This window comes from Thalia democratica, chromosome 8 (genome assembly GCF_965202585.1).
Source record: "Thalia democratica chromosome 8, ktThaDemo2.hap1.1, whole genome shotgun sequence".
NCBI lineage: Eukaryota > Metazoa > Chordata > Thaliacea > Salpida > Salpidae > Thalia > Thalia democratica.
In genome coordinates, this window is record NC_139172.1 from 40,253,976 (window position 1) to 40,326,064 (window position 72,089).

At 25.3% G+C, this 72,089-nt stretch overlaps 2 protein-coding genes and 1 long non-coding RNA gene across 4 annotated transcripts; all 3 read left to right on the plus strand.

The window, feature by feature from the left end:
- The first annotated feature begins 15,379 nt into the window (after positions 1-15,379).
- Positions 15,380-34,679, plus strand: LOC145843228 (uncharacterized). The gene is made up of 12 exons (XM_082950690.1): positions 15,380-15,541; positions 15,600-15,650; positions 15,715-15,877; positions 16,158-16,202; positions 16,554-16,803; positions 17,511-18,540; positions 24,532-24,697; positions 24,862-24,954; positions 32,945-33,189; positions 33,526-33,723; positions 33,837-33,925; positions 34,399-34,679. The coding sequence occupies exons 1-12, from the start codon at positions 15,380-15,382 to the stop codon at positions 34,463-34,465; spliced, it is 2,559 nt and encodes an 852-aa protein (XP_082806816.1). The 3' UTR covers positions 34,466-34,679.
- Positions 34,680-52,583: 17,904 nt separating this feature from the next.
- On the plus strand, positions 52,584-53,708 carry LOC145842809 (uncharacterized). 2 transcript variants are annotated; one of them, XR_014370218.1, is made up of 2 exons: positions 52,584-52,751; positions 53,400-53,708. It is a non-coding gene; the product is annotated as an uncharacterized LOC145842809 (long non-coding RNA). The 2 variants fall into 2 exon arrangements; XR_014370217.1 differs by having other exon boundaries at positions 53,425-53,708.
- A 415-nt stretch (positions 53,709-54,123) lies between these two features.
- LOC145843229 (uncharacterized) lies at positions 54,124-59,165 on the plus strand. Its single transcript, XM_082950691.1, has 7 exons — positions 54,124-54,444; positions 56,726-56,885; positions 57,049-57,144; positions 57,600-57,841; positions 58,173-58,367; positions 58,480-58,568; positions 59,037-59,165. Exons 1-7 carry the CDS (start codon positions 54,124-54,126, stop codon positions 59,104-59,106), a joined length of 1,173 nt encoding a protein of 390 aa, XP_082806817.1. The 3' UTR covers positions 59,107-59,165.
- The last annotated feature ends 12,924 nt before the right edge of the window (positions 59,166-72,089 follow it).

A 72,089-nucleotide genomic window follows, 5' to 3' on the forward strand; every position in this document is an offset into this window, starting at 1 on the left:
GTTTAATAAATATAATGTTTTAATCAAAAAAGTTCTTAATTAGAAGAGTTTAAGCTCTCGTGCAAAGGTGACGCTTTATGGAAAATCTTGTGACCGTTCCCTAGTATAAAATTGGGGTTAAACTAATTTTTCATTGTTTATCTATTTAGAATACTTCCAGTAACTTTTAGGTTAAGTGCACAATTTTTGGAATAACATCATTTTACTTGAATTAAATGTAAATAAAATTCGTTTCAATCTGTAAAAAGTGTTAAATTAGATGCACTTAGCTTAGTGAGTTAGATAATTTTATACTTTTAAGTAAAAGACTAATATTTTTTCAACTGCTTGAAAAAGTACACAACTAATAGTATTATCTTTTAGTAGTAGTAACTATAAGCGAGTTACTATAAACATAATCATAAAAATGTTCTAAAAAATAAATAGCCTTAATAAAACTAAACATTTTTTACCAGTTAATGTTTGTATTAAGAATGTTTGCAAAGAGAACTATTATAAGTTTTATAAAGTCTTTACAAACAGCTCATATATTAATAAAATAAAAAAAAATGTATAAACTATAACGGCAATGAAAATTAATGTAAAAATATACGTACTAGAATGTTAGGCGAAAGCACTGTTTAAAATATAAGTATTTTTTTATTTAAACTTAAATAAGAATAAATTAAACAAAGAATATAATTTACAGTCGACAATCTGAAAAGAAAATCAGTAGTGAGCAATAAAAAAACGTTTTTAAAAAGTTTAGTGTGTTGTAGACAAAATAATTCTTAAATATACGCATTAGGTTTTGTACGACTGATAAAAAAAATAAACCTTATACGAGATAGATTAGTAAAAACAGTTTTAAAACTTCTAAACTTTTTCCAGTATAAATTGTTCGGAAGTTACAAAAAGTTGCCGACCCTGAGTAAACATTAAAATGAGTTGTGACGTAATACAAGCATTACTTACTTATTTTTTAGATACTTTATTTTATTAAATAGATTAACTTACAAAAACTTGTTTTATGTCTCGGGTTTAGCAAGTTGTTTAATGTTCCGTGAGTAGTTTTTCTGATAAATGTCAAGCTTTTTAAATATTTTGAACAAGTATATGAAAAAGGTAATTAATTCAATTTAGTTGCTATGGTATTACTCTTGACACTTGTTAGCGGATAAAACAAAACAAAGGCGTTAGAATTAAGAATGCTTGATAAAATTTAGTTTAGGGACTACTTACGACTAGAGGGCCGGATAAGGAAGAGTTGAAGACCGGCCCGCGAGTGAAGTGACCGGCCTAACAAGGTCAGTATTACAAAATTTGTATGAAACTTTGTACCATACTTTTACAAACAAAACGTAATAGTAAGATTTAAAAAATATTTTTACAAATGTACTTTATTTTAGTTTATGTTTATTTATAAAAACATTGTTTTGTACTAATATATTATTTTGTTCTTGCTATGTTAGAACATTCTTTTGTCAAATTACCCAAAGCATAGTTTTTATTTAAATACAATATTTTACATATCTACATTTGGCAATCTACCATAACAATGATATTCATAAACAATAATCCAGTTAAAAATGACAATCTTCCCGAATAAATAGATGGTTGTTTGTATGAAAACTAAGATTTTTTTCCAGCAAGAAATTTACAACTATTTTTAGTCAAACTACTCGACTTTACATTTTAATACATTAAAGGTAAGTTTTAAACGCCTTTAGGACCTAAAACCTATTATATATATTACAATATTATTAACATCGATTTTATTAGTTACTTTATTGTTGATTTTCATACTAATGTTTCCATAAAATAACTTTGTAATTTTAACTCAATCAAAAATTACGGATCTAAATGTTCTTTTTTTAAATTATATGTTTTATAAACTAACGATTTTAAGTCTGATAAAGTTTAAAATAAAGAGCTGTATTTTTATATTTAAACTTTGCAAACGAACGAGATTTTAAAAGCTTATGTTTTGAAACTTACTTAAAGTATTTGAAAAGATCAATATAAGACAGACAACGTAAATATTTATCCTATACATACTTTCTCAAAATTCATTTAATCATTTTTATAACATAAACTTTCTTTATTTTCATTTATTTAAAAAATGTTTATGAGTTGAAGCCCTTTGTAAACCTTATAAGTGGTTTTACATGTCTGTATTAAATTTTAGATTCTTATATCTCCTTTAAACTAAATAAAGACACTGAAAAATTATATGATATCATGTTTTTAGTTAGTTATTAGTTTAGCGTAAAACGAACCACTGATAAACAGAAAATTTGCTTTGTACCTAAATAAAAACGTAACTTGATTTCAAATATGCGTTAAATGACGCATTTAAAGTTTTTGTACATTAAAAAATCTTTATACTTCAAACTGATTAATCGTTTGTTTTTTTCCTTTTTCATATCAACGCATCAAGTTTTATAGGAAAACATTTTTGTGATAAAGCACAACATTCAGTTAAAATTATGTAAAATTTCTGATTTAATTCCTGTTTGTTGGCACACAATAGTTATACAATGTTATGTTTAATATTTTTTCAAAATTGACAGTTAAATTTGTTTCAGATTCTAATGGTAGCTACTTTGAACTTAAAATAAAAGTTAGTCTTTTACTAGATCAACAATGTTTGAAAATAACTTTTAAAATGTTTGAATTAAAATATCTCAATAACTGTATTGTAGATCTAATTTTTATATAGTACAACGATAATTGCTATAAGTATTTTAGAAAAAGTAGTATTAAAAGCTTAGTGTACCCTCTTCGACATATTTTAAAAGATTATTCGGTGTTGTTAATTATTTTAAGCTATGAGAAATATATAAGTAAAAAAAAACTACCTTTTGTATAAATTAAGTAAACAAGTATTTATATAAAGTATTTTTGGCACAAACAATTCAATGAAATCTAAACCAATTTTGTTGCATGGCATATCAATGTTCAATATAGTTCAAAATAGTGTTTTATGACGTTTTTATATATGTAATCATATAAATAAGTATGCTTAATTACCTCTACACTAAAATTAGTCAAGCGTTTTTCATTGATTTTTTTGGTAGAAAAATATCAAGCTTTATACTACAACATCCGTATTTAAACAGCTGAAAGCTCTGTTTTAATTTAAAAGTTATCACGCGATAGGGAAGTGTTTATACTGAGAACAATTTTTTGAAAAAGTTACTTAATTTGTTGTACTTTAAAATATGAAGACGCTTAAAAAACTTTTTTTCTAACACCTTGTTAACTGATAAGTTAAAAGTTCAGACTCAATCTATTTTTCTAATAGTTAATCTTACGTTTAATTTTTTACAACTGAAAATGATAATATTATAAAACATTTTTGTACAATTGTGTCATTTAAGTTAAAGAGACATCTTAAATTAAAATTTTAGTCAAATTTTTGTAGGAATTATTCAATGAACTATATTAATATTGTTTTAGTTAAAAAAAGCAGTGATAACGAAACTTCTGTCTTTTCTAAAAACCATATACAAGCATTAAAACTTCCGTGCTTATACTTTCTACAATAAATTGCACGAAGTTAAAAAAGTTTACTGTGTAAAAGAAATTATATAGTTTTAACTGGTTTGAAACAAGTTAGTTATCGTTTTACAACATTGGTCGGGAAAATGCGGCCTGCAAATTGAAAATAATCACAGGCAAGTTAATACTTTAGATAAGCATACATTAAAATACTTACTAATTAAATGTATTTTATTAACGCAAAATATTCTAAAACAGCATTAGCCCTTAAAATCTGTTGTATTACAGTCAGCGGCGAGCAACTTTTTTCACGAAGTTTGCCCACGAGTCACGACTCATTAAAAGCTGCCGACCCTATTCTAAGATAATTTATTATATTACAAATTTTTTAATACCTATCTTAATACCTATTTTAATATCAATGTATTTACTTTAATACTATTTTTTTTTGGTGTTTATAATATTCGATTTCTGTTTGTGTCAGAGTTGAGCTAAATGTAAATGTTTATTGTGTTCCTATCGCAATTACGGATTATTATTACGTCATAATGACTTAACAACGTCATCAAATGTTTTAGTATTCAAATAAACCGCTTTATTATTTAACTATAATGTAATTGCAATGTAGTAATACAACGCATTATTGTTTAAAAAAAACAATATCAATTTAAAACTATACAATTAAATAAGTTAGTGATCATAGTATGTAGTAAGTCTAAAACTTTTTGCAATTTGAAAATATTTTGAATTGTTATCAAGTTTAAACAAGAACTATGATAAGGTAGTAAACGTTTTTTTGTTGTCTTATTATAATATTGATTACTTTTTCAAAATTTAAAGAGTTTATCATTAGTTTTATGAGGGTTATTAATTTCTTTTTAAGATCACTTTTTAAGCTTGTAACTTAAGTTTATTTACTCTTTTTAAGTAGGTATTAAATTATTTGAAAACATTTTGTTTTTTCTTTTCCCGAAAAAGACTAAAAATTATTGGGATAAAAGGTTACGTCTTAATGCAAAAATAATTTTAACATTATGCACTGATGAAACTAGAGTATTAAATTCTTTTTTTCTTTCGATGCTTGAACAAAATCTTAATCTTGAAGTGAGTCAAGCATTGACAAACTTTTTCGTGCATTTTTTTTATAAACTCAGTTTGAAGTTTCTCGATGTCTTTCAATCTAAATGGTACAAGTTTTGTTTTATCGAAAAATAGTGGCATTAAGTAGTTTTAAAAGCTGTTACAAAACTGCTTTAATAAAATTTAACTAACTAAGTTTATACATGTTTTTAGTTTGTAGTATGACATTAATACACCACAACAACAATTTTTAATCTTGTAGTTATTTAAAGTTATCAGATTGAAGAAAAGGTAGCCGATGTAAAAGTTCATAGAAAAAATAATATTTAAATACTGTTTATATTAGTTATATGTTTAAAAAAAAGTTTGTATAAAATGAATTAGCTTATCAAAACTACAAATAAATATTATTGCAGTAATATGTAAAACAAATGATCGAGATATTGCATCGTAAAGAAACAACTTGTAACTTTAAAATATCAATAACTTCATTCAACTTGCTTGTATCAATAAAGCTTGTAGGTAAATTGTTTTTATTTTATTAAAATAAAACTTTGTAATATTAAGTTTTATACAAGACTTTACAGTTATTTATTTTGATTTACTTAGTTTTATGTTGTGATAATTTTTTACTTAAATTGAAAACTGTTTTTCTTCTCCCAGTATAATATTTATTAGTTAACTTTAGAAGCACTGCTTTAAAAACTTTAAAATTACTTATAATGTTGTCATCAGTTTTATAAATAAGATATTTAGCTATTTAAAATATAGTTAATAAAATACACTTTAAGAAATAAAACTATTAATGCTGCGTTTTACACTAACAATAAAATTATTTTACTAATGTTGAAAAGTCAAAACAGGTTTTTTTTCAAGATTAATCAAAATAAAAAGTAAGTTAAGGAGCTGGAAAACTTATAATAGAAAATAAAAAATCTTTAAATAATATAAACTTTCAAGCGAGCTTGTTACAGTTTTTAATTTTTTAAACTTTATATTTGTTGTAGATTATAAAACACATCTTTAAGTTATTTGAAATAACTTTTGATGCTTAATGGGTAGAAAACAAAGTATATTTTACTTATATAAATGTCATAATTAGTTCGTTGGAATGTAAATTAAGTTTCTATTAAAATTATCCTACAACTTATTTAAAGTTTCTTAAAGTTTTTTATTCAACATAAATACAAAATATTTAAATTTATGTTTTTTTAATAATTTTAACTTATTTTTTAAACTCAATGCTTTTTTCACTCATAAAAGTGTTTTTTTTACATGCAAAAAAAAAAGCACTAATAAGCTACTTCACGGTTATTTAAAGAAATTATTTAATAGGAAAAACTTAGTTTATTGGTTTTAATAAATTAAAATCGATTTTTAAAGTCATTTTCAATGTTGACTTTCTTTGTAATGAGTACTGTATAGTCTACACACTACATATTTGTAAAGTCAATTTAATCAGTTTAAGTTTAAAACTAAAAAGAATCTGCAATGCTATGTACAACTCGTTGTAAATAAACTTTTTAAAAATTAAAAGTTTTTATTAGAATATTTTTTATCTTCAGGTGTTATTGTTGCACAAATATGAGTTTTCGAAAACTATTACTCCGTAAATATCGCCTAACCTAAACTGTTGAACATTTTGAGGATTTTTTTTTCCGATAAAATTTTTAAAATCTACTAGCTTTCTTTTTAGTGAACTAAAAATGTATAATTTTTAATTGCTAACCTTAATGGTATAATTAAACTTTTCATTTGTGGAAAACACATGACTTAATATCTGCTTAAAGTATACTTCATTACCTAGTTTGAATTTAAAACAACTGAAGATTTAAAAGAAAATTAAAGTTAATTAAAAAAACTAAACTGTATTTAAAAATTTCTCAATGAAACATAAGTCTACTGAAAGAAAAAACCACACTTTTGTTTAGATTAAACAAGAAAAACATACAATAGAAAAACTAATAATAAATCTAGTTTAATGGCTTTACGTTGTCATTACAATCAAAAACAGTTGATATAAAAACTTATTATTGTAGTACTTTTTACATTATATACCATATATTAAAAATATTACAAGTTATAGGGATTATATTAGTTACTTTTATCGTTCTAACTAATAGTAACGCATACATAAATTAACTTTGTAAGATAAACTCAATCAAAACATACTAATCTAAATGTTCTTTTTCAAGTTAAATGTTTTATAGTTAATGTTATGTTTATAAAGTTTAAAATAAAATACAGAACTGTTTTGTCATACTTAAAGTTTGCAAATGAATAAGAATTACAATAGCTTATGTTAGATTTAAAGCTTACTTAAAATCCTTAAAAACATCAATATATGACAGACAAAGTAATTATTTATCTTATCCTTGACTTCTTTAATCTTATTTAATCTTTTTATAAAACAAACTTTATTTCTTTTCATATATTTAAAAAATGTTCATAGGTTAACGCCCTTTTTTTAAACCTTTTGAGTGTTTTTACATGTCTTTATTAAGTTTTAAAAGTTTAGATATACTTTAACTTAAGTCTAATTAAAGAGATTTAAAAACTATATGATATCATGTTTTTAGTTAGTGTAGTTAACGGATAGGTTGAAAAAAAAGTTTCTTTTTATCGTAAAACGAAACACTGAGAAATAGGAAAATTGCTTGGTACCTTATTAAAGATGTATTTTGATTTTGAATATGCTTTGAATGACGTATTTAAGTCGTATAAATTTTATTGTCCCGAAAAAGACATGTTTATTAGTTTTCAAAATATTATTGGTATTAAAGTTTGCATCTTGTTGCAAAAATAGATTTAATATTATGCATTGGGAACACTAGAGTATTACAATTTTTTTCTCTTGATATGCTTGAATTAAACTTTAATCCTGAAGTAAGTCAAGCATTAACAAAACTTTTCGTAGTTTTAAAAGCTGTTAAAATCTGTTTTAGTAAAAGATAACTAGCTAAGTTTATACATTTTTTTTTGTAGTTTAAAGATAGTAGGCCACAATAACATATCTTAATTTTGTAGCTATTTATAGTTATCAGATTGAATTTAGCCAATGTTAAGGTTCATAGAAAGAATAATATTTAAACGTAATTTTAATGTTATTTTTATGTTTAAAAAATGTTTGTGTGTTAAAAATTATATAGATTATTTAAAACTGACAATAACATTTATTGCAGAAATAAGTTAAAATAAAAATCAAGAATATTATATCGTATAGAAACTTGTTTTTGAAAACTACCATAACTTCATTCAACTTTCTTGTATCAATAAAGCTGGTTAGTAAATTATTAATTTTCGAAAATTTTATTGCTCTTATCTAGATGAGATTTTTATTATTTATTTCTATTACAATCTAAAAATAAAAACTTTGATAATATTAAGTTACTTATATTACACTTTGTAAAAAAGAGCATCTTATTTTTATTACTAAATTTGTTAAACCAAATTTTATTTTTTTAAATGAACAATTTAAAAGTAGTCTGCGTTGAATTTTACTTTGTACTATTTTTATTTTAGCTTAAAGTATGTATTTCTTTTACTAGTATAATATTTTATCAAAACTTTAGATGCACAGGTTTGAAAGTTTAAAAATTACTTATAAATTCCTATTTAGCTTTATAAACGAGCTCTTTAAGTATTATAAATTATAGTTGATAAAATATACTTTAGGCAAACAATGAGTCATCTTCTACAACTTACAGCTAAATTATATTAGTAATGTTCAAAACATGTTTTAAATATACTTTTTAATTTACTTTATGTAAAAATTAATCTGAGTAAATGGAAAAATTTCATTAGAACGTAGAAGGCCTTAAAGTTCTATAAAATTTTAAATGATTTTGTTACAAGACATAAAGTTTCTTTAAACTTTTTATTTATATTAATCACATCTAAAACATCATAACTAAATCACATCATAACAAGTTATAAAAAAAATGTTTTAATATATCAACAGTATAAGTGTAACTTGTTTTACTAATGTAAAAAGTGGTTTTGTTTTGTTTTATAACTTTCATTTGCATAACTACTTGCAATTATCAAATATTAGAGTAATTTAGACAACTTACAACTATTTTCTCATAAAAATAGTATTTTTCCAAAATTAGTTATTAATAAAGCTACTACAAGGATAGTTAGAGAAATTACTTTGATAGAAAAAACTCAGTTAACTGATTTAGTTTAACTCGATTGTTATTGTTATTTTAATTCTTGATTTTTTCAGTAATGAATATAGTTTAGTTCACATACTACTGTTTTGTAGGGTCTATTAAATCAAAATAAACTATAGATAAAATAAAAAAAAATGTTGCAAGATATGTTCAATGCGTTATAAATTAGATTTTTAAGCTTATAAAGTTTTTTTAGATTATTTTTGTCATCTTAAATTATTCTTGCACAATTATGAGTTATTGAAAATTTGTAAGCTCCGAAAAAATCGCTTGACTTAAACTATGAAACATTTCGAGGAAATTTTTCTTCCGATGAATTTTTTTCAATCACCCAGACTACTTTTTAGTTAGATAACATGTATAAATGCCATTTATAACTTTAAAGAAATAGTTTTACTTTTCTTTCATAACACATATGACTCAATATCTGCGTAAAGTATATTTCATTAACTAGTTTAATTAATGACAACTGAAGGATTTGTTAATAAAACTCAAAAGAAAGTTAAAGTGAACGAAAATTACTAAAATGCGTTTTTTAATTTTTTAATAAAATATTAAACTACAGGACTATATATAAGTTTCTGTTTAGACTAAACAGAAACATTACAAAAACTTAAATAAATCTAATGTAATGGATTTGTAAAGTAAATACTATATAAAACAATTGTAATAAAAACGTATTGTATTTTATATAATATACACTATATATTGAATATATAACAATTAAAATAGATTTTATTAGTTACTTTTATTGATGATTTTAAATGTTTACACAAATTAACTTTGTAAGATCCGTTCAATCGAAACATATTGGTCTAAAAGTTCTTTATTAAAGTTATATGTTTAATACACTAATTAATTCAAATTATTTAAAGTTTATCTTAAAATACAGAACTGTTTTTTCAAATTTAAATTTTGTAAACCAACAAAAATTTTAAAAGCTTATGTTATAATTAAAACTTACTTTAAATAATACATTATTTAATTTGATTTAATTTTTTATAACTTAAACCGTCTTTATTTATCTTATCTTTATCTATATAGAAATGTTCATAAGTTAACGCCCTTTTTTGAACCTTATAAGTGTGTTTACATAACTGTTTTAAATTTAAATATTATATATTAGATAAACTTAATATATTTTGAAAAATATAAATAATATGTTTTTAGTTAATGCAGTAAACGCAAAAGTTAACAAAATTAAAAAAATTAAAAGATCTTTTAAACGTAAAAATTCAAGGCAACGTTTTAAGTTTTATAGAATAGCTTCTATGTGATGAAGCATAACATTTAGTTAAAAGTATTCACAACTTCTGTTTCACTTTTTTATAAGCTGGCAGGTGGGTGTCAAATTGACACAGTGACACTTTAGCACGGGTCGTCAATTCAGCTCGGTTGGTTGCTTTTGCACAGTTGGTCACTTTTGAACGTTGCATCACTTTTGCAATGCATCACTTTTGCAATGCGTCATTTTAGCACGTTGCGTCACTTTAGCACGGTGCGTCACTTTAGCACGGTCGGTCAATTTCGGCACGGAGTGTTATTTTTGCACGGCGTCACTTTAGCACTGTGGGTCAATTTTGCTAAGAGTCTTATTTTTGCACGCCGTCACTTTAGCACGGTTGGTCAATTTTGCACGGAGTGTTATTTTTGCACGGCGTCACTATAGCACGGTGGGTAAATTTAGCACGGAATGTTATTTTAGCACGACATAAAGCTTTTCAATAGGAGGATTAATAATACTTTTTATTCAAGTGATAAAAAATAAATGTGTAAACTTTAAATTTTTATGAATTTTAAGCTAGAATTAATATTTTTTATTATGTATAAAAGTACTTCAAGGAAAACTTATTTTTATACTTTTTAGTTGTTATAGTGTTAAATTTATTACATTTTTTCATATCAAACCTTTAAAGGTTAAAGTTTGTTTCTTAACACTTGTATACATTTTAAACTAAATAAATAATACGATAAGGTAGTACAAGTACTAACTTACCATTAAGGTAATATACTTTTTTTAATCAAAAGAAAGGTGATAGTTTTAAAACTTAATTAAAAACTAAAGAATATAAAGTATCAAAATAGTTAAAAACGAACTACAATATACTTTTAGAGACGTTTGGTGTATTTTCATTTACTGATTTTGTAATTAGTGTACAATGTTTTTTAATTTTATAATACATATGGTAGTAAAATAACAGTTTTTAACAGTTTAAAGTTTTTATTTTCAAGTTTAGTAAAACTAATAAATGCCTTTAAGTATTAACCCTGTTTGATTACATAAAACCTTTTAATTTTAATTCAATTGATCAACTGATAATTAATTCAATTAAACTCAATTCAAAAACTTGAAAGTTGTATATTATATTTTAAAACAATTATACTTTTTTAAGTATTGAATGTAATTTCATACAACATAAACTTATTTTAGAATTTGATGTAATCTGCTTTTCAACATGAAAATAGGTGTCTAAACATATGTTTTAAGTAACTTCATTAAAACATGTGTTGATTTATAGAATATTTGCACAATAATCATTCTTACTTTTTATAATAACTTTATATTTCAGAAATCCCATTTAATAAGATTTATAAAATAATATTTTATATAATTTAGTATGTTTACTAATACAGCATTTGTATTCTAAGGATTTCATGTATTTCAATTCTAAAAATTATGTAGTTGTTGATAGTAACTCTTGCAGAAGATAATTATTTACCGTGTGTTTCTAACTTTATATTCTTGTACAACATCTTTGGTTTTAGTTTTATTATTTCTAAAAACATTTATTATAAACCTTTTATTCAATACATAAACATGATAAGCAGTGGTGTGTAAAAGAATGGAACTTAAGATTTCTTAATGTGTGTATGAATTTTGTCTATGAACTTAATTTTAAGAATTTAAAACTAATGTATCAAGCACCTCTAATTAAAAACAAATAGAATATATATTAAAATTAAAATAAAAAAAACAACTATAATTTAAAATATTTAAATATTTTTATTGTTACAACAGTTAAAATAAAGAATTTAAGTAAAGAAGTAAATTTAACTTTGTTTTCAAGTTTTTAATCTATTACTTTTTAAACCTGATAAATAATTTTGGTTAACTATAAATTGTTGTAATAAGTATACCAGTTAAACTAGTAACATGTTAAAATTTTATTTAAGTATGCAGTGTTTGCTTAAAATATTAAGTTATATTTGACTTTGTTTAAAAACGTTATGCTACATATTAAAAATTAATAAAATACTTTCAAAATAAAATAGTAAATTAGGTTTAAATATTTTACGAACTAGTGCGTTTTTTCACCTTTAATTTATTATTTAAACACATGTTTAAGTTTACAATGTTTTATATATTTATAATTATAAAAAAAAAATTTTCAAGTTTTGTAAAAATTTCAAATAAAGGTTTTAAAAAGTTTAGTTAGTACAATATAACGATCAGTCCAAAAAGAAACTGTTAAAAATAAACACTTCAACCAAAAATAGAAGAAAACAAACGCTTGGTGATAAACTGACGCCGCGTAAAAATGATGTGCTATTCAAAAGTGACCCAAAGTGCTCAAATGACGCCGTGCAAAATTGACCAACCGTGCCAAAATGACGCCGTGCAAAAATGACACTCCGTGCAAAAGTAACCCAACGTGCTAAAGTGACCATCTGTGGTAAAATGACGCTTATCTAAAGTGTTCCTCCGTGCTAAAGTGACGCTGTGCTATTCTAACCTGCTCCGTAAGTTGGCATGCTATAATTCAATTTTGTCATTACGTTTTTCTAAATGTAATAGTTAGCTGGTTTTAAGATTGTATTAACAGCTAGTTTGATCTTAAAATAAAAATTAATTTTTAGCTTGATCAAAAATGCTTTCTTTTTAAGAGCTCAACAACTGTACTGCTAAAAACTAATTTATTTACAACTGAAATAATAATTTTTAAAATTGTAGTACCAAAAGAACGATTTAAAACAAATAACAATTTTTAGTATTTTAAAGTTTAGTATACTACTTTTTACTTGACTATTTGACTTAATTTTAAATTATCTTTAGGAGTTAATAGTTGTGAGAAAACAATATATAAGTGAACAAACAACTTTTTAAATAAAATAAAAAAACAAATGATTATACAATGTATTTTTGGTACAAATAATTAAATGAAAATTAATCCAGTTGCATTGTACCGTGTATAAATATATTGGATACGATTTCTAATAGTGTTGAATGACGCTTTTAAACATGAAATCATACCAACATGTATGCTTGCACACGCTTAAAACAAGCCAAGCGTTTCTATTGTGTTTTTTGATAATAAAATACAAATCTTTATACTTAACCATCCGTATCTAAACAGCTGAAAGCTCTGTCTTATTTTTATACTGTTTTTCACGCAACAGGGTAGTATTTATCTTGTGAACATTTTTGTTAAAATTACTTAATTTTTGTTACGTTTAGATTTATACAAGATTTTGAACAAAATACTTTTAATACTTTGTCTTTACTAAAACCTCGTTAATGTAACTAATAAAAAGTTCTGACTTAATCTTATGCTATAGTGTTATTAATAACGTTTTATCTATATTATTAAAAAAGGTTATATAAGATAGTTTGTACAAATGTGTCTTCATAATAAAAGAGACTCATCAAAAAAGGATTAGCAAAGTTTTTATAAACATTATTCAATGAACTACATCAAATCGTTATTATTAAACAAGTTACGAGTAACAACGAAAAGTATTGAAAAATAAATACTAAGCATAACTTTTTTGTACACTTAAGTTTTTTTTCTAATTAAAAATATTGGCAGAAAATTTCAAGCTCACGTCCAGATTATTGTTCGAAAATGTTGAATTGATTTTTTTATATTGTTAACAAAACTTTGCTTCCTGCTCTATACAGGAGCGACAGCGCGTTAAATTTTCAAAAATTATAAGACTAAAGCAGTAGAATATTTGAAAAGTCATTAAAAATTTTATCTTCTTGAAAGTCAAACATCGAAAATGATCCAAATATTGAAGCGTTTCAGTTTGAAAATCACTTCGGCAAGTTTACGATGACTTGAAAACTTACTAGCTAATTGATAAATGTTATTTTACTGTAATAAGATACAGGAGGGGATGTTTGAACTTAGATAAACAATTTTAAAGAGATACACATAACAACTTAGTAGCTTTTAATTCATAGTGACGGCATTTCGACTTTACCTTATCCATTATCAAAAAACAAATCTGTGCAGAATAACTAAAATTAGTTTTTAGAAACTATAAAACAGGTTTAGTAATGAAATATATACAACTACACATAAAAATTATATGTACAGTAAACATACGACACTAATATGTATACACACTAATAAGATACACGTTTAATCAACAGTTCTTAATGTGTGAGTAGTACCCGATTTATACAACTGTTTCTTTAAAATTAGATTTTAACGTTTAATTAAAATCACTTAAGTTTTTAAGTCACAAATTAACTTTTACATGGTTTTAAAAATACTAAAGAAAATTGAAAAGAATGCAGAAGTAAGTTTGAAAGTGTATTTTCTCGTAGGCATGACTGTATAACTAATCTCCTAATACCAAACATTGTGTTCGACGGTTTTTAAACATTTTTTTCATATGTTACAGTATCTGATGTTAAAAGTTGAAAATGTAGTTTACGATATCTTAATTAAATTTTTAAGACTTTTGTTATGCACTAAATAGTTGTTTGTTTAAAATTGAATTGTAACGTTTAATCAAAATTGCTTTAGTTTTGAAGTCTCAAATTTACTTCTACATGGTTTTAAAATACTAAAGAAAGTTGAAAAGAATGCAAAAGTAAGTTTGAAAGTAAAGTTTCTCGTAAGCATGACTGTATAACTAATCTTCTAATACCAAACATTGTGTTTGACGGTTTTTAATTATTTTCTACATATGTTACAGTAACCGATGTTGTTAATTGTAAATATAGTTAATGATGTTTCGAATTAAATTTACCTTTTGTTGTTTTTACACAAAAAAAATTAATAAAGTTAGTTACCAAGTCAGTACTTTAAAACTAAACTTTTGTAAATTAGAAAAACTTTTGTTATATAACTACATTGGTATTAACTTTAGCTGTACATACAAATAACGACAAACGTAGATAGTTTTAGTAAAAATTAGTCTAAAATAAAGTGTTGGACAAGCCCGATTTTTCCGATTCGTCTAGTATAGTGTTTCTGCTATTTTTAGCACTACTACTTTCGTCATCATAGATAAAAAACTAAACTAGAACCGCAGAAAACTCGCTTAAATGTAACCACTAACGAATACTTCAATACAGCTGTACTAAATTCAGTTTTATAGATTAATTAGTTTTATACTATTAAGTATGTCTGGAGAGTAATAATATTTTTTTTTAGATTTTGTTATATTTTGGATGGTCATGCGGTACTACCTGGCATTTCAAATATAATTTGTACAATATGAGAGGTTCCATGACTATCAATAAAAATTAATTTTACTTTGTTTTATCAATTTTTTTTACTTAATGTTAGATTTTTTTGGTTTTTTTGAGCTTTTCTACTCAGATAAAAGTAACTTAAATTATCAAACAATTTTCTAAACAGGAAGTGTAATATATTTTAATATAAATTTAAAACCTTAATATTAAAATGGAGAACCAAATGAGGCAATCAACAATTTCTGATGATTTACAAGACAAAATCTTTGTGTTCAAAGTATCAAACAATCCAAGCTTGTCACAAAAACTGAAGAATATTGAAATACCAGAAGTTTTTACACCGTTAAAAGAGTTTTTCAAAGAAGAATTGAAAGTTTGCATTAACTTTATATTCAATCAGTTAACACGTTAACTTACTTTTTAATCTGTAGGATGAAACAAGAAATGTTGAAAATGAGGTTAGTCCCCGGAAAAGAAGAAAAGTGTGTAAACTCTTTTATACTTTTTACAAACAGTTTAGTTTGTAAGTCAATATTTTTGTACTAGGTAGAAATTGAGCGTTTTCAAAATGAAGGGAGTATTTACAAGATGGTGGAATTGTTACTTCATAATGGAGCATGTGATCGTTTGTTATCTGGATGGAGTAAAGTACTTCTGATATCTTTAGAAGAAAATAATTTAAAAGAAATTGCTGATGTTGTCAGGCCTGGTAAGTTGATATGTTTGTTTTACTATATATAACCACAAGTTAAAAAGGCATAAAAGTACAACTTTAGACTAAATTGTAACTAAAATGAAAGTTATAAAAAAAGGATAAGTTGAATTTATAATGTTTTAAAGAAATAATATGGTTTCGTAGTTTGAAATAGATAAATATTAGAGCATTAGTATATAATTATTTTCAAAACTTGGTAATTCCAGTTGGAATACTAAAAAAAAATAATAAAAAGATGGTTTCTACTCTAATAATAAAGGATTATTTGTAACAGGTCCTAATGATGTTTTAATCTACAATGAAAAAGATGGACTTTACGGTAAAAAAAGCATTTACTTTCATTTCTTATTACATTATTTTCTAAAAAATGTATTTACTTCTATATAGTTTTGGCATCTATGAATAAAAGAAGTAATTTTTAAAAAATAAGTATTGAACTATTTATCTGTTTAAAGCATTGAATTTAAATTTCCATGTATTATTTTAAAATATAGTTTTATTGTTCAGTTAATACAAACACTCTTACTTTAAGATTAAAAATCTAGTTTTATGATGTTAAAGTTTAATTATATACTTTTTTTATGCTTACTGTTAAATATACTAAAACTATGTCTTTTTAAATTTTCTTATATTAAACTAGATTATATCTAAATATTTTAATTATTTACAGAACAATGCCTGATTCTCAAGATTAAAGATGTACTTTTGAAGAAATGTGGAATTCTTGCTGATCCAATGGGAATGAAAGACAATGAAGAGATGAATCGAAACGTGCCAGTGGTCCATCCTGTTGTTAAAGTGAGTGAAGATCATTTCAGAAGGAATACAGCATTTGTTGACGGAAGGTATCGTGTGCTTGAAGAACAACGAAGAGAAATTTACAAAAATGCTCCTGAAGTTCAACTTGATGACGTAGTTGGGTTAGTTTTTGTTTTTAATATCTTAAGTTAAATAGAACCTCAAAATTTTACTAAAATGTATTAAAAAACAAGAAAAAATTATTAGATTTTTTTTTTCAGAACTTGTAGAAAATTAATATTATTAGATATAACACTTTGTAAGTATTAAATCAAGTATTTACTATATTTTTGAATTTTACTATATTACATAGTGCTTGTTATCTTAAAAAATTAGAAAACATTTAAATTTTTCGGTTGCTCTAGTTTTTACAAAAATGTTTGTAAGTTATAAAAAAATAGTTTACTTCAGTATGTTTTTATTAACCTGGACAAGACGTTAAAAGGTATCTGTGGTGTGTGACTCAATAACCGAATGTTTTTTTTGTTCACAGAGTCCTAGGACTAAATATTTTGAGCATGTTTTTTGACGTTCAATAAATTATACAAGTTATACATATAGTTTAACAGAAACCGTATTATTATTCTTCCATTATTTTATTTTACGGCTACTCTTTAGCTTATTCCGAGTTTTAGTTCTGAATAATAGTTTAGTTCGTAATCTCTTTGACAAAGTTATTATCTAGCATTAATTTTACTTCCGTAAATACATTAAACAAAACTAAATTTAGCATTTTGTAATAACTTTTTACTTTTGTCTAAAAATATATAAAAGGGTACTAAAGTCATCAAAATTTTATAATAAAAAGTAATCAAGAAAATTAAAACAGGTTTAGTCAAAATCAAAACCAACAGTCCACTGAGCCAAGTAATTCTCGATCTTATGAGTCTTATTATAGAGCACAGCTAAGAACCAATCCAAACCCATACATCTTGCTCATTGGTCCAGCTGGTGCAGGAAAAACCACCTTAAGCAAACGTTGTGTTCTTTCCACATTTAATTGCAATCGATACGCTTTATTTATTCCTCTGATGATTGTTGATCCTCGACAGTCGATTAATCTTGAATATTTCTTATTCAACTTAGGAATGGCTTATTTTACTAACGATAGTGTAAATATAAATCAAACAGATGAAGCACTTGCCTGGTTATTATCCAACCAACACAAAGTTACTCTTGTGATTGACGGATTGGACCAGGCAAGGTTCGAGATAACTAGTATTAAAGATTTTTCAAAAGTAAACGTGCATAAAAGTTATCTACCTTCAGAACTTTTGTTTCTGATTTTAACACGAAAAATATTACCTGGCGTGAGAATTATATTAACTTCAAGACCCCATTCTGTTTTAAACTTTAGTGAGTTGATCCAGCCCGATTTTGTATTGTATCTTGACGATTTGTCTGAAACTAATATGAAAATTCTGACGTCTTTTTACGTCCGAACAAGAAATGTCGAGCAAATAATTTCAAAACTTCAAGAAAAGTCTCCGAGAGTCCAACAACTTATTTACTGTCCACTTTTTCTACGACTTTTTGCTGTGCTTATAAACTTAGAAGGTCTTAATGAAATTTGGAAAATTGTCAAGTCAACTGCAAGTCTTTTTGATGAGCTTCTTAGAAGGCTTCAGGATTGTGCACACAATGCAGGAGAGATTGAAGACACAAATGTCATGAGTAAGATCATGGAACTAGCTTACAAAAAGACAATGCAAGGATCGGTTGTCATTGATCATAATGATTTGACTAGCTTGAGAATTGATCCCAATGAAATCCAGGATCTCGCTTTAGGAGTTCATGGAGATTCAAACTCAGCCTTAGTTGGTCCAAGCTTGTTCTATTTCGCTCATCAGAGCATACAGGTTATTTTTGTTTTTACAAAACATATATCTTAGTTAAAGTTTTATTAAGTGATAAAAGCTTTTAACGTTTTCACAATTAGTATAGGTTTTTAATATTTAGTTTATTTAAAATTTATATGTTTATAATTTATATTGAATATTTGTAAAAAGTTTACATTACACTGTTCTAAAGTTTTAAAGTAGAAAAATTTAGGTATAATTAACTCTAAACAACTGTTAGGTATAATTAATAAAGCTAAGGCTTAATCAGTCAAAAAACGCAAAAAACACAAGTATATTTAATGTCTTAAAAACTGATTAAATTTTTCTATTTGATAGATTTTTTATTTTTGTTTTACTTTATTAAATTGAAATTATTTTATACTAGTAACTGTTTATTGTATTTAATTTTATGATATTTAACGTTTAAACTAGTAAGTGATTTTAAACACATCTTTTAAAAACTAAATAATGATTATATGAATAAATTTTGTAGTTTTCAAAGGTTTTACCATTTCAGTCACTTTTCGCAAATCTACGCACTCTTGTATAGTTACGTATTTTAGACTTCTCAAAAAAAACACAAAATTGAATAATCCTTAGTATTCTAAATATGTTGTATTAGTTGAAATGACAAAATATGATTTTTTTTTAATAATTTAAATGATAAACTAGCTTTATATTTATTTATACTTATGTTCATTGACGGTTAAATAAACATTTATTTGTGTCCCAGTGTAGCATAAGCTTAAATTGTTAAAAACAGCTTTTATTAAAGTTCTGCTAGAAAAATTTTGACTCTCAATAATAAAAGCTAACAGCAATATAAATAGTTTTCTAAAGAAAAGGCTCAAAAGAAACTTTTAACAGGATATGGTATTGATGTTAAATAAAAACAAGAATAAACATTACACAAATCTTTCTCTTATAATATAAGACAACTTTAGTCTTAAGTGCGCAAGGAGAAAAATCTGTGCATATAAAAAGTTTTTATCAAAACTTTTCACATATATGTACATCTTGAATGAAAACTATAGTTACGTTCTCTCGTTTATTTTCGACTTTTGCTTTGGATACAATGTGCATGGAATTGTTAGAGGCGACTGTACACTAAATGTTTAGATAACTAATTAAAAACGCCATACAAATTAAACGTCGAAAAGTAAACAATGAATCTAGTAACAAAATTATGCTCATAAACAAAAAAAACATTTGCTTACTTTATACTTTAGATACTTATACTTTTGTACAAACTAATATATGTAGTTGATAGTGATTAATATTTACGTTTCAAAAAAGTTTCGTAGTTTAAAAAGAATATAAAAAGCTTAATTTTTTTCTTTGCTTTGGTATTGTTCAGGAACGTTGATGCTTAAAAAAAAATATCTAGATTCTAATAAGACTTCGAAGACCTTTTTTATATAAGAAAACAACTGATCCGGGGTCAAAAAACAACTCCAATTAACTTTTGTTTCAGACAAAGCTATACTTAAATTTTCAAATAAAAAAAAGCTAAACTTATAGCCCTTAAATAGCTGTCAATGAAACAATAACCAGAACACTTTAGTTGCAAAGCTTTCGTCCTTTATTAGACATTTTCAATACAAAAATACGGCTGTAAAAAAAAAAATTAAAACATAAAATATATATATATAAAAATGTTTTTAATTGATAAAATGACATCTATAACAGCAAACAAAACACTTTATATATAAAAAAAACTTTTAAAAAAACACATTTTCTTTATTCCTATAACATTAAAAAGAGTTTTGCTCCACAAAATTACATATGCAATTAATATATAAATGTATGTTAAGAACTACTAAATAACACAAAGAAATACAAAAAAATATACAAAACAGATGCATCTAACAATATGTACTTTAACTACTCTACCCCTATAAATCACTGTATTGTGTTTTAGCTAAGTTAATATTTGATTTGAGTTTATTTATCCAAAAATATTCTTTATAGTCAAAGTTCTTAAAATTTGGTTCTTCCAAAAAAACAACTTCATACGCGTCATCAAAACAACACTCTTTCTGTAGATCGTTCTTGTGTTTAACATAGTAGTGTCTATATAAGGCATTTTCATCTGTTATATCGTTTGGGTTAAAATTTGATTTTGATCTATTCCAACTATATCTATGTGCTGTCCATCTTGTACTGAAGCTGTTTTTAGTTTGTCCTACATAGTTGCTATTACATTTTGTGCATATAGCTGCGTAAATTCCATAACTTTTGTAGTTCAGATTCGGTTTCAATTTTATTGTCTTACCCTGAATGTTTAAAGTTTCTTTATCAAATACCATGTTTTTATGTTTGCCATGATTACCACATAGTGAGCATTTTTTACATTTTTTGCTTAGTTTAGTACTCGTTTGTTTTTGTTTTGCAATTTGACTAAAACTATTTAAAAGTTTTCTCAGGCTCGCTGGTTTTGTAAAGGATATTTTACCTGAAGGAAAAAGTTTAGATTCCTCTTTAGTGAAACTTAGAAGCTTCTTAAATTGAGTAGACCAATATACATTTTCGTTTTTAGATATGTCTTTTTGTTCAATTGGAACGTTCTTATTCTCATTTTTGCAATAAATTTTCTTAAATTGGTCTTCTACTAGTTTGGGATTGAAATTGGATGCTAAACATTTAGTTTTAAGTTTTTTCAGACTCTCATAATAATCTTCTTTTCTTTCATTTATTCTTTTCAATCTTTTTTCTTCGCCTGTAATTATACCCTTAAAGATGTTCAGTGGGTGGAAAGATTTTCCGTTCAAAAAATTAGAATTTACTGCGGTAGTTTTCGTAAAATTTCTGGTGTAGAAAAAACTTTTTTCGTTTACTCTAGTAAGAATGTGCTCAATATCTAGGAAAGGTAACTTATCTACCTCATTTTCTCCCGACATTATTGTTGATGTCAAATCTAGATCGTACTCTTTAAATGTTTTCCTGAGATCTTTTATTATTTCTTTTGATACTGAAATATTCTCTGATATCAATAGTATATCGTCAATGTAACGTTTTACAAATAGTGATTTGTTTAATTTAGAAGCTTTCGTCATTATATAATGTAAAGAAATATTAGCTATGACAACGGAGTTGTTGTCACCAGTAATATACCTTTCTTCTGTTTAAAATATTTTTCCTGGAATACTATAAAGTTGTTGCGAAAAGCTATTTCTGATAACGTTACTAAGTATTTGATCATCGGTGTCTCAAAATCTGAGCACAATTCTAATGCTTCCACAAGAGCTTTGTTCACTAAATCTATTGATAATGATGGGTACAAATTTACGACATCAACTGTACTTAAAATACAATTTTTATCATCATATGACTTTTTCCAAGTTTCCAAGTCTTCTAAATAACTTTTTGAATCTTTACAGTATTCATTAATTCCCTTTTTGCAATAAATAACACTAATCGGTTCTAATATTAGGTTGAGTACAGCTGTTAACCTACTTAGATATGTATTACCAGCGGCTTGGACTATTCTAGTTGGTATATCTTTAATACTGCAAGTTTTGAGAATATCTGGATTTAACTTATGGGTTTTCCATAAAGGATATATATACCCGCAGTTATTATTAGTAAAGTATTTCGCAGATGGTCCCGCGACTTTTCTTAAAATACCAGTTTTAGTTTTTTTCATACCAGTTGTAATAAATAGCAGGTTATCGTCTAAATAGTTCTTTTTCCACATATCAACTAAAATTTGACTAATATTTTCTTTTAATTTTGTCATTTTTATTAAAATTTCTTTCTCATTGTAAGGCAGTTCCACGTAGTTTTCATCTAGAGCTTTTGTTATTAATGAAATATAATCCTTGTAATTTATTACAATAGTTTTGCCGTCTTTGTCTGAGTTTCCAATTACAATTTCTTTGTTTTTTGTTTTGATTTTAAGTTTTTGAAGAGATTTCCTTCAGGTAAAATATCCTTTACAACAGTGCTTCTGAAATGGGGTTCCGCGGAACCCTAGGGTTCCGCGACGCCTCTCAGGGGTTCCGCGAAGCCTTTTGAAACTTAAAAAAGATCATTTATTTAATTAAACATTTTATGTAAAAGTAAAATTAGGGGTTCCAGGGAAAATTTGAATTTTGGAAAAGGGTTCCGCCAGTAGAAAAAGGTTCAGAAGCACTGCTTTACAAAACCAGCGAGCCTGAGAAAACTTTTAAATAGTTTTAGTCAAATTGCAAAACAAAAACAAACGAGTACTAAACTAAGCAAAAAATGTAAAAAATGCTCACTATGTGGTAATCATGGCAAACATAAAAACATGGTATTTGATAAAGAAACTTTAAACATTCAGGGTAAGACAATAAAATTGAAACCGAATCTGAACTGCAAAAGTTATGGAATTTACGCAGCTATATGCACAAAATGTAATAGCAACTATGTAGGACAAACTAAAAACAGCTTCAGTACAAGATGGACAGCACATAGATATAGTTGGAATAGATCAAAATCAAATTTTAACCCAAACGATATAACAGATGAAAATGCCTTATATAGACACTACTATGTTAAACACAAGAACGATCTACAGAAAGAGTGTTGTTTTGATGACGCGTATGAAGTTGTTTTTTTGGAAGAACCAAATTTTAAGAACCTTGACTATAAAGAATATTTTTGGATAAATAAACTCAAATCAAATATTAACTTAGCTAAAACACAATACAGTGATTTATAGGGGTAGAGTAGTTAAAGTACATATTGTTAGATGCATCTGTTTTGTATATTTTTTTGTATTTCTTTGTGTTATTTAGTAGTTCTTAACATACATTTATATATTAATTGCATATGTAATTTTGTGGAGCAAAACTCTTTTTAATGTTATAGGAATAAAGTAAATGTGTTTTTTTAAAAGTTTTTTTTATATATAAAGTGTTTTGTTTGCTGTTAATAGATGTCATTTTATCAATTAAAAACATTTTTATATATATATATTTTATGTTTTAATTTTTGTTTTTACAGCCGTATTTTTGTATTGAAAATGTCTAATAAAGGACGAAAGCTTTGCAACTAAAGTGTTCTGGTTATTGTTTCATTGACAGCTATTTAAGGGCTATTAGTTTAGCTTTTTTGTATTTGACCTTTTTTATATTTTATATTGAAACAATATTAAGCAAAAGTTTAACTTATGTTTTCATGTAAAGATTGATTGTTAACCATTAATATAATCAAATGCTGTGCTATTTTTCATTGAATATTAAGCTTTAACTTACAAAACTAAAAAAAAATAATAAATTAATTAAAACACTACTTAATTATGGCAAAAATAAGTTTAAATTTTAAATTAGAAACAAATAAAACCTCAAAAAGTTATTAAGTTTTAGATTAAGTTATTAAGTAAGTAACATAAATGTTTTACAAGAACTTGTGATGGCTTAATACAAATAAGTATATTATTTAAAAAAAATTCCTGTAGATGTTTTATAAAACTATTTGATTTTATTGCTACAATTTTTGTGTGCTTTTTTCAAGACAAAAACTAGTGATAGCTAAAAATTAGTTTTTAAAGTTCTAATTTTTTTTATGATAAAATTTCAAAAGTAGTTGTAAACGATACATTAAGAATTATAAAAAGTTTAATTTGTTACAAATACTTGTCATTTGATTAATTTTCATTTTTGTTTATAAAAACAAATATTTTTGTTGTTTGAAATTTCAGTTGTTTTGTTTATATCCAGGTTTAGTAAGGTTTAAGAATATATAGTTAGATTAAACGAAAGTTGTTTGTTAGGTTGTTAAGTTTTTTTTTTATTATTATATGTTTTGGTTTTAGGAACACAAATAATTTTTTTATTATTATTAATTTTTTTACTATTGATTTTACTCTTAAGGAATTACTTAAACAGAACTTATTCTGATCAGTACTATATAAATGAATTGAAAATGAAATGTTATGTCTTCAATTTAAAGTTTAAAAAAAATTAGTAGAATTTCAAAAACTGAATTAGCTTTTAATTTATCTGTAAACCCTGTTTATTACCAAAATCACATTTTAAACAGGAATATTTAACAAGCCGACACGCATGGTTGAAACTAGACTTCAACAACTTCTATCAGTTTTTGCAACTAATTTTTCCTGAACTTGATGAAGATGGCCAACCATTTAGAGACAATTTTGCAACTGTGCGTATCTTCACAGTTTCATTACTGAATGTTCTAGTATTTGGTTAGTTTTTACTTATTTTCTTAAATTCGTTTAACTCTTAAAGTTACGTTTAAGTTTATGTTGTGTATTTATTCAGTCTAAAGCTTTCAATACACAGAGTTAAATGTGCTATTTTATTTGTTGAAACTTATACTGTAGTTTCAATACCAAAATATTTGTTTTAGATAATGATGAACTGATAAGAAAGAAAATTAAATTTATTGAAAAATCAGCAGAACATATTATCAGTTGTCATAGAAACTTTTCATATACTGCAAGTTAGCAAATTAGTTTTAAAATTAATATAACTTAATAAGCTAATACGTACAAAAGTGATTTAATTTATCCATAGCTCGTAATTTTTAGAATGTACAATAAAATTGATGTTAGATAATAAAATTATTTGACTACTTTAAACTTATACCTACATGTTTAAATTTTATTTATTAAATTTATTTTATGAAAGTATCTAACCATTTGTTTTTATACATAATGTTATCGTATAAGTACACAAAGCATTTTATCTAAATTATATTGCTATTTGTTTAAAAAGCGTTATGTGACATTTAAGCACGTAATTTACTTAAAACCGGAGGAGGTTGGCATGCCAACTTCCAAGGGTTTGTTTTGGAGGGTAGGAGGGTCAATGGTGGACTCATGGCTAAGAGGTCTTTGGCTCTGAATGCGAGCACTCTTAGCCCGAGTTTGAATCCTAGTGTCTGGAAGACACTCTGGGCTTGGACTGACCCGTGACATAGTTTAATTTTACTTTAATAAAAATTATTTAATAATATAAAACACAAAATAGTTGGGATAAATTTATATACTAAAAACTTAATAGTAAACCAATTAGTAACAAAATATAAAAAACTTAAAATGAATAAAGTAGTTAAAATTAGACAAAAATTACAATAAAAACTCAGGTATGAAAAAAATCAATAAAATTTTATAAACTTTTATAAAATTTTATACAATGTTAACAAAATTCAAGAAAATACTTAAATGTGTCTAAAAACAATTTTAGTATCTTGGTTATAAAAAAAAGTCAATAAAATTAGTCACTAGCACTCAGGGAAAGGTGATTCTGCTGGAAGACAATAAACTTCGCTCCAATTCTTTCCTCAGAACTCAGACTACTCACTGTAACAATGTCCAAGCTTACAATACTCTTTTTCTTGACTGAAAAACTATTGTTATAGCAACAATTTCAAATTTAGTTTTCCAAACAACAAAGTGTTTCCGATTAAAAAATAGAAAATTGGAATAAAATAACGTATCGTTACATTACTTTTCCTCTCTTTTTTTTTTTTTTTTCTTTTTTTTTTTTTTTAACATGCACCTATCTAATGAAGTATTGTTCTCAAAACAGTAAAACATATAAAAACACGCTAGTAAAGATGTGCAGTAACATCCCACTTTCCTTCCTCACTCTCTTTAAGGAAAGAAAAGAATACATAGGTAACAAAAAACAAAATATGTATAAATAACGTCATACTAAGATTATCGACAAAATAAATAAACCAAAATAACAATCATGGCGACAAAACCCATAAAATCAAATACAGTTACACATAACATTACGGTCATGTAAAATGTCAAACTTCTGAACATAAATCAATAAATTCCATAGAACAGCAATTAATAAAGTTTTCATTTTTTTTTGTTGTGTTTTAGGGAATTTTTTTAATGTTTACAGTTGTTGTTAAATTTGCTTGGTTACTGTAAGTTACACAAGCAAGATTTCATTATTTATTTAAACTTCCGAACACAACAAAAGCAAACAAAAAATTAGTTTTTTTATAAAATAAAATTTTAGAATAAATCTCTATTTTTGATATTTTTTTTGTGTGTTAATAAAATAATCATAAAGCCAAAATTTAAGATTTTGTTTCAAAAATTGTCATAAATTTAACAAGCAATAATTGTATTTAATAGTTCAACTTAGATACAAAAAAGTAAGAATAAATAAAATAAAAGTAAAAAAAAAAAAAATCTTATTATCTTGTTATAAGTTAGCTTATATTTAGATAAACAAATCAACTCAAAAACAAAGCACATTTAAAACACAGAAATTTTTTATCCCAAATTACATATAACTTGTTTAAAATTTTTTAAAATAATTATAAGGATAAAATAGCTCAAAAAGAAATATTAATAATTTTGGATATTAAATAAAAAAAAAAAAAATAATTGTTACAGTCCAAACCCAAAATAATCCACCATACCATTGACCATGTCCTACTCCTCTGAACTATGGGTCTCTGCATAATTAACTGGCCCATGTGATCTTAAATTATAACTATTAATACCTTCCAATTCATCAGTAAGATTTAACGGACCAACATAAGCTTTAGTATTTCCAATTGATACTTTCACAACTTGAGAATTTTTTAATATGTACAAAGAATGTTCTGTTGATTTATTTCTTACCACTTCGTATGGTCCTTCATACAACTTATCTAATTTCTTTCTGTTATTCTTTTTCAACCAAACATATCTACAATTAAAAAGGCCTGGCTGATAAAAAGGTGCATCATTTTTAGTTTTTCTGAACTTGCGACTGATATCTGCCATGGAATTTACAAAGACCGCACATTCAATAGGAGGTGGTCTGGTGATTTGATGAATTTCATCAACTTCATCAAAAAGAAGTCGGCCACTTAAATTTAAAGAGCATCCAAATGCATACTGGGCCGGGGTGTAAGGGGAACCTTCAATAAGTGAGTTGTTAATGGTGCAAGTAATTAATGGGAGGTGAAGAGCCCAATTTGTTTTGTCTTCAAGTGAACGAAAAGCCACATTGATTGTTCTATTCTGTCTTTCAACATAACCATTTGTCTGAGGCGTTCTTGAAGAGGTAAACCTTTGCTCAATTCCCAATTGTTTACACGCCTCTTGCAATAAAAAATTTTTAAATTCTTTACCGTTATCTGAAAGAACAACCTGAGGTACTCCATAATGCCCTACCCAGTTTTGTATAAAGGCATCCCTAACAGTTATTGCTGTTTTATCTGGTATGGGAGCTGTTACCAATAACCCAGTTGCTCTATCTTTTATCATTAGAACATATTGATAGTCAACTGACTTATCCAATGGGCCTATAAGGTCTAAATGTAAAAATTGGAAACGTTGCGTGTTATTGGGAAAAAAACCTATGTTTGGCCTGTTATGTCTAGAAACTTTTGTCTGCTGACACGTGGCGCAGTTATTAACCCAGTGACTGATGTCATTCCTTAACTTAGGCCACCAGAAAGTTCTAGCTATGGCTTCAATGGACTTCTCAATACCCAAGTGAAGCCTGTTATGGGCTGCGTTGTACGCAGTCAGACGCAACGACTCAGGCAATATGACACGTTTAATTCCATTTTCTATAAAGAAAGCCATGTTTTCGTTTGTTGTGAACTGGACTTCTTTCTTTAAGAGGCGTGCTTGGTCAATAAGGCCTGGCTCCCTCCTTTGGAAAATTGCAATTGCCTCCCTATCCAAAGTTTTAGGGCTAACAGATTCTACATCTGAGCTTGAAATATCTAAATCATAAACTTCTTGAGTTATTAATTGCTCACTGTTATCAAAATCATCTATGTCCAGCTCACTGTCACTAGAATCAGATTCCGAACTACACAAGTAATCCGGATCCTCTTGGTGTGCTCTAACATGCATGGCTGTAATCTGAGGCGGCCTGCTTAGAGCATCTGCAACTGTGTTGTTGGATCCGGCTATGTGTGCTACTTCTGGATCAAACTCTTTTATCAGCATGATGTACCGTTGTTCCATAGGTGACTGATCTTTTAGAGTATTGTTAATGGCCCCAACCAATGCCTTGTTATCCGTCCTTATCAACAACCTCCTGCCAAGAATTCTATATTGAAAGTGTTTCAAGCTTAAATAAAGGGCACGAAGTTCCTTATAAAAAGTTGACCTAACAGTCTTAAGTGGTGGCAATTTCTTTGAAAAAAAAGCCAAAGGACGCATCCCCCCATTCTTGCCTTCCTGCTCGAGGACTGCGCCAACATGGGTATCAGATGCATCTGAAAATAACATAAGTGGTTTGTTATGATCTTCATAAGACAAGGTAGTCGTATGTGCTAAAATAGCCTTTGTGTTTTCAAAGGCTTGAATATGCCTATCTTTAAGGTTTATTTTAGCACGATTAGTAGATTTTGGACCTCCAGATAACTCATTGAGAGGTGCAGTTATTTCGGCAATCTTTGGAACAAAACGATGATAGTAATTCGCAAGACCTAAAAAACGTTTTAGGTCTCTTCGTGTGGTGGGAATAGGGTATTCCCGAATAGCCTCAACCTTTGAGTCTAAGACATTAAGTCCTTTAATGCTAACAGAATGACCTAAAAAATCTAGTTTTGTTTTAGCAAGATTGCATTTGTTTGTATTTAGATATAATCCATTGTCAGACAATATCTTAAAAACTGTCTTCAAATGAGAGATATGATCTTCCTCAGTTTTGGAAAAAATCAATATGTCATCCAGATAAATAAATGTAAAAGTTTGACAAGAAATAAAAATACTTTCCATCATCTGCTGAAATCTGGTAGGGGCATTTTTCAAGCCAAAAGTGCAACGTTTTGGAATGAAAACTCCTTTATGTGTGATTATTGCAGCATACTTTTGAGAACTTATTTCTATTGGCAAGCTGTAATAAGCTTCTTTTAGGTCCAGGGTAGAGAAAACACATGTACCTCCTGGAATGATTTCAGACAGTTCGTCGATACGAGGTAGCGGATAAGATAAAGGACGTGTATGTGAATTTAGAATAGTGTAGTCAATGCAGACACGATAAGTCTTATCTTTCTTGGGTACACAAGTAACTGGAGAAGCACATGTATCCCCACTACCCCGGACTACAGCACCTCTCTCTAATAGATCAAAGAAATGATCTTTAATTACTTCTCTTGTACCACCGCATCTCCTGGCCTTGGTCATTTTAGGACAATAATTATCGACTATTATCTCTAGGGAATGATTGTGCTTTGGTGGTACAGTATAGTCAGGTTTCTTAGTAATTTCTGGAAATTTAGCAAGTAAGGCCTTACATCTTTCTTCTAAAGAATTTTTGCCTGAGTTTATCAGTTCGACACTGTTGATTGATGCAACTACAGGGCTGGGAAAGTCTGAAGCCACAAGGAGTTTTGTCGTCCGGCCTGAAATTGCGGAGCGTAATTGTGACTTGGCTGGCAGTATTTCTAATTCATTCGCTTTTAGAAAATCAAGTCCAATGATACCATAACCCCTTGACTCTGGAGTTATCCAAAAGGTATGTGTGAAATTACCTAGTTCACTAACATTAACTTCTATATCTGCACTCCCAACTGGGTGAATTACTGAGTCGCCTATTCCTTGGATACTCTTGCTATTAGGGAGAAAATATTTGTTAATACCATTAGTTAATGACTTTGGTAAAAGTGATATCTCACTTCCAGAATCAATTAAAAATATAACATTTGTATTCAAATCTGCAACAAACTGAAGATTTTGTGGCAAATTATTAGGGTCAACAAAAGAGTTTTTGACCAATTTGAAAGTCCAGCGCAATGGACGCTCGGGAGACTGTTTAACAGTCTCTGTAAGAGGACTTTTAATCCCGCCATCTGATCCTCTCACTGCGACGAAGACGGGAAGTCGTTTTTTGATGGACGTTGAGCTCTAATACCTGCCATTTCACACGTCCCCGGGGCAGCGCATTCATAGGCGTTATTCCCAAACTTTCTATGTCTGTGACAGAGAGTACTTGAAGTCTCGTTGTTGCCTGTATTGTTGTGATTCCTATTATTTTGTCTGCCTTGATACCCATTGACAACAGGGGTATTGTTTTGGTGTGTCTGACCCTGGAAATTATCTCTAGGGTGGCCAATGACTCTAGTATCAGGAATAAAATTACAATCTTGATGGCCAAAATAGTTGTTTGCATTATTTTGGTAGCCAGAGTTTCGGTCTATATGTCTATAGCTATTCATGTGATAGTTAGATTTACTCTTTCTTTGACTTGGTCTATTAACATTATAATTAATATTCCTTGAAGCCTCTATACTACGTTGGTGATTGGCATCACAAATATCCCTGCAACGACGCTTAAAATTTTCTATATCTAAGCTTAAGACTTCTCACATTTTACCTTTTAAGTGTTCAGGAGCTAGGTGAATGTATAAAAACTTTCTTAAAGTGTTAGAGTCCTTCATTTCTGCCTCCCACTTCGTGACTTCTAGTTCCAAAGCTTGGCCGTTTAGATTGTTGAAATCAGGTCTAGGCAGAAGAACTCTACCAAGCTGACCATCCCTATTTGACAAGTAATCAATAAGACTCTTGTAACAACGTCTCCCATACTCGACAGTAGTGTAGAAATTTCTTATATCTTTATGTGGCCAAACTTAAGTCAAAATTTGGTAGCGCAATTGAGAGTCAAAAATTTCAAGACTTCGGCACATATCTTCAAAATAGCTTATTTCATCTCTAGGGTTAGCGGTAATATCTATCTTAATAATAGATTTAAGTTCAGAGATCCTATTGCTTAAATTGAATCCCCTATAACCACCCCCTGGCAAGTTAAAGTCAACAATGTTATTGAAATTTGAGTCAGGCTTGGAAGTTGTCCTCATTGAGTTATTATCAATATGATTATATTCACCCCTGGCATTCACTAACCCATTGATTATTTTAGTTCTACTAGGACAGGTCTGCTGTAGAGGATCTCTGCAACTGGCTTGCATGTCAAGCTCAAGGTCATGTGTTTCTTTGTTTATTGACAACAAAGTTTTTTTTCTTTTTTGTAACTTTAACTCTTTGAGACGTTTAGCTTGACGCTCAATTTCTAACTCAACCATCTGTAATTCTTGCTCAGTTGTTGCAGATGCTAAGTTGTCTGAGTTTATGGCTTGACTAATGTCTCGTACCTCACTGGACACTTGGTAGGGTAAACAGACCTTAGTACCTAAGTGGGTAGAATTAGTTGTGTTGTGATACCCACCTATATTATGCATGCTTGAATTAACCTTGATGTCAGGCTGAAACTGGCCCACTATGGCTTGTTGACTGTAATTTTGATTGTGATTTATTTTAGTATTACTATTAATGGTATATGGTATATAATCATTATGGGTATCATGCATGAAGCTAGCCATGGTATGATCTGTGTGAAAATGTTGAGGGTCTTTACAACTTGTGTTAGGGTTGGGTAGGTTGTCTTTTAGTGTCAGATGTGACTTACGTTCCCCTACTATTGTTTGTACATTGTTAATATCATTTTTAGTAAATAACAAATTGTTCTGAGTTGTGATGGCCAAATCTGAATTTGGTGAAAAACATGGATCAATTTGACTGGTATGGTAAGACCCACTTAAACTTATGTTAGGTTGATGTGTATGACTGACCGAAAGGTCGTTATTCTTGTTCTCGAGGACGCCAATAAAACCGGAGGAGGTTGGCATGCCAACTTCCAAGGGTTTGTTTTGGAGGGTAGGAGGGTCAATGGTGGACTCATGGCTAAGAGGTCTTTGGCTCTGAATGCGAGCACTCTTAGCCCGAGTTTGAATCCTAGTGTCTGGAAGACACTCTGGGCTTGGACTGACCCGTGACATAGTTTAATTTTACTTTAATAAAAATTATTAAATAATATAAAACACAAAATAGTTAGGATAAATTTATATACTAAAAACTTAATAGTAAACCAATTAGTAACAAAATATAAAAAACTTAAAATGAATAAAGTAGTTAAAATTAGACAAAAATTACAATAAAAACTCAGGTATGAAAAAAATCAATAAAATTTTATAAACTTTTATAAAATTTTATACAATGTTAACAAAATTCAAGAAAATACTTAAATGTGTCTAAAAACAATTTTAGTATCTTGGTTATAAAAAAAAGTCAATAAAATTAGTCACTAGCACTCAGGGAAAGGTGATTCTGCTGGAAGACAATAAACTTCGCTCCAATTCTTTCCTCAGAACTCAGACTACTCACTGTAACAATGTCCAAGCTTACAATACTCTTTTTCTTGACTGAAAAACTATTGTTATAGCAACAATTTCAAATTTAGCTTTCCGAACAACAAAGTGTTTCCGATTAAAAAATAGAAAATTGGAATAAAATAACGTATCGTTACATACTAAAAAAATCATAAAACTAACGTTGTTTTAGCTTTTTATTTAACTTTAAAACTTATAAATTTATTTTATTAAAAATAGAGTAAATTTTTATTAAAACTAAATAAAACATAAATTTACTTAGTAACAAACCAACAAAATATTACAACAGTAGTCAAGCATTCAGAATTAATCAGAAAAGATTACAGTGAAATTTGTGATCACAACATAATATATGAATTGAAGTCAGTTTTAAGACGTCACAGTTTTGTTATTGACACCGACAACACAACGTTTACAACCGATGAATTATTTATAAGAAACTTTGTAACTCAAATGAGAGTGTTGAATTTACCTTATATAAATACAATCAATCTAAAGAGGGTGATAGGAACTTTATCAACATCACATATTAAAGTTTGTTTTAGTATTAGTTAAATAGATTTTGAACTGTTATTTTATTTTATAATAATGTTTAGATAATTTCATTTTACTGAAATCTATTTTGTTCTTTAAGTTATTTTCATGTTATAAATAAATATCGAACAACAGTTTTGAAACATTTATTTATTTATTTATTTTTTACTGTTTCGGCAAAATACATTTATTAAGATTTGGTTTCGTGTCAATTAAAGTAACAAGAATAAACATGATATTTATAACATTTTACTTTGTATCTAGCTAAAACTATTAGTAAAATCCTTACATGAATTTGAAAGTTTTATCAAAGTAAAGTTATAAATAATTAAAAAGGTTAGATTCCTGATTATGGGTCATAATCGAAATTACGATGAGGAATTTATTTCATTGTTAATCAACTCCACCAATGAAATTCAAATTAAAAAGATTATAATTTGGTTGCTTGGTAACGATGAAACAAAACTAAGAATTTGTAGAAAATTTGATGAGAAAATTTCAAACTTCCAAACAAACAACATCGCTTCTAATGATGTTAGTTTTTAATTTAATTAGTTTAGTACTTAAGTTACTATAAAGTTGTAATTTGTGATATTAATTGCTATAAATTATTTTTTAATGTAAGAAGTTTTTAATTTTCTTAACAGGAAGTTGAAATCGAACTAGTAGATAGGGCTTATCAAACCTTATTTGTAGCAAAATTAAAAAGAGGACAACCACCAGTGTTTACTAACCGGTTAGTTGTTTATTTAAATCAAGTTTGTTTTGTTGCATCAAAATATTTACAAAAACGTTTTTGTCTTATAGATAAGTAATTACAATATTACATTTATCTTCAGTCGTTTCAGTTTATAAAAAATATTTTGATGTATAATTTGAAAGCTTCGTAGTTGTTGAGCGTTGTTACTTTTTTTTATTTTTTTCAAATATATACTTGTTTACTTATAAAATGTTAGTACTGTGCATTAGTTGTTAGTATCATTTTTGTTATAATTATTCAATTAAAGTTTTTTTAAATGTTTGCACATTTGTACCTTAATAGCGTCGTAGTTTAGTTTTATACTTAAACTGTTAAAAGGATTTTGAAAGGATTTAAAAGAATTCTGTTTTTAAAAATAAAAGCAACTGAAGCAATTAAATCACGAATACAAATTACGATTGTTTTTCAAATCAACAGTTTTTAATTATTAACTCAAAACTTTTCAACAGTGATTACATCACAAGACCAGAAGATTCTGATCAAACATCATCAGATGACTTAAGTATTACATCATGAGAATAGTTCAACAATCAAACAAGAGTATATGTAATATAAACAATCAATTTCTTAATTTTGCAGTTTGTTTTAATAAATATAGTGATTTTTTTTAATAGTTTTTCTGAAATTAGCAGATAGTTATAAAGCTTGTATTTAAAATTTATTTGCTTAAAACTGCTTCTATTATTACATGTTTACTTTCAAACTTTTTTATTATCAGCTAAATGTATATGAGCTTCATAGTTGTTTTTTTACATTACGAAAAATATCTTATTATTATTTATGAAAAAAACTATGTTTCATTCAATACATTATCAATATTATCAATGAGAAAAAAATACCTTTAAAACCAATAATAAAAACTTATATACACATTTCTAATTCTTCTTAAACGAAAAAAAAAGATATATGGTTTTTTATTGTATATTTTTAACATTTTTTGGTACTAAAAGATCAAAAAATTAATATATGTTTTGTATTCAATTTAAACTATATAAGCATAGTGTTTTTAACCTGTCAATTTTTGATTAAAAAAATTAAATAAAAAACACTGTTTTAGAATTGTTAGTATTTACTCTTTTACAAATATTTAGTTTGTGTACGATTTAGTCGTGAAGATTTTTTTTTGCATAAACTGAATTTTACAACTTTAAAACTTTGTATTTCGAGATGAATTAATACTAAATATAGAGTTTATTTTAAGACAATATAAAAATAAATATTGGTTGTTTTCCTTTTAGAAAAATAGAACTTTAGTTATTTATACTCTCTTACTGAATTATGTTGTTCTGTTTTTGTTAATCTGAATATACTAAGAACTTAAGTTTTATAAATGAAACTAAAATTTTTTACAACCAACATTTTAATAACACTTTTTATTTCTTTGTTCAATATGTTTATTTGTGTTGTATACTTAATAAACTAAAAAAGTCATTTGTACATACATTGGTTTGTTTAAATTGTATAAAAATATTTTTTTTTTGGGAGGTACAACTTAAGTATATTTATAATGTTTTGAGTAAATATCTATTAAACCCCAATTTTAGTGGTGATAAATTAAAAGATATTATTCAAAACTAAGATACATTGAGTCAGTAATATAGGGGTCGGCTAACTGCGGCCCTCAGAGCCAAAATCCAAACCCAAGAGGAACTTTCTATTAAAAAGAAAACTTTTTAAAAACTATAAAGATAAATTCTATGTCTAAAAAAATTAAAATGTTCATCTTAATTAAATAATTTTATCTTAACAGTACTCTTTTATTGCTTAATTGGTCATAACTTTAGTTTAAAGTTGCATTTTTGTAGTGTTTACTACAATGTTTTTATAGTAACTGTGGATCTAAAAACTTTTTCTAAGAAGAACGTTTAGAGAAAAACGTTTTCTAGTAAAATTGGCTTGCGAGTTACGAAAGGCTGCCGACCCTGAGTAAACATTAAAATATATTGTGACGTAATACAGCCAATTCTTACTGATGATTTAGTTACACTGTTTTCTAAAATAAAATAATTTACCACATCTTGCTATATGTTTCGGGTTTTGCTAAATGTTTAATGTTCCGTAAATAACAAGTTTAAATAGTATTAACAAACTTATAAAATAGCAAATTTCATTCAGTTTAGTTGCTGTCGTATTACTCTTGACACCTGCTAGTGGATATAAAATATTTAGGTGTTAAAATTTTACACTGTTTAATAAACATTTGTCCATTGTTATAAGCTGTAAGTTGACGAAAAAAAGTATCGAAAAATTCGGTAATGATTTTGCAAGCGACTTTACTACTAACTCACTAAAAAATAAAAAAATATTAAACTCACCAAGTTGACCGTAAGTATTTTTGCACTTTTTATGACAATTAGACGATTTTTTTTACACTTAATCTATGATTAAGGTTCTCGTACAAAACATTAGGTACCTAACCTATCGCTTACTGGTAGCATACTTATTTTATTAGCCTTGAAAAGTTTAGCTTAAGACCGATGTTATACTAGAGAACGGGTTACAAATCTTAACAAAGAAGCTTTTATTTAGTGAATATAATGTTTTAAACAAAAAAGTTTTTAAATAGAAGAGTTTAAGCTCTTGTGCAAAAGTGACGCTTTTTGCAAAAGTTTCGCTTTATAGAAAATCTTGTGACCGTTCCCTAGTATAACATTAAGGTTAAACTAATTTTTCATTTTTTATCTAATTAAAATACTTCCAGTAACTTCTAGGTTAAGTACACAATTTTTGGAATAACATCATTTTACTTAAACTAAATGTAAATAAAATTCGTTTCAATCTGTAAAAGGTTTAAAATAGATGCGCTTAGCTTAGTGACTTAAACAATATTATACTTTTAAGTAAAAGACTTATATTCTTTCAACTACTTAAAAAAGTACACAACTAATAGTATTATTATCATTTAGTAGTTGTAACTTTAAGCGAAATACTATCAACATAATCATAAAAATGTTCTAAAAAATTAATTGCAATAATAAAACTAAATACTTTTTACCAGTTAATGTTTGTATTAAGACTTTTTACAAAAAGAGCTGTTATAAGTTTTATAAAGTCTTTCCAAACAGTTAAAATATTAATAAAATAAAACAAACGTGTACAAACTATAACGGCAATGAAAATTCATATAAAAATATACTTACTAAAATTTCAGGAGAAAGCACTGTTTAAAATATAAGTATTTTTTAATTTAAACTTAAATAAGAATTAACTAAACAAAGAATTCAACTTACAGTCGACAATATGAGAAGAAAATTCATAGTGAGCAATAAAAAAACGTTTCTAAAATGTTTAGTGTGTTGTAGACAAAATATTTTTTTGAAATACGCAATAGTTTCTTTACGACCGATAAAAAAACTAAAACAACACTTACACGAGATAATTTAGTAAAAATAGTTTGAAAACTTCTAAACTCTTTTCAGTATAAATGGCTCGGGAGTTACAAAAGGCTGCCGACCCTGAGTAAACAATAGAAATTATTGTGACGTATAACAATCAATTCTTACTAATTTTTAAGATACTTTGTTTTAATAAATAAAATAACTTACAACAACTTGCTATATGTTTCGGGTTTTGCAAGTTGTTTAATGTTTCGTGAGTAGTTTTTCTGATAAATGTTAAGCTTTTTAAATAGTTTGAACAAGTATATGAGAAAGGTAATTAATTCAATTTAGTTGCTATGGTATTACTCTTGACATTTGATAGCGGATAAAATAAAACAAAGGCGTTAGAATTAAGAATGCTTAATAAACTTTAGTTTAGAGACTACTTACGGCTAGCGGGCCGGATACGGAAGAGTTGAAAAGACCGGCCCGAAAGTGAAGTGACCGACTTAACGAGGTCAATACTACAAAATTTGTATAAAACTTCATATCATACTTTTACAAATGAAGCGTAATAGTTAGACTTAAAAAAAAGGTTTACAAATGTATTTTATTTTAGTTTATGTTTATTTATAAAAACTTTTATTTCTGTACTAATATTTTGTTTTGTTTTAACTCAGTTGGAACATCCTTTTATCAAATTACCCAAAGCAAAACTTTTATTTAAATCTGATAATTTTACATATCTACAATTAGCAATCTACCACAACAATGATATTCATTAATAATAATCGATTTAAAAATGACAATCTTCCTGAATAAATAGAAAATGGTTTGTATAAATACTAAAATTTTTTTTCCAACAAGTAATTAACAACTGTTTTCAGTCAAACTACTCAGCTTTACATTTTAATACATTAAAGGTGAGTTTTAAACGCGTTTAGGACCTAAAACCTATTTTGTATTTAACAAAATTATTAATAATCGATTTTATTAGTTACTTTTATTGTTGATTTTCTTAGTAATTTTTCCATAAAATAACTTTGTAATTTCAACTCAATCAAAACTTACGGATCTAAATGTTTTTTTTTTAAATTATATGTTTTAGAAACTAACGATTTAAAGTCTAATAAAGTTTAAAATAAATAACTGTTTTGTCATACTTGAATTTTTCAAACCAACGAGAATTTTAAAAGCTTATGTTAGACTTGAAACTTACATAAAATCTTTGAAAAGTCAATATTTGACAAACAACGTAACTATTTATCCTAAACCTACTTTCTCAAATTTCATTTAATCATTTTTATAACATAAACTTTCTTTCTTTTCCTTTATTTAAAAACATGTTTATGAGTTGACGCCCTTGATAAACCTTATAAGTGTTTTTACATGTCTTTATTAAATTTTAGATTCTTATATCTCCTTTAAACTAAATTTAATTAAAGACACTGAAATATTATATGACATCATGTTTTTAGTTAGTTATTAGTTTAGCGTAAAACAAACCACTGATAAACAGAAAATTTGCTTTGTACCTAAGTAAAAACGTAATTTGAATTCAAGTATGCGTTGAATGACGCATTTAAAGTTTTTCTACATTAAAAAATCTTTTTACTTCAAACTGATTAATCGTTTTTTTTTTCCTTTTTCATATCAACGCATCAAGTTTTATAGGAAAACATTTATGTGATAAAGCACAACATTCAGTTAAAATTATGTAAAATTTCTGATTTAATTCCTGTTTGTTGGCACACAATAGTTATACAATGTTGTGTTTAATATTTTTTCAAAATTGACAGTTAAATTTGTTTCAGATTCTAATGGTAGCTACTTTGAACTTAAAATAAAAGTTAGCCTTTTACTAGATTAACTTTTACTAGATTTGAAAATAACTTTTAAAATGTTTGAATTAAAATATCTCAATAACTGTATTGTAGATCTAATTTTTATATAGTACAACGATAATTGCTATAAGTATTTTAGAAAAAATAGTATTTAAAGCTTAGTGTACCCTCTTCGACATATTTTAAAAGATTATTCGGTGTTGTTAATTATTTTAAGCTATGAGAAATATATAAGTAAAAAAAAAAACTACCTTTTGTATAAATTAAGTAAACAAGTGTTTATATAAAGTATTTTTGGCACAAACAACTCAATGAAAATTAAACTAATTTTGTTGCATGGCATATCAATGTTCAATATAAGTTCAAAATAGTGTTTTATGACGTTTTTATATATGTAATCATATAAGCTTAATTACCTTTACACTAAAATTAGTCAAGCGTTTTTCATTGAGTTTTTTGGTAGAAATATATCAAGCTTTATACTACAACATCCGTATTTAAACAGTTGAAAGCTCTGTTTTATTTTAAAAGTTTTCACGCGATAGGGAAGTGTTTATACTGAGAACAATTTTTTGAGAAAGTTACTTAATTTGTCATACTTTAAAATATGAAGACGCTTAAAAAACTTTTTTTCTAACACCTTGTTAACTGATAAGTTAAAAGTTCAGACTCAATCTATTTTTCTAATAGTTAATCTTACGTTTAATTTTTTACAACTTAAAATGATAATATTATAAAACATTTTTGTACAATTGTGTCATTTAAATTAAAGAGACATCTTAAATTAAAATTTTAGTCAAATTTTTGTAGGAATTATTCAATGAACTATATTAATATTGTTTTAGTTAAAAAAAGCAGTGATAACGAAACTTCTGTCTTTTCTAGAAACCATATATAAGCATTAAAACTTCCGTGCTTATACTTTCTACAATAAATTGCACGAAGTTAAAAAAGTTTACTGTGTAAAAGAAAGTATATAGTTTTAACTGGTTTGAAACAAGTTAGTTATCGTTTTACAGAACAAGTTTCTAATACTATTTTTTTTGGTGTTTATAATATTCAATTTCTGTTTGTGTCAGAGTTGAGCTAAATTTAAATGTTTATTGTGTTCCTATCGCACTTACGGATTATTATTACGTCATAATGACTTAACAACGTCATCAAATGTTTTAGTATTCAAATAAACCGCTTTATTATTTAACTATAATGTCATTGCAATGTAGTAATACAACGCGATATTGTTTAAATAAAAATCAATATCAATTTAAAACTATACAACTGAATAAGTCAGTGATCATAGTATGTAGAAAGTCTAAAACTTTTTGCAATTTGAAAATATTTTGAATTGTTATCAAGTTTAAACAAGAACTATGATAAGGTAGTAAACGTTTTTTTGTTGTCTTATTATAATATTGATTACTTTTTCAAAATTTAAAGAGTTTATCATTAGTTTTATGAGGGTTATTGATTTCTTTTTAAGATCACTTTTTAAGCTTGTAACTTAAGTTTATTTACTCTATTTAAGTATGTATTAAATTATTTGAAAACACTTTGTTTTTTCTTTTCCCGAAAAAGACTAAATATTATTGGCATAAAAGGTTACGTCTTAATGGAAAAATAATTTTAACATCATGCACTGATGAAACTAGAATATTAAATTCTTTTTTTCTTTCGATGCTTGAACAAAATCTTAATCTTGAAGTGAGTCAAGCATTGACAAACTTTTTCGTGCATTTTTTTTATAAACTCAGTTTGAAGTTTCTCGATGTCTTTCAATCTAAATGGTACAAGTTTTGTTTTATCGAGAAATAGTGGTATTAAGTAGTTTTAAAAGCTGTTACAAAACTGTTTTAATAAAATTTAACTAACTAAGTTTATACATGGTTTTAGTTTGTAGTATGACATTAATACACCACAACAACAATTTTTAATCTTGTAGTTATTTAAAGTTATCAGATTGAAGAAAAGGTAGCCGATGTAAAAGTTCATAGAAAAAATAATATTTAAATAATGTTTATATTAGTTATATGTTTGAAATAAGTTTGTATAAAATGAATTAGCTTATCAAAACTACAAATAAATATTATTGCAGTAATATGTGAAACAATTGATCGAGATATTGCATCGTAAAGAAACAACTTGTAACTTTAAAATATCAATAATTTCATTCAACTTGCTTGTATCAATAAAGCTGGTAGGTAAATTATTTTTATTTTATTAAAATAAAACTTTGTAATATTAAGTTTTTTACAAGACTTTACAGTTATTTATTTTGATTTACTTAGTTTTATGTTGTGATAATTTTTTACTCAAATTGAAAACTGTTTTTCTTCTACCAGTATAATATTTATTAGTTAACTTTAGAAGCACTGCTTTAAAAACTTTAAAATTACTTATAATGTTGTTATCAGTTTTATAAATAAGATATTTAGCTATTTAAAACCTAGTTAATAAAATACACTTTAAGAAATAAAATTATTCATGCTGTGTTTTACACTAACAATAAAATTATTTTACTAATGTTGAAAAGTCAAAACAGGTTTTTTTTCAAGATTAATCAAAATAAAAAGTAAGTTAAGTAGCTGGAAAACTTATATTAGAAAATAAAAAATCTTTAAATAATATAAACTTTCAAGCGAGCTTGATACAGTTTTTAATTTTTTAAACTTTTTATTTGTTGTAGATTATAAAACACATATTTAAGTTATTTGAAATAAATTTTGATGCTTAATGGGTAGAAAACAAAGTTTATTTTACTTATATAAATGTCATAATTAGTTCGTTAGAATGTAAATTAAATTTCTATTAAAATTATCCTATAACTTATTTAAAGTTTCTTAAAGTTTTTTATTCAACATAAAATAAAATTAAAAAAATTACGTTTTTTTAATAATTTTAACTTATTTTTTAAACTCAATGCTTTTTTCTCTCATAAAAGTGTTTTTTTTACTTGCAAAAAAAAAAAAGCACTAATAAGCTACTACACGGTTATTTAAAGAAATTACTTTAATAGGAAAAACTTAGTTTATTGGTTTTAATAAATTAAAATCGATTTTTAAAGTCATTTTCAATGTTGACTTTCTTTGTAATGAGAAAATTATACAGTTATAGTCTACACACTACATATTTGTAAAGTCAATTTAATCAGTTTAAGTTTAAAACTAAAAAGAATCTGCAATGCTATGTACAACGCGTTGTAAATATACTTTTTAAAAATTAAAAGTTTTTATTAGATTACTTTTTATCTTCACGTGTTATTGTTGCACAAATATGAGTTTTCGAAAACTATTACTCCGTAAATATCGCCTAACCTAAACTGTTGAACATTTTGAGGATTTTTTTTTTCCGATAAAATTTTTAAAATCTACTAGCTTTTTTTAGTGAACTAAAAATGTATAATTTTTAATTGCTAACCTTAATGGTATAATTAAATTTTTTATTTGTGGAAAACACATGACTTAATATCTGCTTAAAGTATACTTCGTTACCTAGTTTGAATTTAAAACAACTGAAGATTTAAAAGAAAATTAAAGTTAATTAAAAATACTAAACTGTATTTTAAAATTTCTCAATGAAACATTAGTCTACTGAAAGAAAAAACCACACTTTTGTTTAGATTAAACAAAAAAAAAACATACAATAGAAAAACTAATAATAAATCTAGTTTAATGGCTTTACGTTGTCATTACAATCAAAAACAGTTGATATAAAAACTTATTATTGTAGTGCTTTTTACATTATATACCATATATTAAAAATATTACAAGTTATAGGGATTATATTAGTTACTTTTATCGTTCTAACTAATAGTAACGCATACATTAATTAACTTTGTAAGATAAACTCAATCAAAACATACTAATCTAAATGTTCTTTTTCAAGTTAAATGTTTTATAGTTAATGTTATGTTTATAAAGTTGAAAATAAAATACAGAACTGTTTTGTCATACTTAAAGTTTGCAAATGAATAAGAATTACAATAGCTTATGTTAGATTTAAAGCTTACTTAAAATCCTTGAAAACATCAATATATGACAGACAAAGTAATTATTTATCTTATCCTTGACTTCTTTAATCTTATTTAATCTTTTTTATAAAAAAAACTTTGTTTCATTTCATATATTTAAAAAATGTTCATAGGTTAACGCCCTTTTTTAAACCTTTTGAGTGTTTTTACATGTCTTTATTAAGTTTTAAAAGTTTAGATATCCTTCAACTTATGTCTAATTAAAGAGATTTAAAAATTATATGATATCATGTTTTTCGTTAGTGTAGTTAACGCATAGGTTAAAAAAAAAAGTTTCTTTTTATCGTAAAACGAAACACTGAGAAATAGGAAAATTGCTTGGTACCTTATTAAAGATGTATTTTGATTTTGAATATGCTTTGAATGACGTATTTAAGTCGTTTAAATTTTATTGTCCCGAAAAAGACATGTTTATTAGTTTTCAAAATATTATTGGTATTAAAGTTTGCATCTTGTTGCAAAAATAGATTTAATATTATGCATTGGGAACACTAGAGTATTACAATTTTTTTTTCTTGATATGCTTGATTTAAACTTTAATCCTGAAGTAAGTCAAGCATTAACAAAACTTTTCGTAGTTTTAAAAGCTGTTAAAATCTGTTTTAGTAAAAGATAACTAGCTAAGTTTATACATTTTTTTTTGTAGTTTAAAGATAGTAGGCCACAATAACATATTTTAATTTTGTAGCTATTTATAGTTATCAGATTGAATTTAGCCAATGTTAAGGTTCATAGAAAGAGTAATATTTAAACGTAATTTGAATGTTATTTTTATGTTTAAAAAATGTTTGTTTGTTAAAAATTAAATAGATTATTTAAAACTGACAATAACACTTATTGCAGAAATAAGTTAAAATAAAAATCAAAAATATTATATCGTATAGAAACTTGTTTTTAAAAACTACCATAACTTCATTCAACTTTCTTGTATCAATAAAGCTGGTTAGTAAATTATTAATTTTCGAAAATTTTATTGCTCTTATATGGATGAGTTTTTTATTATTTATTTCTATTACAATCTAAAAATAAAAACTTTGATAATATTAAGTTACTTATATTACACTTTGTAAAAAAGAGCATTTTATTTTTATTACTAAATTTGTTAAACAAATTTTTTTTTTTTTAATGAACAGTTTGAAAGTAGTCTGCTTTGATTTTTACTTTGTACTATTTTTATTTTAGCTTAAAGTATGTATTTATTTTACTAGTATAATATTTTATAAAAACTTTAGATGCACAGGTTATAAAGTTTGAAAATTACTTATAAATTCCTAATTAGCTTTATAAACTAGCTCTTTAAGTATTATAAATTATAGTTGATAAAATATACTTTAGGCAAACAATACGTCATGTTTTAAAATTTACAGCTAAATTGTATAAGAAATGTTCAAAACATGTTTTAAATATACTTTTTAATTTACTTTATGTAGAATTTAATCTGATTAAATGGAAAAATTCATTAGAACGTGGAAGGAATTAAAATTTTATAAAATTATAAGTGAGCTTGTTACAAGACATAAAGTTTCTTTAAACTTTTTATTTTGTAATAAAACTAAATCACATCATAACACGTTATAAAAAATGTTTTAATATGTCAACAGTATAAGTGTAACTTGTTTAGCTAATGTAAAAAGTGTTTTTGTTTTGTTTTATAACTTTAATTTGCATAACTACTTGCAATTATAAAATATTAGATTAATTTTGAAAACTTACAACTATTCTCTCATAAAAATAGTATTTTTGCAAAATTAGTTAATAATAAAGCCACTACAAGGATAGTAAGAGAAATTACTTTGATAGCAAAAACTCAATTAACTGATAGTTAAATTAAATCGATTGTTATTGTTGTTTTGATTTTGGATTTTTATATAATAAATATAGTTCAGTCTACATACTACAGTTTTGTAGCGTCCATTAAGTCAAAATAGACTACAAATAAAATTAAAAATGTTTGCAAAATATGTTCAACCCGTTATAAGTTTACTTTTTAAGCATAAAAAGTTTTTTAGATTATTTTATGTTATTTAAAATTATTTTTGCACAAATATGAGTTTTTTTTTTTAGTTTTTAAGCGCCGAAAACATCGCTTAACTTAAACTATGAAACATTTTGAGGAAATTTATCTTCCGATGAATTTTTTTCAATCTTCCAAACTACTTTTTAGTTAGATAACATGTATAAATGTCATTTATAACTTTAATGACATAGTTTTACTTTTTTCTGCATAACACATATGACTCAATATCTGCGTAAAGTATATTTCATTAAATAGTTTGAATTCATGACAACTGAAGGATTTGTTAATAAAACTCAAAAGAAAGTTAAACTGAACGAAAATTACTAAAAAGCGTTTTTTTTTTTCAATAAAATATTAAACTACAGGAATATATATAAGTTTCTGTTTAGAGTAAACAGAAACATCACAAAAACTTAAATGAGTTTAATTTAATGGCTTTGTAAGATCAATATTGTGTAAAACAATTAAAATAAAAACTTATATTTATAGTATTATATACAATAAACACTATATATTGAATATATAACAATTAAAATAGATTTTATTAGTTACTTTTATTGATATTTTTAAATATTTACACAAATTAACTTTGTAAGAACAGTTCAATCAAAACATATTGTTCTAAAAGTTCTTTTTTAAAGTTATATGTTTATGTTTATGTATATGTTTAATAGACTAATGAATTGAAGTTATTTAAAGTTTATGGTAAAATACAGAACAGCTTTGTAAAACTTAAATTTTGCAAACGAATATGAATTACAAAAGCTTATATAGATTTTAAACTTACTTACAATCATACCTTATTTAATTTGATTTAATCTTTTTTATAACTTAAACTTTCTTTCTTTTTATATATATATATTTATTTATATATATATATTCATAAGTTAATGCTCTTTCTTTAACTTTATAAGTGTCTTAACATAACTGTTTTAAATTTTAATATTATATATTCGATAAACTTAATATAATTTGAAAAATAGAAATAATATGTTTTTAGTTAATGCAGTAAACGCAAAGTTTAATAAAATTAAAATAATTTAAAGATCTTTTAAATATAAAAATTCAAGGCAACGTTTTAAGTTTTATAGAATAGCTTCTATGTGATGATGCATAAAGTTTGGTTAAAAGTATTCAAAATTTCTGTTTCACTTTTTTAAAAGCTGGCAGGTGGGTGTCAAATTGACACAGTCATACTTTAGCACGGGTCGTCAATTCAGCTCGGTTGGTCAATTTTGCACGTTGCAACACTTTTGCAATGCGTCATTTTTGCACGGCGTCACTTTAGCACGATGGGTCAATTTTGAACGGGGGTAATTTTTGCACGGCGTCACTTAAGCACGATGGGTCACTTTAGCACGAGGTTAATTTTTGCACGGCGTCACTTTAGCACGGTGGGTCAATTTTGCACGTTGTATCACTTTTGCAATGCGACATTTTAGCACGGTGCGTCACTTTAGCATGGTGGTTCCTTTTATAATGGGGGTTATTTATGTACGGCGTCAATTTAGCACGGTGGGTCAATTTTGCACGAAGTGTTATTTTTGCACGACGTAAAGCTTTAAAATAGGAGGATTAATAAAACTTTTTATTCAACTGATGAAAAATAAATGTGAATACTTTAAATTTTCATGAATTTTAAGCTGGAATTATTATTTTTTATTTTGAAAATAAGTGCTCCAGGGGAAACTTATTTATAAACTTTTTTGGTACATTTTAGTTGTTATAGTGTTAAATTTATTACATTTTTTATAGCAAACATTTAAAGCTTAAAGTTTGTTCTTTAAGAATTGTAAACATTTTAAACTAAATAAATAATACGATAAGGTATTATAAGTACTAACTTACTATTAAGATAATATACTTTTTTAGTCAAAAGAAAGGTGATATTTTTAAAATTTAAATAAAAACTAAAGAGTAAAAAGTAACTAAATAGTTTAAAACGAACTACAGAATAATTTTAGAGACGTTTAGTGTATAATCATTTACTGATTTTGTATTTAGTATACAATGTTTTTTAATTTTATAATACATATGGTAGTAAAATAACAGCTTTTAACAGTTTAAAGTTTTAATAATCAAGTTTAGTAAAACTAATAAATGCCTTCAAGTATTAACTCTGTTTGATTATATAAAACCTTATGATTTTAATTAAATTGATCAAAAAACTTGAAAGTTTTATACTATATTTTGAAATATTTATACTTTTTTAAGTATTGAATGTAGTTTCATACAACATAAACTTATTTTAGAATTAGATGTAATCTGCTTTTAAACGTGAAAATAGGTGTCTAAACATATGTTTTAAGTAACTTCATTAAAACATGTGTTGATTTATAGTATTTTTGCACAGTATTCATTCTTACTTTTTACAATAACTTTATATTTCAAAAACACATTTAATAAGGTTTATAAAATAGTATTTTATATAATTTAGTATGTTTACACAGCTATTGTATTCTAAGGATTTCATGTATTTCAATTCTAAAAACCTGTAGTTGTTGATAGCAATTCTTGCAGAAGAAAATTAATTAACGTGTGTTTCTAACTTTATATTCTTTTACAATATCTTTGGTTTTAGTTTTATTATTTCTGGAAAACTTTCATTATAAGCTTTTTATTAAATACATAAACATGATATGTAAAAAAATTAAACTCAAGCTTTCTTAATGTGTTTATAAATTTTGTCTATAAACTTAATTTTAAGAATTTAAAACTAATGTATCAAGCACCTATAATTGAATTTTTTTTTTTTTTGTTTTAATAGTTAATATCAAAATTTAAAATAATGTAACTAAAGAAGTAAATTTAACTTTGTTTTCAAGTTTGTAATCTATTATTTAATAAAACTGAATAATAACTATAATAAACAACAAATTGTTTTGATACGTATACCAGTAAAACTAGTTACATAATAAAATTTTACTTTAGTGTGTAGTGTTTGCTTAATCTTTTTAATTAGATTTGTTAATTAAACTTTGTTATATCTATTTTTACATCGCTTTCAAAAAAACATAGTACTACATATTAAAAATTAATAAAATACTTTCAAAATAAAGTAGTAAAATACGTTTGAACATTTTACGAACCCAATGCGTTGTTTTACCCTTATTTATTATTTGAACGCATGATTAAATTTACAGTGTTCTATGTATTTATAATTTAAAATTTTTTTTCTCAAGTTTCAAAAAACTTTCAAATGAAGGTTTAAAAAGGTTTAGTTTGTGCAATATAAAGCTTAATCCAAAAAGAAAGTGTTAAAAATAAACACTTTAATCAAAAATAGAAGGAAAAAAACGGTGCAAAATTTACGCTTGGTGATAAAATGACGCCGTGTAAAAATGACGCTCCGTGCAAAAGTGACCCAATGTGCTAAAGTGGCCATCTGTGGTAAAATGACGCTTAGCTAAAGTGTTCCTCCGTGCTAAAGTGACGCTGTGCTATTCTAACCTGCTCCGTAAGTTTGCATGCTGTAATTCTATTTTGTCATTACATTTTTCTAAATGTAATAGTTATCTAGTTTTAAGACTGTATTAATAACTAGTATGATCTTAAAATAAAAATTAATCTTTAGCTTGATCAAAATGTTTTCATTATAAGAGCTAAATAACTGTACTGCTAAAAACTAGTTTATTCACAACTTAAATAATAATTTTTAAAATTGCAGTAGCAAAACAACTTTTAGTATTTTAAAGCTTAGTGTACATGACTATTTGTTTTAATTCTAAATTATTTTTACTTGTTAATACTTGTGAGAAATTGTAAGAAAACTATATATAAGTGAACAAACAACTTTTTAAACAATAAATAAATTAAGAATAATTATACAATGTATTTTTGGTACAAATAATTAAATGAAAATAAATCCAATTGTATTGTACCGCGTATAAATATTCAATATGATATTCTTATAGTGCTGAAGGATGCTTTTAAACGTGTGATCATACCAATATGTATGCTTACATACGCTTAAAATTAGTCAAGTGTTTATCATTGTGTTTTTTAATAATAAAATGTCAAGCTTTATACTTAACCATCCGTTTCTAAATAGCTAAAAACTCTGTCTTATTTTTATACTAGTTTTCACGCAATAGGGTAGTATTTATCTTGTAAATATTTTTGTGAAATTTACTTAACTTTTGGTACGTTTAGATTTATACAAGATTTTGAACAAAATACTTTTAATACTTTGGTTTTACTAAAACCTCGTTAATGTAACTAATAAAAAGTTCTGACTTAATCTTATGCTATAGTTAATAATAACGTTTTATCTTTATTATTAAAAAAAGTTATATGAGATCGTTTGTCCAAATGTGTCTTCATAATTAAAAAGACTCATCAAAAAAAGTTTTTATAAACATCATTCAATGAACTACATCAATATCGTTATTATTAAACAAGTTACGAGTAACAACGAAAAGCATTGAAAAATAAATATTAAGCATAAATATTTTGTACATTTAAAATAAGTTTTTTTTTCTATGTAAAAAAATTGGCAGAAAATTTTATGCTCACGTCCAGAATATTGTTCTAAAATTTTGAATTTTTTTTAAATATTATTAACAAAACTTTGCTTCCTGCTCTATACAGGAGAGACAGCGCGTTAAATTTTCAAAAAATTCAAGGCCACCATCAATACAATATTTAAAAAGTCATTAAACTTTTTTTCTTCTTGAAACTGAAACATTGGAAATGATCCAAATATTAAAGCGCTTCAGTTTGAAAATCACTTCAGCAAGATTACAATGACTTGAAAACTTACTAGCTAATTGATAAATGTTATTTTACTATAATAAGATACAGGAGGGGATGTTTGAACTTCTAAAAACCATTTTAAAGAGATACACATAACAACTTAGTAGCTTTTAATTCATTGTGACGGCATTTCGACTTTACCTTACTCATTATCAAAAAACAAAATATGTGCAAAATAACTAAAATTAGTGCAAAACAACTAAAATTATAAGACACGTAAAAATATATACAGTTATACATTAAAATTATAAATAACAGTAAAACTACGAGACTAATATTTATACACAGTTAGAAGATATACATGTTTAACCAAAAGTTCTTAATGTGAGGGTAATACCCTGATCTAAATAATTGTTTGTTTAAAATTAGATTGTAACTTCACTTTCAAAGTCTCAAATTTACTTATACATGGTTTAAAAAAAGTTGAAAAAAATGCAGAAGTAAGTTTGAAAGTAAAGTTTCGCATGACTGTATAACTAATCTTCTAATACCAAACATTGCTTTCGACAGTTTTTAAATAATTTCTACATATAGTGCTGATGTTTAAAGTTGAAAATATAGTTAATGATGTTTCGAATTAAATTTATACCAATTTTTTTATGCACGTTTTAATAAAAAGTATTTTAACAAACTCAGTTATTAAACTGTTGCTAATTTATTATTATTTAACTAATCTTTTGTAAACTAGCAAAACTATTTGTTTTAGAAAAACATAAGAATTATTTTAGCTGTACATACAGTAAATGACAAACGTAAATAAACACACTAAAGATCAGTTTAAAAAAATGTATTGAGCTAGCCGAAGTTTTTTCAATTTTAAAATATTTATTTCTCTGGTAGAACGTTTCTGCTATTATCAGCAAAGCTATTTTTGCTATTGTACATAACAGGAGTATAAAACCACAACCACAGACAATTCGCTTAGATGTAACCACAAACTAATCCTTTAACACGGCAGTATTAAATTCAGTTTTATAAATGTAGTAGTTTCTCACTACTTTGTCTGTCTAGCGAGTTATAACAAGATTTTTTGGACTTTAAAGGAAATGTTTGATGGTCTTGCGGTACTATCTGGCATTTCGTACAAAGTTTGGACAATATGAGAGTTTCCGTGGCAAAATAGCTAATTTTGTTAATAATTAGTTAATTTTACCTTATTTCAGAATTTTTTTTCATATACTGTTAGATTTTAGTTATTTTTCAAGCGTTTTAACTCAATTAAAATTGATTAAATTATCAAACAATTTTCTAAACAGGAAGTGTAAGTTTATATAGATTTGTAAATTTAAAACCTTATGAATAAAATGGAGAATCAAATTAGACAATTAACAATTTCTGATGATTTACAAGACAAATTATTTGTGTTCAAAATCTCAAACGATCCAAGCTTGTCACAAAAACTGAAGACTGTTGAGATACCAGAAGTTTTCACACCGTTGAAAAAGTTTTTCAGGGAGGATTTACAAGTTTGTATAAACTTAAATATAATCAGTTAACACGTTAACTTACTTTTTAATCTGTAGGATGAAACAAGAAATGTTGAAAATGAGGTTAGTCTCCGGAATAGAAGAAAAGTGTGTAAACTCTTTTATACTTTTTTACAAACAGTTTAGCTTGTAAGTCACTATTTTTGTACTAGGTAGAAATTGAGCGTCTTCAAAACGAAGGGAGTATTTACAAGATGGTGGAATTGATTCTTCATAATGGAGCATGTGGTCATTTGTTACCTGGATGGAGTGAAGCACTTCTAAAATCTTTAGAAGAAAATAATTTAAAATGTATTGCTGATGCTGTTAGACCTGGTAAGTTAATACGTTAATGTTTTGTAATCTGTGATAAAGATTTTACGAAACTCAAAATTAAAAGAAATTTTGGTTTTCTACAAATTAATCTTGAAGTTAAAGCTATAGGATAGTTTAATAGTTCAGTGTTTTGAATATTGAAAAGTTTAAAAATTTTAATTATGTAAGTACTGTAAAATTAGTTGATGATTTTTGTCAGTATCTTAACAATTTCTAGTAGATTCAGTTTACTGTAAAAAAAATTTTAAAACACCAATCGTACTTTAGTTATTAAAAAATATATTTTACAGCTCGTGGTGATTTTCTAAACTACAATGAAAAAGATGGACTTTATGGTAAAGATTTTTTTCACTAACTATTCTAATTTAATTTTTTTATATTAGTACAACGAAGAACAGTTGTACTTCAAGTATTATGAGTGATGACGTAAAACTGATAATTTAGTTTACATAAAAAGAAAACAATTTTATCACGAATTAATTAAAGTATAGTTTTTACATTATTTTTAGTATTTATAATAAATTTAGTTCTACATAATAGCTATGTACTAATAATAATTTTTATTCACATAGAAGTACGTTTTCAAAATAGAATTGTATTTAATTTGAAAATAATTTTCACATTCTTAGAAAATAATGTTATATGTTTAATAAGTGTCGATTATTGAACCTAGAAGTCAGACTTGATCTTAAATTAAAATCAGCTGTTCGCAAAAAATTAATGGTTTTTATTTTTTTTATTAAATTATGCCACAACCAAAAAAAATAAGACTATTAATAAAATATTACAGAAGGATGTCTTATTCTTAAAATCAAAGATGTACTTCAGAAGAAATGTGGAATTCTTGCTGATCCAATGGGAATAAAAGACACTGAAGAAATGAATCGAAACGTGCCAGTGGTTCATCCTGTCATTAAAGAGAGTATTGATCACTTCAGAAGGAACACAGCATTTGTTGATGGAAGGTATCGTGTGCTTGAAGAACAAAGAGAAATTTACAAACATGCTCCTGTAGTTAATTTTGATGACGTAGTTGGGTTAGTTTTGTTTGGTTTTTATTACAAAAATGTTAGTAAAACCTAAAGTTTTTGTTTCAGTTATGTAAACAAAAGTAAAATTAATTATTTAAAAAACTTCAGTTAAAGTTTCTAATTTAGAAATTGTAGTAACATTATTTACATAACTCAAAACATTTCAAATATTGAGTTAAGTAGTTACAATAATTAATATTTAATATGTCATAGAATGCAAGTTAGATTGAACAAATAAAGTATTTTTATAGTTTCATGTTTACAATAGTTTATATAAAAATATTTATTAGTTAAAAATAATACTAGGAACTGTATTATCAGCATTAAACTATTATAATCAAAAGTTTTTCGGTTGATTATGAATTTTTCTTCCTTAGATATTACTTTACTTAGTATGTTCTCATGTTAATAGCTTCAATAAACCAAACTTTAATTGATAAAAAATATCTTAATAAAAAAATTTGGTTATCTGTAAATAAGTCTTACTTTTCTAACTTTTAAAGTGAACAATTAGTTTAAACTATTTTTATTTTAGAAAGAAACTTAATGCTTTAAAATATAAATTTAAAGTGTAAGTAGAGAGGTAATAAAAAATAACAGTTTCAGTATGCAGTAAAGTAGAAAACCAAGTTAGAACATAAATTTAAATTTTAGAATAAATCAAAATGAAATCCAACAGTCTACTGAGTCAAGTTTTTCTGAACATAATGAGCCTGGACACAGTAAACGACGTAGTAAACAATTAAAGATTAATCCAAACCCATATATCTTGCTTATTGGTCCAGCTGGTGCAGGAAAAACCACCTTAAGCAAACGTTGTGTTCTATCCACATTTAATTGCAATCGATACGCTTTATTCATTCCTCTTATGATTGTTGATCCTCGACAGCCGATTGATCTTAAGTATTTCTTGATAAGTTTAGGATTAAAATATTTTTCAAGTGATATTAATATTAATGAAAACCAAACAGACGAGGCACTTGCCTGGTTATTATCCAACCAACACAAAGTTACTCTGGTAATTGACGGTTTGGACCAGGCAAGGTTTGAGATAACTTGCATAGAAGAGTCTTCAAGAGTAAACGTGCATAAAGAGTATCTACCTTCAAAACTTCTTTTCCTTATTCTTTCACGAAAAATATTACCTGACGTAAGACTTATTTTAACTTCAAGACCCCATTCTGTTTTAAACTTTAATGAATTAATCCAGCCCGATTCTGTATTTTATCTTGACGATTTGTCTGAAACTAGTATGAGGATACTGATGTCTTTTTACGTCCAAACAGGAGATGTTTACCAAGTAATTTCAAAACTTCAAGAAAAGTCTCCGAGAGTCCAACAACTTATTTAATCTCCACTTTTTCTACGACTTTTTGCTATGCTTGTCAATTTATCTGGTCTTGATGAAGTTTGGAAAACAATAAGGTCAACTGCAAGTCTTTTTGATGAGCTTCTTAGAAGGCTTCAGGATTGTGCACACAATGCAGGAGAGATTGAAGACACAAATGTCATGAGTAAGATCATGGAACTAGCTTACAAAAAGACCATGCAAGGATCGGTTGTCATTGATCAAAGTGATCTGTCTAGTTTGAGAATTGATCCCAATGAAATCCAGGATCTCGCTTTAGGAGTTCATGGAGAAACAAACTCAGCCTTAGTTGGTCCAAGCTTGTTCTACTTCGCTCATCAGAGCATACAGGTTAGTTTTGTTTTTACAAGACATATATCTTAGTTAAAGTTTTATTAAGTGATAAAAGCTTTTTACGTTTTCATAATTAGTAGAGGTTTTTAATTTTTAGTTTATTTAAAATATATATGTTTATAATTTATATTGAATATTTGTAAAACATTTAGATAAAACTGTTCTAAAGTTTTAGAATAGAAAAACTTAGTTATAATTAACTCTAAACAACTGTTAGTTATAATTAATAAAGCTAAGGCTTAATCAGTCAAAAAAAAAACGCAAAAAACACAAGTATATTTAAAGTCTTAAAAACTCATTAAGTTTTTATATTGATAGATTTTTTATTTTACTTCATTAAATTGAAATTATTTTATACTAGTAACTGTTTATTATAAATATTTTACGTTTAAACTAGTAAGTGATTTTTTACACATCTTTTAAAAACTAAATAATGATTTTATGAAAATATTTTTTTGTAGTTTTCAAAGGTTTTAACATTTCAGTCACTTTTCGCAAATCTACGCACTCTCGTATAGTTACGTATTTTAGACTTCTAAAAAAACACACAAAATTGAATAATCCTTAGTATTCTAAATATATTGTATTAGTTGAAATGATAAAATATTATTTTTTCTAATAAGTTTAAATGATAAACTAGCTTTATATTTGTTTATACTTACGTTCATTGACGGTTAAATAAACTTTTATTTATGTCCCAGTGTAGCATAAGCTTAAATAGTTAAAAATAGTTGTTATTAAATTTCTGCTAGAAAAATATTGACTCACAATAATAAAAGCTAACAGCAATAGAAATAGTTTTCTGAAGAAAAGGCTTAAAAGAAACTTTTAGCAAGATATGGTGATGATGTTAAATAAAAACAAGAATGAACATTACACAAATCTTTCTCTTATATCATATAAGACAACTTTAGTCTTAAGTGCGCAAGTTTATCAAAACTTTTCACATATATGTACATCTTGAATGAAAACTATAGTTACGTTCTCTCGTTTATTTTCGAAATTTGCTTTGGACACAATGTGCGTGGAATTGTTAGAGGCGACTGTATACTAAATGTTTAGATAACTAATTAAAAACGCCATACAAATTAAACGTCGAAAAGTAAATAATGAATCTAGTAACAAAATTATGCTCATAAACAAAAAAAACTTTTGCTTACTATATACTTTAGATACTTATACTTTTGTACAAATTAATATATGTGGTTGATAGTGATTAATACACCACGTTTCAAAAAAGTTTCGTTGTTTAAAAAGCGTATAAAAAGCTTAAATTTTTTCTTTGCTTTGGTATTGTTCAGGAATGTTGATGCTGAACAAAAATAAAATATTTAGATTCTAATAAGACTTCGAAGACCTTTTTTATATTTTATATTGAAACAATATTAAGTAAAAGTTTTACTTATATTTTCATGTAAAGATTGTTAACCATTAATATAATCAAATACTGTGCTATTTTTCATTGAATATTAAGCTTTAACTTACAAAACTAAACAAAAGTTAATAAACTAATTAAAACACTACTTAATTATGTTAAAAATAAGTTTAAATTTTTAAATAGAAACAAATTAAACCTCTAAAAGTTATTAAGTTCTTAAAGTAAGTAACACAAAGGTTTTACAAGAACTTGTGAAAGCTTAATACAAATAAGTATATAATTTAAAACAAATTCCTGTACATGTTTTATAAAACGATTTGATTTTATTGCTACAATTTTTGTGTGTTTTCCTCAAGACAAAAACTAGTGATAGCTAAAAATTAGTTTTTAAAGTTCTAATTTTTTTTATGATAAAGTTTCAAAAGTAGGTGTAAACGATACATAAAGGATTATAAAAAGTTTAATTTGTTACAAATACTTGTCATTTGATTAATTTTCACTTATGTTTAAAAAAACAAATATTTTGTAGCTTGAAATTTCAGTTGTTTTGTTTATATCCAGGTTTAGTTAGGTTTAAGAATATATAGTTAGGTTAAACGAAAGTTGTTTGTTAGGTTGTTAAGTTTATTTTTTTAAGTACTATATGTTTTGGTTTAAAGAAAACAAATATTTTTTTATTATTATTAAATTTTTTAGTATTGATTTTACTCTTAATCTAAAATCAATAAAAGGAATTACTTAAACAGAACTTATTGTGATCAGTACTATATAAATGAATTGAAAATGAAATGTTATATCTTCGATTTAAAGCTTAAATAAAAGTTAGTATAATTTAAAAACTGAATTAGCTTTTAATTTATTTCTAAACCCTGTTTATTACTAAAATCATATTTTAAACAGGAATATTTAACAAGCCGACACGCATGGTTGAAACTAGACTTTACAAGTTTCTGCGAGTTTTTACAACGAATTTTTCATGAACTTAATATATATGGCAGAGAAGATGATTTTGCAACTGTGCGTACCTTTACAGTTTCATTACTGAATGTTCTAGTATTTGGTTAGTTTTTACTTATTTTCTTAAATTCGTTTAACTCTTGGGTTACATTTAAGCTTATGTTGTTTATTTATTCAGTCTAAAGCTTTCAATACATAGAGTTTAATGTGCTACTTTGTTTGTATAAATTTATACTGTAGTTATAATACTAAAATATTTGTTTTAGATAATGATGAACTGATAAGAAAGAAATTTAAATTTATCAAAAAATCAACAGAACGTATCATCAGTTGTCATAGAAACTATTTGTCAATTACTAGACGTTAGTAAATTAGTTTTAAAATTAATTTAACTTTATAAACTAATACGTATAAAAGTGATTTAGTTTATCCATAGCTCGTAATTTTTAGAATGTACAATAAAATTGATGTTAGATAATAAAATTATTTGATCACTTTAAACTTATACTTACATGTTTAACTTTTATTTATTAAATTTATTTTATGAAAATATCTAACCATTTGTTTTTATACATAATGTTATCGTACAAGTACACAAAGCATATTATATAAATTATATTGCTATTTGTTTAAGAAGCGTTATGTGAAATTTAAGCTCGTAATTTACTATAAGGACATAAAACTAACGTTGTTTTAGCTTTTTGTTAAAATTTAAAACTTAGAAGTTTATTTTATTAAAAATAGAGTAAATTTTTATTAAAACTAAATAAAACACAAATATACTTAGTAACAAACCAACAATAAAAAATTACCGCAGCTGTCAATGCAAAAGTAGTCAGAAAAGATTACAGTGAAATTTGTGATCACAACATAATAAACGAACTGAAGTCAGTTTTAAGACGTCACCATTTTGTTATTGAGATCGACGACCCACAAGTTACAACCGACGTATTATTTATAAGTAACTTTGTAACTCAGATAGAAGAGTTGAATTTACCTTATATAAATACAAATAATCTAAAGAGGATGATAAGAACTTTATCAACATCACATATCAAAGTTTGTTTTAACATTAGTTAAAAAAAATTTGAACTGTTATTTTCTTTTATAATATTGTTCAGATAAATTCATGTTACTGAAATTTATTTGGTTCTTTTAGTTATTTTCATGTTATAAATAAATATCGAACAACAGTTTTGAAACATTTATTTATATATATTTATCGTTTTGACAAAAAACATTTATTATGATTTTGTTTCGTGTCAATTAAAGTAACAAGAATAAATATGATATTTGTAACATTTTATTTTGTATCTAGCTAAAAATATTAGTAAATGCATAACATGAACTTGAAAGTTTTATCAAAGTAAAGTTAAAAATAATTAAAAAGGTTGAATATCTTACTTTCAATGATTACAATTACAATGAGGAATTTATTTCATTGTTAATCAACTCCATCAATAAAATTCAAATTGAAAGGATTCGTATCTGGTTTCGTGTTAACGATGAAACAAATTTAAGAACTTGTAGAAAATTTGATGAGAAAATTTCAAACTTTCAAACAAACAACATCGCTTTTGATGATGTTAGTTTTTATTTCAATTAGTTTTAACTCAAGTTAGTAAAATGTTGTAATTTGTGTTATTAATTGTTATAAATTATTTTCATATGTAAAAAGTTTTTAATTTTCATAACAGGAAGTTGAAATCGAAATATCATATGGGGGTTATCAAACCTTACTTGTAGCAAAATTAAAAAGAGGACAACCACCAGTGTTTACTAATCGGTTAGTTGTTTGTTTAAATCAAGTTTGTTTTGTTGCATCAAAATATTTACTAATACGTTTTTGTCTTATAGATTAGTAATTACAATATTACACTTATCTTCAGTAATTTCAGTTTATAAAAATTATTTTGATGTATAATTTGAAAGCTACGTAGTTGTTGAGCGTTGTTACTCTTTTTTATTTTTTCAAATATATACTTGTTAACTTATAAATTGTTAGTACTGTGCATTAATTGTTACTATCATTTTTATTATAATTATTCAATTAAAGTTTTTAAAAGTGTTTGCACATATGTAACTTAACTGCATCTTAGTTTATTTCTAAAATTAAATTGTTAAACAGTTTTTATATTGTCCTACTTTTGTTTTAAAAAATAAAACCACTGAATCAATTAAATCACGTATACAATTTACGATTCTTTATCAAATCAACCAGCTTTTTAATTACTAACTCAAAATTTTTCAACAGTGATTATCTCAGAAGACCAGAAGATTCTGATCAAACATCATCATATGACTCAAGTCTTACAATATGGTAAAAATTCAATAATCAAACAAGAGTATATGTAATATAAACAATCAATTTCTTAATTTTGCAGTTTGTTTTAATTAATATAGTGAATATTTTTTTTAAATAATTTTTCTGAAATTAGCAGATAGTTATAAAGCTTGTATTTAAAGTTTATTTGCTTAAAACTGTTTCTATTATTCATGTGTACTTTCAAACTTTTTTATTATCAGCTAAATGTATATGAGCTTCATAGTTGTTTGTTTACATTACGAAAAATATCTTATTATTTTAAATTATTTATGAAAAAACTATGTTTCATTCAATACATTATCAATGGAAAAAATATCTTTAAAACCAATAATAAAAACTTATATACACAGTTCTAATTCTTCTTAAAGGAAAAATATATATATGGTTTTTTTTTATTGTATAGTTTTAACATTTTTTGCTACTAAAAGATTAAAAAATTAGTATCTGTTTTGTAATCAATATAAACTATGAAAGCAAAGTGTTTTTAACCTGTCAATTTTTGATGAAAAAAATAAACAAAAAACACTGTTTTAGAATTGTTAGTATTTAGTCATTTTACAAATATTTAGTTTGTGTACGATTTAGTCGTGAAGATTTTTTTTGCAGAAACTGAATTTTACAATTTTAAAACTTTTTATTTCGTGATAAATTAATATTCAATATAGAGTTTATTTTAAGACAATATAAAAATAAATATTGGTCGTTTTCCTTTAGGAAAAGATAGTTATTTATACTCTCTTACTGAATTATGTTGTTCTGTTTTTATTAATCTGAATATACTAAGAACTTAAGTTTTATAAATGAAGTTAACATTTTTTACAACCAATATTTTAATAACACTTTTTATTTCTTTGTTCAATATGTTTATTTATGTTGTATACTTTATAAACTAAAAAATTCATTTGTATATACATTGGTTTCTTTAAATTGTATAAAAATATACTTTTTTTGGGAGGTACGACTTAAGTATATTTATAATGTTTTGAGTAAGTATTTATTAAACCCCAATTTTAGTGGTGATAAATTAAAAGATATTATTCAAAACTAAGATACATTAAGTCAATAAATATAGGGGTCGGCTAACTGCGGCCCTTAAAGTCAAAATCTATAACCCATGAGGTACTTTCTATTAAAAAGAAAACTTTTTAAAAACTATAAAGATGAATTATATGTATAAAATAATTAAAATGAGCATCTTAATTAGATAAGTTTATCTTAACAGTACTCTTTTATTGCTTAATTAGTCATAACTTTAGTTTAAAGTTGCATTTTTGTAGTGTTTATTACGATGTTTTTCTAGTAACTGTAGATCTAAAAAATATTTTTTAAGAAGATAGTTTTGGGAAAAACTTTTCTAGTAAAATTGGCTTGCGAGTTACGAAAGGCTGCCGACCCTAGTAAACTTTAAAATATATTGTGACGTAATACAGCCAATTCTTACTGATGATTTAGTTACACTGTTTTCTAAAATAAAATAATTTACAACATATGTTTCAGTTTTAGCTAAATGTTTAATGTTCCGTAAATAACAAGTTTTAATAGTTTTAACAAACTTATAAAATAGCAAATTTCATTCAGTTTAGTTGTTGTTGTATTACTCTTGACACCTGCTAGTGGATATAAAATATTTAGGTGTAAAAAATTCAGAATGTTTAACAAACATTTGTCCATTGTTATAAGCTGTAAGTTGACGAGAAAAGTATCTGAAAATTTAGCTAATGTTTTTGCAAGCGATTTTACAACTAACTCACCAAAAAATACAAAACTCTTTAACTCTCTATGTTGACCATAAGTATTTTGCTTTTTTTATAACAATAAAACGTGGTTCTTTTATACTTAATCTATGATTAAGGTTCTCGTACAAAACATTAGGTACCTAACCTATCGCTTACTGGTAGCATACTTATTTTATTAGCCGTGAAAAGTTTAGTTTAACACCGATGTTATACTAGAGAACGGGTTACAAATATTAACAAAAGAGTTTTTGTTTAATGAATATAATGTTTTAATCAAAAAAGTTCTTAATTAGAAGAGTTTAAGCTCTCGTGCAAAAGCGACTTGCTAAAGTGTCGCTTTATGGAAAATTTTGTGACCGTTCCCTAGTATAACATTGGGATTAAACTAATTTTTCATTGTATATCAAATTGAAATACTTCCAGTAACTTTTAGGTTAAGTATACAATTTTTTGAATAACATCATTTTACTTAAACTTAATGTAAATAAAATTCGTTTCAATCTGTAAAAAGTTTAAATTAGATGCGCTTACCTTAGTGAGTTAAATAATTTTATACTTTTAAGTAAAAGACTAATATTCTTTCAACTGCTTAAAAAAGTACACAACTAATAGTATTATCATTTAGTAGTAGTAACTAAAAGCGAATTACTATCAACATAATCATAAAAATATTCTAAAAAATAAATACTATTAATAAAACTAAATATGTTTTACCAGTTAATGTTTGTATTAACAATGTTTGCAAAAAGAGCTATTATAAGTTTTATAAAGTCTTTCTAAACAGCTCACATATTAATAAAAAAAAAAACGTGTACAAACTATAACGGCAATAAAAACTAACATAAAAATATACTTACTAAATGTCAGTAGAAAGCAGAGTTTAAAATATAAGTATTTTTCGATTTAAACTTAAATAAAAACTTATTAAACAAAGAATATAACTTACAGTTGACAATCTGAGCAGAAAATCAGTAGTGAGCAATAAAAAAACGTTTGTAAAAATTTTAGTGTGTTGTAGACAAAATAATTTTTAGAAATACACATTAGTTTTTTTACGACTGATAAAAGACTAAAACAACACTTACACGAGAAATATTTTACTTTAGTAAAAATAGTTTGAAAATTTCTAAACTTTTTCCAATATAAATGGCTTGCAAGTTACAAAAGGCTGCCGACCCTGAGTAGACAATAAAAATTATAGTGACGTAATACAACCAATTCTTACTAATTTTTAAGATACTTTGTTTTATTAAGTAAAACAACTTACAACAACTTGTTATATGTCTTGGGTTTAGCAAGTTGTTTAATGTTCCGTGAGTAGTTTTTCTGATAAATGTTAAGCTTTTTAAATAGTTTGAACAAGTATATGAGAAAGGTAATTAATTCAATTTAGTTGCTATGGTATTACTCTTGACACTTGATAGCGGATAAAACAAAACAAGGACTTTAAAAATAAGAATGCTTCATAAACTTTAGTTTAGGGACTACTTACGGCTAGCGGGCCGGATACGGAAGAGTTGAAAAGACCGGCCCGCGAGTGAAGTGACCGGCCTAACAAGGTCAGTATTATAAAATTTGTATGAAACTTTGTACCATACTTTTACAGAGGAAACGTAATAGTTAGACTTAAAAAAATGGTTTACAAATGTATTTTATTTTAGTTTATGTTTATTTATAAAAACTTTTATTTCTGTACTAATATTTTGTTTTGTTTTAACTCAGTTGGAACATCCTTTTATCAAATTACCCAAAGCAAAACTTTTATTTAAATCTGATAATTTTACATATCTACAATTAGCAATCTACCACAACAATGATATTCATTAATAATAATCGATTTAAAAATGACAATCTTCCTGAATAAATAGAAAATTGTTTGTATAAATACTAAAATTTTTTTTCCAACAAGTAATTAACAACTGTTTTCAGTCAAACTACTCAGCTTTACATTTTAATACATTAAAGGTGAGTTTTAAACGCGTTTAGGACCTAAAACCTATTTTATATTTAACAAAATTATTAATAATCGATTTTATTAGTTACTTTTATTGTTGATTTTCATAGTAATGTTTCCATAAAATAACTTTGTAATTTAACTCAATCAAAACTTACGGATCTAAATGTTCTTTTTTTAAATTATATGTTTTAGAAACTAACGATTTAAAGTCTAATAAAGTTAAAAACAAATAACTGTTTTGTCATACTTGAATTTTTCAAACCAACGAGAATTTTAAAAGCTTATGTTAGACTTGAAACTTACATAAAATATTTGAAAAGTCAATATTTGACAAACAACGTAACTATTTATCCTAAACCTACTTTCTCAAATTTCATTTAATCATTTTTATAACATAAACTTTCTTTCTTTTCCTTTATTTAAAAACATGTTTATGAGTTGACGCCCTTTATAAACCTTAAAAGTGTTTTTACATGTCTTTATTAAATTTTAGATTCTTATATCTCCTTTAAAATAAATTTAATTAAAGACACTGAAATATTATATGACATCATGTTTTTAGTTAGTTATTAGTTTAGCGTAAAACAAACCACTGATAAACAGAAAATTTGCTTTGTACCTAAATAAAAACGTAATTTGAATTCAAATATGCGTTGAATGACGCATTTAAAGTTTTTGTACATTAAAAAATCTTTATACTTCAAACTGATTAATCGTTTTTTTTTCCTTTTTCATATCAACGCATCAAGTTTTATAGGAAAACATTTATGTGATAAAGCACAACATTCAGTTAAAATTATGTAAAATTTCTGATTTAATTCCTGTTTGTTGGCACACAATAGTTATACAATGTTATGTTTAATATTTTTTCAAAATTGACAGTTAAATTTGTTTCAGATTCTAATGGTAGCTACTTTGAACTTAAAATAAAAGTTAGCCTTTTACTAGATCAACTTTTACTAGATTTGAAAATAACTTTTAAAATGTTTGAATTAAAATATCTCAATAACTGTATTGTAATTTTTATATAGTACAACGATAACTGCTATAAGTATTTTAGAAAAAGTAGTATTAAAAGCTTAGTGTACCCTCTTCGACATATTTTAAAAAATTATTCGGTGTTGTTAATTATTTTAAGCTATGAGAAAAATATAAAAAAAAACTACCTTTTGTATAAATTAAGTAAACAAGTATTTATATAAAGTATTTTTGGCACAAACAATTCAATTAAAATTAAACTAATTTTGTTGCATGGCATATCAATGTTCAATATAAGTTCAAAATAGTGTTTTATGACGTTTTTATATATGTAATCATATAAATAAGTATGCTTAATTACCTCTACACTAAAATTAGTCGAGCGTTTTTCAATGAGTTTTTTGGTAGAAAAATATCAAGCTTTATACTACAACATCCGTATTTAAACAGCTGAAAGCTCTGTTTTATTTTACTAGTTTTCACGCGATAGGGAAGTGTTTATACTGAGAACAATTTTTTGAGAAAGTTACTTAATTTGTTATACTTTAAAATATGAAGACGCTTAAAAAACTTTTTTTCTAAGACCTTGTTAACTGATAAGTTAAAAGTTCAGACTCAATCTATTTTTCTAATAGTTAATCTTACGTTTAATTTTTTACAACTTAAAATGATAATATTATAAAACATTTTTGTACAACTGTGTCATTTAAATTAAAGAGACATCTTAAATTAAAATCTTAGTCAAATTTTTGTAGAAATTATTCAATGAACTATATCAATATTGTTTTAGTTAAAAAAAAGCAGTGATAACGAAACTTCTGTCTTTTCTAGAAACCATATACAAGCATTAAAACTTCCGTGCTTATACTTTCTACAATAAATTGCACGAAGTTACGAAAGTTTACTGTGTAAAAGAAAGTATATAGTTTTAACTGGTTTGAAACAAGTTAATTATCGTTTTACAACATTGGTCGGGAAAATGCGGCCTACAAATTGAAAATAATCACAGGCAAGTTAATACTTTAGATAAGCATACATTAAAATACTTACTAATTAAATGTATTTTATTAATGCAAAATATTCTAAAACAGCATTAGCCCTTAAAATCTGTTGTATTACAGTCAACGGCGAGCAATTTTTTTCACGAAGTTGGCCCACGAGTCACGACTCATTAAAAGCTGCCGACCCTATTCTAAGATAACTTATTCTATTACAAATTTTTTAATACCTATCAATGTATTTACTTTACAGTATTGCATTTACAGTAATTAAATGTTGAGATCAGTATCTATAGTTGTGCAGTTTTTACTAAAAAAACAAACTTTTATTAGTTTTACAGAACAAGTTTCTAATACTATTTTTTTTTGGTGTTTATAATATTCGATTTCTGTTTGTGTCAGAGTTGAGCTAAATGTAAATGTTTATTGTGTTCCTATCGCACTTACGGATTATTATTACGTCATAATGACTTAACAACGTCATCAAATGTTTTAGTATTCAAATAAACCGCTTTATTATTTAACTATAATGTCATTGCAATGTAGTAATACAACGCGATATTGCTTAAATAAAAATCAATATCAATTTAAAACTATATTAAAGTTGTTTTAACAATAAATTTTTAAAGAGCTTCACAATTAAGGAGCCTTTATACAATTATGACAAAAGTTAAATTGTTAAAAAGTTTATTACTTAACAATTGTTTCACGCTAGTGCGATGATCACAAGTAAAAGTAAACAAACTAATAAGTTGCAACGGACAAACATTTTATATAGTTTTAGATAAGTAATTAGTTGATTAGGTGATTAGTTAACTAATTGAATTTTAGTAATATTCAGCAATGAATACGAACATACACAATCCTTTAATGATGTAAAGAAGAAAGAAAGCACAAGATTAAGTAGATTCATTCACAAAATAAAGAATAGTAACCCTGATTGGAGAAATATGATAAAATGGGAAATTGTTCATCGCAGTAACCAAAACAAGCCCAGTAAAATTTGCACCCTATGTAACTTAGAAAGACTCGAAATCGCATCTGCGGATAAAAACAAACTTTTAAACTTGAGATCAGAACTGGTGGGAAAATGTAGACATTTTACAAAATTTTATTTAAAGTCTTAATTTGCTAGATTTAAGTTTAATCTACCTTTGTTTTCATTATATAGTTTTGTTTTTATCGTTTGATTTTTGTTATGATTGCATTTACGTTAATTACAATTTATCTTGCTGAATATTACTAAAATTCAATTAGTTAACTAATCACCTAATTAACTAATTACTTATTTAAAACTATATAAAATGTTTGTCCGTTGCAACTTATTAGTTTGTTTACTTTTACTTGTGATCATCGCACTAGCGTGAAACAATTGTTAAGTAATAAACTTTTTAACAATTTAACTTTTGTCAATTTAAAACTATACAACTGAATAAGTCAGTGATCATAGTATGTAGTAAGTCTAAAACTTTTTGCAATTTGAAAATATTTTGAATTGTTATCAAGTTTAAACAAGAACTATGATAAGGTAGTAAACGTTTTTTTGTTGTCTTATTATAATATTGATTACTTTTTCAAAATTTAAAGAGTTTATCATTAGTTTTATGAGGGTTATTGATTTCTTTTTAAGATCATTTTTTAAGCTTGTAACTTAAGTTTATTAACTCTATTTAAGTAGGTATTAAATTATTTGAAAACACTTTGTTTTTTCTTTTCCCGAAAAAGACTAAATATTATTGGCATAAAAGGTTACGTCTTAATGCAAAAATAATTTTAACATCATGCACTGATGAAACTAGTGTATTAAATTCTTTTTTTCTTTCGATGCTTGAACAAAATCTTAATCTTGAAGTGAGTCAAGCATTGACAAACTTTTTCGTGCATTTTTTTTATAAACTCAGTTTGAAGTTTCTCGATGTCTTTCAATCTAAATGGTACAAGTTTTGTTTTATCGAGAAATAGTGGTATTAAGTAGTTTTAAAAGCTGTTACAAAACTGTTTTAATAAAATTTAACTAACTAAGTTTATACATGGTTTTAGTTTGTAGTATGACATTAATACACCACAACAACAATTTTTAATCTTGTAGTTATTTAAAGTTATCAGATTGAAGAAAGGGTGGTCGATGTAAAAGTTCATAGAAAAAACAATATTTAAATAATGTTTATATTAGTTATATGTTTGAAAAAAAGTTTGTATAAAATGAATTAGCTTATCAAAACTACAAATAAATATTATTGCAGTAATATGTTAAACAAATGATCGAGATATTGCATCGTAAAGAAACAACTTGTAACTTTAAAATATCATTAACTTCATTCAACTTGCTTGTATCAATAAAGCTGGTAGGTAAATTATTTTTATTTTATTAAAATAAAACTTTGTAATATTAAGTTTTTTACAAGACTTTACAGTAATTTATTTTGATTTACTTAGTTTTATGTTGTGATAATTTTTTACTCAAATTGAAAACTGTTTTTCTTCTACCAGTATAATATTTATTAGTTAACTTTAGAAGCACTGCTTTAAAAACTTTAAAATTACTTATAATGTTGTTATCAGTTTTATAAATAAGATATTTAGCTATTTAAAATCTAGTTAATAAAATACACTTTAAGAAATAAAATTATTCATGCTGTGTTTTACACTAACAATAAAATTATTTTACTAATGTTAAAAAGTCAAAACAGGTTTTTTTTCAAGATTAATCAAAACAAAAAGTAAGTTAAGTAGCTGGAAAACTTATATTAGAAAATAAAAAATCTTTTAATAATATAAACTTTCAAGCGAGCTTGTTACAGTTTTTAATTTTTTAAACTTTTTATTTGTTGTAGATTATAAAACACATCTTTAAGTTATTTGAAATAACTTTTGATGCTTAATGGGTAGAAAACAAAGTTTATTTTACTTATATAAATGTCATAATTAGTTCGTTAGAATGTAAATTAAGTTTCTATTAAAATTATCCTATAACTTATTTAAAGTTTCTTAAAGTTTTTTATTCAACATAAAATAAAATAAAAAAAATTATGTTTTTTTAATAATTTTAACTTATTTTTTAAACTCTATGCTTTTTTCACTAATAAAAGTGTTTTTTTTACTTGCAAAAAAAAAAAAGCACTAATAAGCTACTACACGGTTATCTAAAGAAACTACTTTAATAGGAAAAACTTATTATTGGTTTGAATAAATTAAAATCGATTTTTAAAGTCATTTTCAATGTTGACTTTCTTTGTAATGAGTACTGTATTGTCTACACACTACATATTTGTAAAGTCAATTTAATCAGTTTAAGTTTAAAACTAAAAAGAATCTGCTATGCTATGTACAACGCGTTGTAAATATACTTTTTAAAAATTAAAAGCTTTTATAAGATTACTTTTTATCTTAAGGTGTTATTGTTGCACAAATATGAGTTTTCGAAAACTATTACTCCGTAAATATCGCCTAACCTAAACTGTTGAACATTTTGAGGATTTTTTTTTCCGATAAAATTTTTAAAATCTACTAGCTTTCTTTTTAGTGAACCAAAAATGTATAATTTTTAATTGCTAACCTTAATGGTATAATTAAATTTTTTATTTGTGGAAAACACATGACTTAATATCTGCTTAAAGTATACTTCATTACCTAGTTTGAATTTAAAACAACTGAAGATTTAAAAGAAAATTAAAGCTAATTAAAAATATTAAACTGTATTTTGATATTTCTCAATGAAAGTCTACTGAAAGAAAAAACCACACTTTTGTTTAGATTAAACAAAAAAAAACATACAATAGAAAAACTAATAATAAATCTAGTTTAATGGCTTTACGTTGTCATTACAATCAAAAACAGTTGATATAAAAACTTATTATTGTAGTACTTTTTACATTATATACCATATATTAAAAATATTACAAGTTATAGGGATTATATTAGTTACTCTTATCGTTCTAACTAATAGTAACGCATACATTAATTTCCTTTGTAAGATAAACTCAATCAAAACATACTAATCTAAATGTTCTTTTTCAAGTTAAATGTTTTATAGTTAATGTTATGTTTATAAAGTTGAAAATAAAATACAGAACTGTTTTGTCATACTTAAAGTTTGCAAATGAATAAGAATTACAATAGCTTATGTTAGATTTAAAGCTTACTTAAAATCCTTGAAAACATCAATATATGACAGACAAAGTAATTATTTATCTTATCCTTGACTTCTTTAATCTTATTTAATCTTTTTTATAAAACAAACTTTATTTCTTTTCATATATTTAAAAAATGTTCATAGGTTAACGCCCTTTTTTAAACCTTTTGAGTGTTTTTACATGTCTTTATTAAGTTTTAAAAGTTTAGATATCCTTCAACTTAAGTCTAATTAAAGAGATTTAAAAATTATATGATATCATGTTTTTAGTTAGTGTAGTTAACGCATAGGTTAAAAAAAAGTTTCTTTTTATCGTAAAACGAAACACTGAGAAATAGGAAAATTGCTTGGTACCTTATTAAAGATGTATTTTGATTTTGAATATGCTTTGAATGACGTATTTAAGTCGTATAAATTTTATTGTCCCGAAAAAGACATGTTTATTAGTTTTCAAAATATTATTGGTATTAAAGTTTGCATCTTGTTGCAAAAATAGATTTAATATTATGCATTGGGAACACTAGAGTATTACAATTTTTTTTTCTTGATATGCTTGAATTAAACTTTAATCCTGAAGTAAGTCAAGCATTAACAAAACTTTTCGTAGTTTTAAAAGCTGTTAAAATCTGTTTTAGTAAAGATAACTAGCTAAGTTTATACATTTTTTTTTGTAGTTTAAAGATAGTAGGCCACAATAACATATTTTAATTTTGTAGCTATTTATAGTTATCAGATTGAATTTAGCCAATGTTAAGGTTCATAGAAAGAATAATATTTAAACGTAATTTGAATGTTATTTTTATGTTTAAAAATGTTTGTGTGTTAAAAATTAAATAGATTAATTAAAACTGACAATAACATTTATTGGAGAAATAAGTTAAAATAAAAATCAAGAATATTTTATCGTATAGAAACTTCTTTTTGAAAACTACCATAACTTCATTCAACTTTCTTGTATCAATAAAGCTGGTTGGTAAATTATTAATTTTCGAAAATTTTATTGCTCTTATATAGATGAGTTTTTTATTATTTATTTCTATTACAATCTAAAAATAAAAATTTTGATAATATTAAGTTACTTATATTACACTTTGTAAAAAAGAGCATCTTATTTTTATTACTAAATTTGTTAAACAAAATTTAATTTTTTTAAATGAACAATAGAAAGTAGTCTGCGTTGAATTTTACTTAGTACTATTTTTATTTTAGCTTAAAGTATGTATTTCTTTTACTAGTATAATATTTTATCAAAACTTTAGATGCACAGGTTTGAAAGTTTAAAAATTACTTATAAATTCCTATTTAGCTTTATAAACGAGCTCTTTAAGTAATATAAATTATAGTTGATAAAATATACTTTAGGCAAACAATGAGTCATCTTCTACAATTTACAGCTAAATTATATTAGTAATGTTCAAAACATGTTTTAAATATACTTTTTAATTTACTTTATGTAAAAATTAATCTGAGTAAATGGAAAAATTTCATTAGAACGTAGAAGGCCTTAAAATTCTATAAAATTTTAAATGATTTTGTTACAAGACATAAAGTTTCTTTAAACTTTTTATTTGTATTAATCACATCTAAAACATCATAACTAAATCACATCATAACAAGTTATAAATAAAAATGTTTTAATATATCAACAGTATAAGTGTAACTTGTTTTACTAATGTAAAAAGTGGTTTTGTTTTGTTTTATAACTTTCATTTGCATAACTACTTGCAATTGTCAAATATTAGAGTAATTTATAAAACTTACAACTATTTTCTCAGTAAAATAGTATTTTTCCCAAAATATATTATTAATAAAGCTACTACAAGGATAGTTAGAGAAATTACTTTGATAAAAAAAACTCAGTTAACTGATTTAGTTTAACTCGATTGTTATTGTTATTTTAATTCTTGATTTTTTTAGTAATGAATATAGTTTAGTTCACATACTACTGTTTTGTAGGGTCTATTAAATCAAAATAAACTATAGATTAAATTAAAAAAAAAATTGCAAGATATGTACAATGCGTTATAAATAAGATTTTTAAGCTTATAAAGTTTTTTTAGATTATTTTTGTCATCTAAAATTATTCTTGCACAATTATGAGTTATTGAAAATTTGTAAGCGCCGAAAAAATCGCTTGACTTAAACTATGAAACATTTCGAGGAAATTTTTCTTCCAATGAATTTTTTCAATTACCCAGACTACTTTTTAGTTAGATAACTTGTATAAATGCCATTTATAACTTTAAAGAAATAGTTTTACTTTTCTTTCATAACACATATGACTCAATATCTGCGTAAAGTATATTTCATTAACTAGTTTAATAAATGACAACTGAAGGATTTGTTAATAAAACTCAAAAGAAAGTTAAAGTGAACGAAAATTACTAAAATGCGTGTTTTAATTTTTTAATAAAATATTAAACTACAGGACTATATATAAGTTTCTGTTTAGACTAAACAGAAACATTACAAAAACTTAAATAAATCTAATGTAATGGATTTGTAAAGTAAATACTATATAAAACAATTGTAATAAAAACTTTTTGTATTTTATATAATATACACTATATATTGAATATATAACAATTAAAATATATTTTATTAGTTACTTTTATTGATAATTTAACATAAATTAACTTTATAAGATCCGTTCAATCGAAACATATTGGTCTAAAAGTTCTTTTTTAAAGTTATATGTTTAATAAACTAATTAATTGAAATTATTAAAAGTTTATCTTAAAATACAGAACTGTTTTTTCGAATTTAAATTTTGTAAGCCAACAAAAATTTTAAAAGCTCATGTTAGAATTAAAACTTACTTTAAATAATACATTATTTAATTTGATTTTATTATTTATAACTTAAACCGTCTTTCTTTATCTTATCTTAATCTATATATAAATGTTCATAAGTTAACGCCCTTTTTTAAAACCTTATAAGTGTCTTTACATAACTGTTTTAAATTTGAATATTATATATTAGATAAATTTAATATAATTTGAAAAATATAAATAATATGTTTTTAGTTAATGCAGTAAACGCAAAGGTTAACAAAACTAAAAAATTTAAAATATCTTTTGAACGTAAAAATTCAAGGCAACGTTTTAAGTTTTATAGAATAGCTTCTATGTGATGAAGCATAACATTTAGTTAAAAGTATTCACAATTTCTGTTTCACTT

Excerpts from the sequence above, each read along its gene's own strand:
- LOC145843229 (XM_082950691.1), top strand. The coding sequence starts at position 54,124 with ATGCTTGTCAATTTATCTGGTCTTGATGAAGTTTGGAAAACAATAAGG. Across the intron at positions 54,445-56,725 it reads TCGCTCATCAGAGCATACAG|GAATATTTAACAAGCCGACA; the intron begins GTTAGTTTTGTT and ends TATTTTAAACAG. Across the intron at positions 57,145-57,599 it reads CTATTTGTCAATTACTAGAC|CTGTCAATGCAAAAGTAGTC; the intron begins GTTAGTAAATTA and ends AAATTACCGCAG.
- LOC145843228 (XM_082950690.1), top strand. The coding sequence starts at position 15,380 with ATGGAGAACCAAATGAGGCAATCAACAATTTCTGATGATTTACAAGAC. Across the intron at positions 24,698-24,861 it reads ACTGAATGTTCTAGTATTTG|ATAATGATGAACTGATAAGA; the intron begins GTTAGTTTTTAC and ends TATTTGTTTTAG. Across the intron at positions 33,190-33,525 it reads TATCAACATCACATATTAAA|GTTAGATTCCTGATTATGGG; the intron begins GTTTGTTTTAGT and ends ATAATTAAAAAG.